This window comes from Protopterus annectens, chromosome 6.part0 (genome assembly GCF_019279795.1).
Source record: "Protopterus annectens isolate FY-2018-M chromosome 6.part0, PAN1.0, whole genome shotgun sequence".
Taxonomy (NCBI): domain Eukaryota; kingdom Metazoa; phylum Chordata; order Ceratodontiformes; family Protopteridae; genus Protopterus; species Protopterus annectens.
The window spans coordinates 1,552,590,143-1,552,662,231 of NC_056737.1; positions in this window are offsets into that span (position 1 = coordinate 1,552,590,143).

The window sequence follows — 72,089 nt, forward strand, 5'->3', positions numbered from 1 at the left end:
TCTGAAGTGATCTATAGCCAATTTGAAGGAGACAGGAAAGACAGAGGGACAAGGGAACCTGGCTGATGGAATGTGAAAGCAAATTGTCAACTAGAACCTAGCTTGTCCTAGAAAGCATGTTTCTGGGTGGCCGGCATCTTAACAGACTTAGCAGGGGAAAAACACCTAGAACGCTTCTTGCCATTAGGAGAAGGATGAGATTGCCGATGATCAAAGGCAGATTTAGAAGGATAATTCCTCTGAAATTTGTGAAAAGGAGAAACAAAAAATGTTTCAGCTCCTGCAAAGCTTTGCCCTTGTCCTGAAGATATTTGAAAAGTACAGCAACAGCAGATCCAAAAAGGTTTTTATTATCCAAAGGAGCATCCAGAAGTTTGACCTTAATGTCATCAGGCAAAGCTGAAGACGAAGCCAAGAAAAACACCTCATAACAGAGCCAGTGGCAGCAGCCCTAGAAGAGGCATCAGCTGCATCATAGCTGCATTTGACTGAGTGGCAGGCAACTTGAGAAATACAGCCCAACAAGGAAAGGGCCAAAGCCTTCCCTTCAGAATCAGGAAGGTCAGAAACCACCTTAGAAACCTGAGAATGGAAATCCAAAACATACCCGGTCATATGAGTCAGGTAAATGATTGCCCTAAAGGATAAAGTGACAGCTGTGTAAACTTTCTTGCCTAGCTTTTCCATCGTCCTACTACCCTTATCAGAAGGCAACAGCTTGATAGCAACAATTTGGATGGCTTGTCAGACGAGACTGACATTACAGGAAGGTCAGCAGAAGGGTATTTATAAAGAAATGTGAGCTCCTAGGCACTTTATAGAATCTATTTGGCTTCTCAGGTGCAATAGGTTGACAGTCAAGAGTTACAGATGCTGCTGAGAGGATATCCAGAAGAGCAGCCAGAAGAGGAGGAACAGAAGATGGCTTGTGAGATTCCAGCTGTAGGAGCTCATATATTTTCTGAATCTTAGGAACTTGAGAACAATCCATTTAAAATAATCCATCATAGAGGCAATGATATCCCCAAAGGAGAGCTCTTCCCAAAGGGAATCTAGACTTATGTAATCCTCCTCCTCTGCATCATAGTCCAACGGCAAAGGGATTTGGGATGAATAAGCCAAGGATTCTTCCCGAGTCCAGATTCTCATTTAAGGAATCCAATTCCTAGGCCTCTTGAGTGGAGGGGAAGACCAGGGAGGAGCAGGAACAGAGATCCCTTGAGGAGTCTGCAAGGCCATCAATGCATTAAATAAACCCTGAGAGAAATTCTGCCATTCACACTGGAGATCCTTAACAACAGGGTAAATGTGCTTTGTTTTTTCTTTCTTTTTTCTTTTGGATGTCCACTCAAAACATCCTCAGATGGTCAGACCCCCTGGCGTGATTGAATAATGATTGTAGGAATCTCCTCCCTTACTAAGATCAGAGGCAACCCTCATGGTCCTTCAGATTAGTCAGCCCAGGTTCCCCCTCAACTTCTGGTAGAGACATTTGAAACACCTCTAAGGATATATAACAAGCCAGACTCATGCTGGCTTCTAAGAGGGTCGCAGCAGAGGAATCCAAAGCAACAACAAGATGGTCCTATAGGCTATCGCCAGACTTGAGAGATGTCCATTTAAGGTTGGGCAGCAGCCAGATCAGACCTAACTTTTTTTGGCCTTCTTCTTGGCAGACAGCTAGCCCTCAAGATGGGAGGATTCTGCCATAGTACCTTGAGTCAACAACGTAAAGATGCTGGTTCTCCAGGTATATAGACAAGGAGAAGTGACAACTACCTAGGGTGTTAGGCAAAACTGCCTGGCAGACAGAGCACTGCGTATGATCATGGGAAACACTCAGACACTGGTTGTGATGGTCTTTATGGTGAATCTGCCTCTCACACTGACATTTTCCCTTTCTGGATGACATGAAAACAATAACAAGTAGAAGAAAAAGAAGAAACCCCAATGGGGCAGTTATCTGAAAACACTGGTTTGATAACCAGCACAGCAGAACTGTGTTCAGACTGACTTTCAATAATGGGTTCGGACTGGCAGCAAAGAAGTTTTGAGTGCGTGCATCCGTATGTCTCCTTCATGCTCTACACCTTGCAGGGGGAGCATACATGTGACATGCAGCACCTATAAGAACAAAATGCTTTGGCATACTGGCTGGAAGTTGCGCTATCGCTGGGCATGACATCCCTTGGGTAAAGAATACTGAAACAATGATATGGAAGGACATCATTTGGTATTATTTTTATATTTAGAGAGATTTTGTTATTGTAGTAGTTTACAACATCTGTGTTTTGTAATATTATATTTTCCTATATTGTGACTGGCTAATATTCCATTTATGTTTCTTAGTTTTTCCTCATTGTTTCAGGTTACTATTGACCTGTTTTTGTATTCAGAGTTTGGTATAGAAGGGGGATATCAAGCTGACTGGTTGTTAGTTTGCATTTGGCTTCTTCTGTATTTGATTAGCCAACTGCCCCCACCTTCCCCGTAGTGAATGGAAGAGACTACTTGATTTTGTATATATATTTTTTGCATTATATTATTTTAATAATAAAACAAACATAGCAATGAGTTCACAAAGACCTAGAATAATTTTTTACTTGCCTCACACAGAATGCTGAGTATGCAGTTACTTGTGATTCTTTCCTTGAATTTTATGTATGAAAAACAATCAGGAAGTTGCAAAACAAGGTTACTGCTCATTGTTATTGTATTACATGAAAATAAAATGATAACACCTGGTACAACAGACATTCTCTTAAATGCAACTAAACTGTTTAAAAAAATGTACATGGGTATTGTCATTTACTGAGTTTGTGATTTAGAATATTATTAGAAAGGCAAGAATTCTGTTTTTGTATTCAGAGTTTGGTTTAGAAGGGGGATATTAAGCTGACTGGTTGTTAGTTTGCATTTGGCTTCTTCTGTATTTGATTAGCTAACTGCCCCCACCTTCCCCGTAGTGAATGGAAGATACTACCTGATTTTGTATATATATTTTTTGCATTATATTATTTTAATAATAAAACAAACATAGCAATGAGTCCACAAAGACCTAGAATCATTTTTTACTTGCCTCACACAGAATGTTGAGTATGCAGTTACTTGTGATTCTTTCCCTGAATTTTATGTATGAAAAACAATCAGGAAGTTGCAAAACAAGGTTACTGCTCATTGTTATTGTATTACATGAAAATAAAATGATAACACCTGGTACAGACATTCTCTTAACTGCAACTAAACTGTTTAAAAAAATTTACATGGGTACTGTCATTTACTGAGTTTGTGATTTAGAATACTATTAGAAAGGCAAGAATTGGCTCTGACAATTTCAGTTAGCTGCCAATATACCTCCTGCCCTTAATAAGTATAGGAGTATTAAACATGTACTTGAAAGCTAGGACGTTGACGCAGCAGTAGTATCTCTTGCATGTCAGCTCCCATTTATGTATTTTATACATTTTTTGCTGAGAACAAGTTTCACTGCTTTTGTTTCACATTATTTATATATGGTGGTGTGTCTTCCTCACTATATGCTTATCCTTTGCTTTTCTCTGATGTATTTATACTTCATCTTGTAGTTGTTATATGATGTGCCATTAGAAGACTTTGGGATGACAGCATTAACTTGTACAGTACTAATAAATCATTTTAGGTCTTTGGAGATTCATTGCCATATTTAGCTACGATTAATTTTATTGGTTTTTTTTTAAGTTTGTATTGTGTGGGGTATATTTTGGTGTTGGTTTATTTGTCATATTATATTAGTTTGTATTTTGTCTTTAGAAGCTGGCTTTAGTGTTTTGGCTTGTATGTCTAATTATACTTATGGGAATGATTGATATTTAATTTGACTTTTTTACTCTGTTTTCTCATCATAGTCTATGAGGAAGTAGGTCTGTATTGGTTTGCTTATAATGATTATTTAATCAACATATATATATTTTTGGACAATATAATCAAACTGTGAATATTTTAATAGCTATACTTTGCATTAGATATGTGTTTTTTTTCAATCACTCTGTAGGGGTTCCAGGATGAGGATATATATTATATATACGTACACACCAACCTTGAACAAGGCATAAAGCTGGGAAAACAGGCGCACACACACACACACACACACACACACACACACACACACACACTAGACTAAGATATTTTGTTTATTGTCATTCTATCAGTATTGACAAAATAAAACCACTTTTCCATATCCTCAGGATTTAGTATTCAATTAAATAAATCTAGTTACAGCAGCAGTAATCATATTGAAAAAAGCTAGATATTATTAAAGTAAGTACATCTTTACTGTCTGTACTATCTGCACTATAAACACCATGTTATTTAGAACAAAAGTCTAACACAAAGGCTATTTTATATAAACTATATGGTTTTATGCATAGTTTGATAAAAACACATTTATGTCATGTTTAGCAAACAGGTTAATAGCTTAAACAAAGTACAACAGGTGTAAAAGTTATTCAGCATGCAGGTCTAGATAAATTGGCTACTGATATATGTGTAGATGTCCATCCTGTTAGCTGATGAGAAAAAAAATGACATAAAAACAAATTACTTGAATGTGTGTGAATAACTGTAAAGCAAAACATAACTAGAACAGTACTGCAAAGTACAGAAGTTATTCAACATCCTCTTGTCTGTAAAATGAGCTCTGGTATTAGCACCAGTGTGTACTTTCTAAAAAATAAGGGGGGATGCAACATACTTCCTATATTTTGCAACTGTTAATGCCCTTTCAAACATTAGTTTCTAAAAACAATAATAAAAATCATAGAAAATAAAAATAAGTAAGGACATATATTTGTGTATGTGTGGCCACATACATATACACACACAAATATATATATATATATATATATATATATATATTTTTTTTTTTTCAGTATATATATATATATATATGTGTGTATATATATATATATATATATATATATATATATATATATATACACACACACACACACACAAACACACACACATAGATATGCATATTCAAGTGATAGAATGCACAGCTTGATTCAATAATCAAATGTCTCCAGTCTCCTCATGACATCCTTTGTCCCTTTGCCACCGTTTTGCAATTGTGAAGACAGTATAACTAGAGATACAGTGGTCTGGGGGGGCTTACCCCACTCTGTGAAAACACTGCTTTAATGTGTTGTACATGCACTTTTGTAAGACTATCGATATATGCAGGTAGGGAGTTTTTATTGCTTAAATTGATGAGCAATCACAGAATTGGGTCCGCTTACAGATGCAGAAGTGTGAGCAGAGCAGGAATATGGTTTTTAATTAGTTAGCACTTAGTTACAACTAATAGAATCCTGACCAGATGTACATAAGATGATTTGACATGCATCAATATGTATGTGTGTGTGTAACAGTGGAATGCTTTGATTCATCTTTTTATTAACAGATGAAAATGCTGGTACAGCTGATCGAAAAGTATTTGATTGAGCAGTGCCAGCCTTTTCAGTATAAGATTGGAATAGACTGGGGATTGGGGAATACGCTCTTTCTCCCACTACAGTGTGATCTTGGAGTTGTTATATTTAATAGGCAAGCGGTGCAGGGAGGCTTGCCCCCTGCAAAAAGATTTGTATTACCTTTATTTATTTTTTTTTTACTCCTTGCAGTTTCAACATTTTGTAGTTGATTACTGTTGCTGCAATGATTTGCATTGTCGAAGAAAGATTCTGCTCCCATATACATTACATACATGCACACACACACAAACACACACATGCACCAGCTACAATGAAGAAAGATTGTTCAAGATTAATACTTACCAAATCCATCTTTTATGGGATTAAAATCCTAGGAAAGAAATGAACAATTAATGTACATGCAAAACTGTTCCAGCATAAAATTGCACACATTATTTATTTATACAACATTTTTAGTAGCTTTTATGAGTCAAGACTAAAATTTGCAGAAGAGTTGCTAAGAAATAATGCATACTGTCTCTGTGAAGCTGCACTTAAAAGAAAAGAGAGATGCGAATATGCAGTTTAAAACCTACGGCATGAACCCCTGTGTGTGTCTTATGATTTTCCATTAAAAAGTACATGAAGTTTTATACTATACACTCCACTGATGTTTTAACTTTCTATATTGCTTTGTACAACTCCTTTACAAATATGAGCTTCAGCTCTGTCTACCTTAACTCTCAAATTTCCTTTAATTTCTAGAAAGCCTTAGAATACTACACTATCCCCTTTATGGTATGCAATTGCATGGTTGCCTACAGAAATAGCAGCCCCTACTAAAGATATATGGCATCATGTGTTTTGCCCTACTAAAGGCAGGGGATGGCCTATGAAGATGGATAATAGCAAGGTGATTATGGTCCATGACTGACTCTGCCTTGTAAACTTTATTAATCTAAGAGGTCATTTCCCTGACTACACTGCTAGAGGGCTGACTTTAAACAGTGGCCTAAGCACAACAAGAGTCCACTGGAGAAAGGCTGCTTTAGCCAGATTACTGAATCTCCAGCTTTGGAAAGAGGGCTTAGGACCATACCACTGTGGACCAAATCCTGGAGGAGGTTGGGAGACAGTACTGAACATTTCCGTGCTTTGATACCTGGTGAACACTGGTAGATATTCAAGTGACAGTTGTGCAGAAGTGTGTTTCCAGTTCACTGCACAATATCAATGCACAGTTATCAGATATAAGGGAAAATAGAAATTTTTCACTGGTTCAAAATGATTGCTATTAATAAATACATACATAAGCTGGCTGAATGATAAGGAAATAAATAAAGTTGCATGCAATAAAATGAGAGTGCAAGGTTACGTGAATTGCATCAAAAGAAAACCTTTATCAAAGCAGGAGCCATTAGATTGCTTCATCCAGTGCCATTTCATCCAAATCAGTTATGTGTGGATGACTTCTGGAGCAACAAATATTTGCATGGATGAGCGTCTGTGAATGGAGTATGTTTATTGAAAATGCATATGTTTCATCAGATGAGTGAAGTAGTGATCTAGGAACAGGGGATGAAGATTTGGTGATCCCAAGCCAGTGATGACAGCCATCATTGGGTATATGTATGAGGGAGCATGCAAATGCTTGGAGGAGGGAATAGGATTCCCCTGTATGTTTAGACTGGAAGTACTGTTTCTGAGGATTTGTATTTGTGTATTTTGTGCATTCATTTTTTTAAGTTTCCTAGAATTAATAGAGCAAAGACTTCTTACTGGTGGGATGGTGATACATACTTGATGAGGTAGGAAATGTGTTAATAAATGTAAAGATTTCTCATCTTCTTTTTATGGATGATTTAAAACTTTACAGTTCATCAGATGAAGAACTCTAATCACAACTTTAAGTGGTCAAAACTTGTTCAGATGATGTAAGAATGTCATTTGGTCTTGATAAATGTGCAAAAGCAATCTTTAAAGCAAGAAAGCTGCAGCACCAACAAAATCATCAGCCTGGGACAGGAATATGATATAAAAGAACTTGAGCAAGAGGAAGTGTATAAATATTTGGGAGTTGATGAAGGATCAACGATAAAGCACGAACAAATGTGAATAAAACTTAGTAAGGTATATTTTAGAAGACTAAAATTAATACTAAAAACAACGGTGACATCTAGGAACAATGTTCAAGCTATAAACCAATTTGCTCTTGCTGTCCTAACCGCAAATGATATGAAAGAATAGCCAAGAATCACTATTCAATCTAAGTCAGACACCAGGCCGTGGATTTAAACAATAGGTTCCTCTTCGAATCTGTTTAGTCCTCAATGGATGCTTTTTTCTTAAAGTTTTGCAAATACAGACAGCTACACTTTTTTCATAGTAAAAAATCAGTCCTTTATTGATAATATCTTTACATCAAAGGGAAATGAGCTCTGTGTATAAGCAAACTTGATTCTGTATCTCATTTATATACATTTGTTACATTACCAATCAAATCACTTAAAAATCTGGCACATATATTTGATTGGTTAGAGTGCATTCAACCTTGTAGATTGTTGGTGGCATTCTAATCCTTCGTGTTATGCTAATGGTGATTGTGTGATTGGAGAGAGTGTTTAAATGCTAGTGTGCTATTGGTCTTTTGATTCCTCTATGAAGATTCATTGTTGCAGGCCATTGGGGTTACTTTGTGGTTGGAAGATTTTACTTATTATTTAACCAATGGGGCTTTAAAAAAACATGCGTATTTTGGTTTTAATTAGCCTCTGTGTGAAGGGTTATAGTTCTAGCCCACTGGAAAAAAGCCCATGTCCCTTGTGGGTTGTTAATTGGATTAGTTATTTGAAAACTGGTCTGATTTGTAATGTCCCTTTTGTCTTAAACTGCATAGAAAATTGTATGAATGGAGGAAGAACTGTAAGAGGTCATCTTGCAGTAACTGTAATAGTGAACTTGAGGGAGGATTCACCCAAATAGAGAATATTTTTTGCAAGATTAAACCTAACAATGTGCTAGTCTGTTTTGTTAGGAGTTTAAAAAATAATGGTCTTATTTTGCAGCGTGGCTACCAAAGGAGATAGGACCTCTTTCTCACTAACGTGATTACCCTTACCCTATAAGCTTGCTGTAACCTCATGAGCAACAAAACAGGATTCAAATGCCCTAACACCTACTGTTACTACCACAGTAAGGAAACTGGGAACTGTAACTCAGAAGCAGTGGTTTACAGGGCTCAGTGCACCAAATGCCTTGCCTTCTACGTTGGGAAGATGATCAACAGACTTAAGACAAGAATCGCTTGACGCCTCACTGACATCCATTACAACTACAACAACAAACACAACCGCAAGCAACCAGGGCACAAGACATTCAGTTTTCATATTCTGGATCAAGTACCAAAAGAGGAAATAAAGGGCTCTTGCAATGACTGGCTAGAAAAATCCAAACTAGTGGCAGATCCAGTTAGATGCTGCAAAACTATCAGGACTCAACACACATACTTCCATCATCAGCCCTCTGAATTTGAGAAGACTCAACCATCATGCTTATTACTGAAGCTTTTTAGACCCATGGACTTAATAAACTGGGACAACTACTTGAATAAGAACATTCACAGCAGGTGTCTAGGACAGTTTGTTTTCTTGCTCATGAGACAGTTATTTATCGATTTACCACTACTAGGGATTTTTATTAAACACATAACTTAATTGACAATGCTTTGAATAAGTCGTAGGTCAAAAAATGTTAAATGTTTATTTACTTTAAGCTGTTATTTTCAGCTACTTGTCTCATTCCCACTGTACAATATGGGTGGCTAGATTGTGAACCCTAAAAATTACTACTACTCCTCTGCTAGCCATCAATTTATAGAAAGATGATGGATACATGATTATAAGTTTTGAGAATGAACTATGCTGTTTGTCATTTTATATTGACTGAGACTTTATTAATCCCATTAGATTGGCTGACCAGATAAAACCTAGGTAAAAGCAAAGATCGCAAACCAGTCCTAAATGGGCATCAACCGAGAGGGACACACTGGAATTTTAATACCAGAGTGTTCAAAGGGTTTAATCAAAAGACACATAGTTTCTAAAAACAGTATTAAGATCTATTACATAGCATCCATTGCAGATTTCAAAATTACTCATTTGTGCTCTAAATACTTGCTTGTTATTTGTACTGCCCTTATTGTAAGGCACATGCATTTCCTTACCATTTCCGTCTTATCAGACATAACGCATTTGCTATATTTTGACAAAAAAGATAAGAAATAACTGAAGTTTACTTATTGATCTAATTCCTTAAGTGTCATATCATATACTAATCATAATTACGATACCCCAAGGTACTCACTACATAAAATATTTTATTGGGAGAGCCAATCGGAATTCAGATTCCCCTAGAGAGTCCCACAGCCACATCTTTCTCAGACATTACTTTCCAACTGGATTCATTGGCAGGCCTATAGGAGTCCAGCACAGCTGCTGCAGCTAGCCTATAAGACTCCACAATAGCCATTATCACTCAGTCAAGTGCCCCCAGTTGAAATGGTTTCCCCAGTAAAAAAGCCTCCGGTTTACCCTATAATGAAAAAAATAATAAAAATAAAAAAGAACTGCTAGTTGAAAAATTTGCAGTATTTCTCATCCCTCTATCAGGAAGCATCCTGGCAGCAGCAAAGGCTTTCTCCCAAATTTCTTAGGCTGAAATGGCCATTCCCACCCCTCTAACTGGCTGGGCCTGGACTGTGACAAATGTCTTTACCTATTTTTCAAGCACATGGGGTTTGAATAAGAACACTACCCCACCAGATGCACAGTATTAAGGACCGCTCAAACCCTGCCCAACACCCTGCGCATGATATTTATTGTTTCTGTACGTGTGAATAAACATAAGAAGATCTGTGTCCACCATATGAATATTTAAAAAGTACAGTTGTGTACACTTACCATAAATGTAGATTTGAGTGTATTCACTGTTGCTGTCATTACATTTGGGCAATCTGCTGGCAAGTTGCCCTAAATCCGCCTGAATAACAAAGTCTTGGGTCCTGCATCGGATCTTGTCTCGTCTTCCATGACGTTATGGTCGTCAGGGGTATAAAATATGCAGCCGATGACATTTTAATCAGTTTTTCTTGCCCCAGATGTCAGGTCCCCCCCCAAATGGGGAGCAAAAATATATATAAATAAACTGTAAATATATAAATGCATCTTAGAAACATAAAAGCAAATACACCACAAAGGCTTTTGAGTATAGTGAAGGAAAGAAAAGGTACAGAATGGGGGTGGCGGGTGGGTAACCTGGACTGCAACAGTGAATACATTCGAACTTCTACATTTATGGTAAGTGTACACAACTGTACTATGTTCTTCGTGTTTCACTGTCGCAGTCATTACATTTGGGTAGAATCCCAAAGCTATGGATGGGAGGATGGAACTAAACAGCATTAAAACCAGCTTTAAGGCCCTGCAGGACTGCAGTGGCAAAGCCTGCCCTGGATTTAGAGAAGAGAGGTAAATGATAATGCTTTGTGAATGTACGAACAAAGCTCCAAGTAGCAGCTTCTAGAATGTCTTTGGTTGCGACCCCTCTAAGAAAAGCTGCTGAAGTAGAGGCAGCCCTGGTGGAATGGGATCTGATCCCCTTGGGCACAGGTTTACCATAGTGCAAATAGCAGAAACGAATGCAGTGGCTTATCCATTTAGAAATAGTCTGCTTTGATATAGCCTTCCCCTCTGACCCTGCAGCAAATGCTACCAGTAGTTGCTCAGACTTTCTTAGAGATTTTGTCCTGTTTAAGTAGAATCTTAGTTGTTTGTGTACATCCAATGAATGCAGAATCTGCTCCCCCTTGTTCTGCGGATTTGGGAAAAATGTTGGCAGGTGAATGGTCTGGTTAAGAGCCACACTGGATACCACCTTAGGTTCATAGGTTGGTACTAGGCTATCAGCCCTAGGGCCTATACAAGCCTAGCCGTAACAATTCCCTGGCTATTTCTTCCCACACTATTTACTTCCCTGGACCCCTGTCTAGCAGGGCAACTGACATGATCCCCGGGGTGAATTTCCTTTCTCCCATCCAATCGTCAAGGTTCCTTTGAAGAGGGCCAAAGAGGCACTCTGCTTGACATGTATGGGCAATCTATTCCCGAGTCTGGGGAGTCTCTGGGTCAGGAACCTATCCCTCCAGCATGTTTTGTTTATTGTGATGACAAGGTTTATATCCCTGGAGCGTGTGGCTCTGAAGGATTGGGATTTCTTTAAGTGTAGCATATCCAACAGCTCTGGGTCTGACATGGCCTTGTATGTAAGGAAGAGATCACCTCTTAGGCATAAAAGGATTGGTCCAGAGGGCCACCCTGTCCGGGTAAAATATAATGAAAGGCTCCACTGCCATGGCAGCCTGTAGTACTGAAACCCTTCTTGCTGAAGTGACTGTCAAAAGAAAAGCTGCCTTTCAAGACAGAAATTTAATATCTGCAGTAGCTGCTGGTTCAAAAGGAGGCAGGGTGAGTTTTTCCAGCACAAAATTGAGGTCCCATGCAGGAGATGGTGTTCTCTCGGAGTGACCTTAAATTTTTGGCCCCTCTGAGATACTGTTTAAGCAGTGGATGAGAAAAGAGGGGAGGTTCTGTGTTGTAATGAGCTGAGATGGCAGAGGCATGGATTTTTATTAAAGAAAAAAATAGGCCCTTGTCAAGCATCTCAGATAAGTACTGTAAAATCTGAGGAATATTGGGCTTTGCTGTGTCTTTTCCTTGTGCTTGGTTCCAAGCACAGAATCTCTTCCATTTATCAGCATAAGATTTTCTAGTACTTGGCCTTCTGGTTTCCAAAATGACATCCATCACAGGTTTACTGAGAGATGTGGTTTGAATAATTAGTTGATTAGCTATGCTGCAAGATTCAGAGGTTGGAGCGGAGTGTGCAGAATTTGATAGTTCTGCTGAGACAGTAGGTGAGGTGTTTGAGGCAAGCACCATGGAGGAAGGTGCGACATATTCCTTAGAAATGTGTACCAGTGGTTGGCGAGGCCAGTCAGGAGCAATTAGGATCATTTTTGATTTTTCCTGTCTGACTTTCAGTAAGACCTTAGAGAGGAGAGGCAGAGGGGGAAAGGCACTGATAGGTTTTTCCAGCTGAAGGATAGAGCATCCACTTTCCATGCTTTTTTGTGATAAGTGCTTGTGCAGAATTTGTCCAACTGATAGTTTTGGGGAGAGGCAAACAGATCTATGTATGGGCTTCCCCATCTTTGTGTTAACATGCTGAAAATTTGTGGATCCAGTTTCCATTCATGCGGGTCCATAAGATTTCTGCTTAGGTCGTCTGCCAGAGTATTTTTCTTTCCTGGCAGGAACTGAGCGTGAAGATGTATTTGGTAAGTCAAGCCTGTGTTCCATAAGGCCATGGCTAGTCTGCAAAGGGGGTAGGAATGCGTACCCCCCTGCTTGTTTATGTACCACATAAATGTGGTGTTGTCCGTCTTTATTAGTAGTTGTCCTGGATGGAGTAAGTCCTTGAAGGCTGTCAGAGCATTCTGAACAGCTAGCATTTCTTTCTGGTTGATATGCAGATGCATTTGGTTTGGGCTCCATTTGCCCTGAACGCATCTCCCTGCCAGGTGGGCCCCCCCAAGCATAGTCTGATGTGTCTGTAGTTAAGGTTTGTGTGGCAGGGGATAGAGTGAATGACAGTCCCTTGTTTTGGGAACATGTCTCTGCCCACCAAAGAAACTCCTGTTGTAGGCAGGGAATGAGAGGAATCATTGTTTCCAGGCTGTGACAATGTTGACTCCATAAACTTTTTAGGTACCACTGAAGTTTCCTCATATGCAGTCTCGCATATGGTATTAGTAGAATGCAGGATGCCATGAACCCCAAAGCCTGCAGAATTTGTCTTGCAGATAACTGGGTTTTTGTTATCATTTGTTTGAAGTATGTTGTCAATTGCCTTTGTTTGTCTGGTGTGAGGTAAGCCATCTGGGCAGTTGTATTCAAGCCTGCACCCAGGAATTAATTATTTGAGAGGGTACCTGTTGTGATTTCTTTTCGTTTATGGTGTACCCTAGGCATGCTAGAAGCCTTTTTACAAACGCGAGATGTTGAATAAGAGTGTCCTTGTCCACTGCTTGAATGAGACAATCATCCAGATAAGGATACATTTGAATGTTTCTTTGTCTGCAGAATGCAATTACTGGTGCCAGGCACTTTGTAAAGATCCTGGGCGCAGTAGATAAGCCAAAGGGCAGTGCAGATAATTGGTAATGCAAAAAAACCTGCTTTGAAGCGGAGGTATCTTCTGCATGATTCCCTTACTGGGATATGCAGGTATGCCTCTTTTAAGTCTAGAGTTACTAACCAAGCATTCTTGCCTAGCATAGGCAGTAGCTGTTGTAAAGTCAGCATTTTGAATTTTGGAATGTCTAGGAATGTGTTCAGAATCGATAAGTCCAGTATTGGACGCCATTAATTGCCTTTTCTGGGTACCAGAAAAAGTCTTGAATAAAATCCTTCTCCTTTTTTCCTTTTCTGGTAGCGGTTGAGTAGCCCCCATATCTATGAGGGACATGACTTGTTTCTGGGCCTCTGCCCACTGGCAGATCCGGTCTTCTGTTTGGAATTGGCAAAGTATGGAAATGAAATCTGCACCCCTGGGATACTATGTTTAATGCCCACTTGTCCTGGGTAATTAACTGCCAATTTTGAGTATGAAGTGCTAATTTTCCCCCCAAGGGGGCTGCCAAAAGATAAGTGCTTGGAGATGGTAGAGGAAAGTCATTGAGACTGCTTACTGTAGGGTTGTGCTTTGTTTCCTCCAGATTTGGAGGTGGAGGCACCCCATTGCTTTGACCTGCAAGAACCCTGTGATTGATATATGGAGCCTTTTGAGCACCTGGGTTTGCCCTGACTGGCTCTGTTGGACACAGGAAAAGACCAATTTTTAGTAGGCCAGTGCCTACTGAACCTGGGTGGCTGCACTTGCAAGAAATCTTTTGCAGTTTGCATAGATTTAGCTTTGTCTTCCATTTTCTTTAAAACCTCTTCTGCCTTATTACCAGAGTACCATGCTGCAAAGGGGCATCCAACAATTTAGCTTTAACATGATCAGGCAGATTTTGCTCCTTGAACCTTCTAATCACAAATCCAGTAACGGCGGCCCTACAAGAGGCCTCCAAGGAATAAAAACCACATTGCAAAGTATGCTTTCCAACCTGTTCTGCTGAATGCAATAAATCCTGCAACTCTATTTTCCACACAATCAGAAATCAACATCATTTTCTGTTTAAGTGAGCCCATTACATGTTGTTGATATTTAAGCATATGAAACTGGCAGTTTAAAGCCCTGATTGCCAAGGTTGCAGACATATAAACCTTCTTACCCCATTTATCCAGTGCCCTGGAATCTCTATCAGAAGGGGTAGGATTTTTGGCTGTAGAGGCCTTAACACCCTTGGAACCCTGAGAAATAGTCTCTGGATCAGCAGCTGAATTTTTGAAAAGAAATTTGTGGGAGTCAGGAACCCTGTAATATCTGTCTGGCTTACTGGGAGCCACAGGCAGGGAATCAAGAGCCAGGATTGATTCAGAGAACACATCATCAACCATGTCTAATACAGGAGGTACTACCAAAGGCCTATGCTGAGGAAGAAGAAGGAAACCCCTAAGCCTCTTTTTTGATTCATAGAAGTCCTGACTGTCCCAGTGAAAATGTTTCCTTAAAGTATGCAAAGTCTCCCCAAAAGAGTAATCCTCAGGAGGAGATGCAGACGGGATAGATTCTTCTGCATCAGAATCCTCACAGGGTGGAATAGAAAATTCCTGATCAGAAGAAATGGAAACCTGATCTGATGATTCATAATCAGTGCCTTGCCTAGGCCTCTTCGCGGGGGGGATTAAATCCTCAGCCATTTTGATCATCTGTTTTTTAGGCATAGGGGCCTGAGCACGTGGCTCATGCGTCAGTTTTATAGAGACAGAAGTTGTTTTTGACCTTGGTTTTGTTGCTGGCGTCAGTTTAATGTAAAAATGTTGAGGCCTGAAAACACCCTCAGAAGCCGGTGCCTGCTCAGCGGCTCAGACCCATCCAAGGGAGAGACATCCGCGGGTTCAATACTTTGCGAATCTCGCGGCATACTGGACTCCGAATTGGTCTTGGTAGAAGCCTGTAATTCAAAAGTAATGGGTATCAGGGGCTGCGAAAGCGCCTCACAGAGTACCGGCGACTGGCTTAGGAGAAGCTTCGTCATCGTTTCTGGACATCGACGGTCTGTCTCTGTCTTTTTTCTTGCGTTTTTTGTGAACTCCAGTAGTCGGATTGCTAACTGACGACATTTTCAGGGTAGTTAAATCTTGAACCAAAATATTTAGAAGCAAAAATATACCGATGCTTAATAGTGCGTTGGTTAAATTTAGCACAAAACCAACAGCAAGGCACGTTGTGATCAGGGCCTAGGCAAGGAATACAGTACAAACGAAAATCCTTATGAGGTATTTGCTTCCCACAAGTAATGCAATTATTAACTTTTACTGACATCGGTACGGAGCAAGAAAAATTTTCCGCAATGGGGTACATAGCTTTAGTTTGAAGACTTCGGTTCTGAAACTCGAATACGAAAATTTCAGGAGTCGGCCAACCGGCACTTGCTAACTGCTTCTGCTTCGGGCACTGCGCTGCAAAAAAGACGGATTAAAATGGTGTTGGCTGCATGTTTTACACCCCTGATGACCTGACGTCATGGAAGAGGAGACAGCAACCGACGCAGGACCCAATACTTTATTCAGGCAGACTGAGGGCAACCTGCCAGCAGATTACCAAATGTAATGACTGCAACAGTAAAACACAAAGAACATCACTGAATTGTTCATCTTCATTCAAAATAGTTTCCTCAAAGTAGTGCGATCTCTGAGTTGGCACATTTAAGTAGCGGAGGTGGGGGGTGCGGGCGATTACTATAATGTACTACATTGCAGAAAGCGATTTCTGTACTGTATTATATTACAGAAAGTGATATTCACAGTTAATATTGACAATGACACTGGCAAATCTGCATGGCTCATCAATCATGCATGATTATCATGCCACTTCACACTCCCTTGCCATGTCAATCACTTTTGCCATGCCCGTTTCTGTGTAGAAATGCCAGTGGGGTAGTGTTCTAATCCAAAGCTGTCACACAACCTCAAAACTCCATTTTAGTCTACTATGCTCATTAACATTTTTTAGCAAGGACAAGGCAACTCAGGCACACATTTAGAAAGCTCTGTAAATATTTTCATCTCTGCACCTAGGTAGCTCTCTGATCCCCATTAATGTTTAAGTTCAAGTAGATACTATCTTTAAACATAACAACCATGTTGCGCTGTTGTACAATGAACTATAATTGTAATAAATGTTTAATGCAACTTAGGCTTGCTTAGCATGCTTTAAAAAGATTGACCAACGGTTGCAAACCTGGTGAAACAGTAAGGGCACCTCCACTCAAAGTTCAAAACAGCAGATCTGATGAAGCTTCAGAGAAAGTGCTGGATACTAACCATCTATGTACTTTTTATTTCTTACATGAAAGGATTAAGAAAAAGACAGTACTGCTGTGTACACTTCCCATAAATGTAGATATTCGAGTGTATTCACTGCTGCAGTCATCACTTTTGGGTTATCTGCTTGCAGTAGCCCTCGTCGGCCTGATTAACAAAGTCTTGGGTCCTGCATCAGTTACTGTCCCTTCTTCCATGACATCAGGTTGTCAGGGGTATAAAACATGCAGCCGATGCCATTAAATCAGTTTTTCTTACCCCAGATGTCAGGTGCACCCTTAATGGGAAGCAATAAAATCTATAAATATACAAGGTTATACCTCCAACAAAAAAGCAAATGCACCAAAAAGCTTTTGGACCTAGAAAAGGAAAGTAGAGATATATCCAAAAGAAGAAAGGTGGCTGGAGGGAGGGTAAACCAGGACTGCAACAGTGAATAAACTCGAACATCTACATTACTGTAAGTGTACACAACTGTACTATATTCTTTGTGTTTCACTGTTGCAATCATCACTTTTGGGTAGATTCCCAAAGCTAAGGATGGGAGGAGGAATTTGGATAGCATTAGGACCAGCTAAAAGGCCCTGCAAGACTGCAGTGGCAAAGCCAGCTCTGGACTTGGAGAAGATTGGCAGATGGTAATGCCTGGTGAAAGTATGTACAGAATTCCCAGTAGCAGCTTCTAGGATGTCCCTGGTAGGGACGCCTCTGACAAAGGCTGTAGAGGTAGATGCAGCCCTGGTAGAGTGGGGTCTGATCCCCTGTGGGATAAGTTTTCCATGGAGTTTGTAGCATAAATGAATGCGATAGCTTATCCATTTGGAAATGGTTTGCTTTGAAATAGCCTTCCCCTCTGCCCCTGCTGCAAATGTCACCAGAAGTTGGTCAGATTTCCTTTGAGGTTTAGTTCTGTCCAAGTAGAATCTAAGTGGTCTGTGCACATCTAAGGAGTGCAGAATCCATTCCCCTTTGTTCTGTGGATTAGGAAAGAAGGTTGGCAAATGTATGGACTGATTAAGGGCCACACTGGACACCACCTTGGGTATGAAGGAGGGATTGGTCCAAAGGGACACCCTGTCCGTATGAAAGATGATGAAAGGCTCCACTGCCATGAGGGCCTGTAATTCAGATACCCTTCTTGCTGAAGTGATTGCTAAAAGGAAAGCTGTTTTCCAAGAAAGGAATTTTAAGTACGCAGTGGCAGCTGGCTCGAAAGGAGGAAGTGTGAGCTTTTCCAATACAAAATGGAGGTCCCCAGGTGGGAGTTGGAGCTCTCCTGAGTGGTCATAGATTTTTTTGCCCCTCTGAGGGGCAGCTTAAGCAGTGGATGAAAGAAGAGGGGTGGTTCTGTGTTATAATGAGCTGAGATGGCTGAATGATGAATTTTTATGGAGGAGAAAGACAAGCCCTTATGAAGTATCTCAGTTAAGTATTGTAAATTCTGAGGTAAATTGGGAACTGTTGTGCTCATCCCTTGAGATTGGTTCCAGGCACAGAATCTTTTTCATTTTTCAGCCTAAGATTTTCTAGTACTAGGTCTCCTTGCCTCTAAAATGATATCCATCACTGGTTTGCTGAGGGATGGTAAACGAGAAATTATGTAATTTGCCAGGCTGCTAGATTCAGTGTTTGAAACTGAGGGCGTAGGATCTGGTTTTCCCGCAGAGACAATAGAGTAGGGGTCTGAGGCAGGTGCCATGGGGCCAACAGTGACAAACTGCGCAAGAGGGGGTACCAGTGTTGGCGTGGCCAGTCTGGTGCAATCAAAATCGTCCTTGGTTTGTCTTGTTTGATCTTTAGTAGTACTTTGGAGAGCAGAGGCAGAGGAGGAAAGGCATAAACTGATAAGTTTTTCCAGGTGAATGACAGAGCATCCACTTTCCAAGCTTGTTTGTGGGGAGTCCTTGTGCAAAATTTGTCCAACTGATGGTTCTGGGAGGAGGCAAACAGGTCTATATCTGGGCTCTCCCATTTGTCAACGTGTTGAAAATCCTTGGTTCCAGTTTCCACTTGTGTGGGTCCATGAGGTTTCTGCTTAGTTCGTCTGCCAGTGTATTTAGTTTTCCTGGCAGGAATTGAGCTTGTAGATGCACTTGGTAGCTCAGGGCTGTGTTCCACAATGTCATGGCTAGTCTGAAGAGGGGGGGTAAGAATGTGTACCCCCTCGCTTGTTTATGTACCACGTGACAGTGGTGTTGTCTGTCTTGATCCTTAATTGTCCTGGAAGAATATGGTCCTTGAAGGCTGTCAGGGCATTCTGTACAGCTAACATTTCTTTTTGATTGATATGCAGGTGCATTTGACTTGGGTTCCATTTGCCCTGAATGCACTTCCCTGCCAAATGAGACACCCATGCATAATCTGATGCATCTGTCGTTAGGGATTGGGCGGCAGGGGTGTTGTGAATGATAGTCCCTTGTTTTGGGAGCAGGCCTCTGCACACCAAAGAAACTCTCTAAGCGTAGGCAAGGTACGACAGGAATCATTGTTTCTAGATTCTGAGAATGTTGGCACCATAGGCTTTTTAGATACCATTGTAGTTTCCTCATATGCAGTCTTGCATATGGAATTAGAAGAATGCAGGAGGCCATGAACCCCAAGGCTTGTAGTATTTGCCTTGCAGATAGTAGAGGTTTTGTGGCCACTTGTTTGAAATAGGTTGTCAAATGAAGTTGTTTCTCTGGCATAGCCATCTGGGAAGTTGTATTCAAGCTTACTCCCAGGAATATAATTTGTTGACAGGCTACCAGGTGTGTATTTCTTTACGTTTGTGGTGTACCCCAGACAAGTCAGCACCTTTTGAACGAAGGCCAGATGATTCAAAAGTATGTCCTGGCTTTCTGCCTGAATTAAACAATCGTCCAGGTATGGGTGTATTCGAATATTTCTTTGCCTGCAAAAGGCAATGACTGGGGCTAGGCACTTTGTGAATACCCTGGGCGCAGTAGATAAGCCAAAGGGCAGTGCAGAGAACTGGTAGTGATTGTAGCCTGCTTTGAAGCATAGGTATCTTTTCAAGATTCCCTGATTGGGATGTGCAGGTATGCGTCCTTTAAATTGAGTGTTGCCATCCAGGCATCTTTTTCTAACATGGGAAGCAACTGGTGAAGAGTCAGCATCTTGAATTTTGGAATCACCAAAAAGGTGTTTAGAGTAGACAGGTCCAGGATTGGACGCCATGAATTGTCCTTTCTGGGTACCAGGAAAAGTCTTGAGTAGAAACCTTGTCTTTTTTCCTCTTCTGGTACAGTTTGAATAGCCTTTATGCTTAGAAGAGAGAGCATTTGCTTTTGAGCCTCTGCCCACTGATTTAGGGGTAGATCTGTCCAATCGCTGGGTGTTGGCAATGTGTGAAAATGAAATCTGTATCCCTGGGACAGTACATTTAAAACTCATTTGTCCTGGGTAATGAGTTCCCAGTTTTTGACCTGCAGACCAATTTTTCCCCCTAAAGGAGCAGTCAGTTGAGAAGTGCTTGGAAGTTTTAAAGTCAAGTCATTGAGACAGTTTTCCATAGGGGGGAGTCCTACTACTCCTAGATTTGATAACTGAAGCCCCCTACTGCTTAGTCTTGAGTGTACCCTGGAGCTGAAACCTGGGGTTTCTGCTGGGTCTGTGTTTGGATTGAGAAGGCCTGGAAGGAGCAGGAAAGGGCCAAATGCCTACTACATCTTGGAGGCTGAACTTGTAAGAAATCTTTAACAGTTTGCATAGATGTAGCTTTATCTTCCATCTTTTTAAGAACTTCCTCAGCTTTATTGCCAAATAGGTGGTCCTGATTTAAGGGAGCATCCAACAGTTTAGCTTTAACATGATCAGAAAAAGACTGCCCCTTAAGCCAAGCATGCCTTCTGAGAACAGGCCCACTGACAACAGCCCTGCAAGAGGCCTCTAAAGAATCAAAACCACATTGCAAATTATGTTTTCCAACTTTTTCAGCAGAATGCATCAAATCCTGTAAATCTTTATTTTCAGCACAGTCAGGAATCAACTTCATTTTCTGTTTAAGCAGTCCAATAATATGTTGTTGGTACTTTAACATATGAAACTGACAGTTTAAGGTTCTAATAGCCAAAGTTGCAGAAGTGTAAGCCTACTTACCCAACTATCAGCGCCCTGGAATCTCTATCAGAAGGGGTAGGATTTTTGGCAGTAGAAGCCATATTCTCTGGATCCGCAATAGGATTTTTAAAAAGGAACTTGTGAGGATCAGGAATCCTGTAATATCTGTCAGGTTTTCTGGGAGCAGGAGGCAAAGAATCAGGGGCCAAACTAGATTCCAAAAAGGCATCATTAACAATGTCTAGTACAGGAGGTATAGCTAAAGGGCCTATGTTGAGGCAGGAGTAAGAAGTCCCTAAGCCTCTTTTATGAATCACAGAAATCCTGGCTTTCCTGGTGGAAATGCTCCTTTAGTGTGTGCAGGGTTTCACCAAAAGAAAAATCCTCTGGAGAAGAAGCAGGGGGAATAGAGTCCTCTGCATCAGAATCCTCATAAGTAGATAAGGGTAAATCCAGATTATCAGAAGAATCAGAAAAATCAGAATTTTGGTCAGAAGATTCATAGACAAATTCAGTCCTAGGTTTCTTAGAAGAGGAAGGTTGGCTTCCCCCGATTAAAATTATAAGGTCTTCAGCCATTCTTATAATTTGTTTTTTAGGCATAGAGGCCTGAGCATGTGGCCTGGGCATCGGTTTTCTAGGCAAGGTTTGAGGTTTAGGCCTTAAAGAAGAAGGAGGCGTTGGTTTAATATGCAAGTCCATAGACCTGAATACACCCTCAGAAGCCGGTGCCTGCACAGCGGCTCCGGACCAATCCAAGGTAGAGACATCCACAGGTTCCACAGTTGAAGCATCTTGCAGCATACCGGACTCCGAATGGGTCTCAGTAGAGGCCTGCAAGTCAGAAGTAGTGGATATCAGGGGCTGCGAAAGCGCCTCACTGAGTACCGGTTAACTGGCAACTAGCTTAGGAAAAGTGTCATCGGCAGCTTTGGACCTAGGCAGCCTGGCTCTGTCTTTATCTTTGTGCTTTTTCGGAATCCCGGTAGTTGGATGGCTTACTGATGACATTTCTGGATAACTGAAATGAGAAACAAAATATTTAGAGGCAAAAATATACAGACGACGGATAGTGCGCTGATTAAATAAGGCACAAAACCGACAGTAAGGTACGTCGTGGTCAGGACCTAGGCAAGGAATACAGTACGAATGAAAATCTTTGCGAGCTATTTGCTTTCTACAGGTAATGCAATTATTAACTTTTACTGACATCGGTAAGGAGCAAGAAAAAGATTCCTCAACGGGGTACTTAGCTTTAGTTGAAGACTTTGGTTCTGAAACTCGAAAATGAAAATTTCAGGAGTCGGCCGACCGGCACTTGCGAAATGCTTCTGCTTCGGACACCGCATGGCAAGAAAGACTGATGTAATGGTATTGGCTGTATGTTTTATACCCCTGATGACCTGACTTCATGGAAGAAGGGACAGCAACCGACGCAGGACCCAAGACTTTGTTAATCAGACTGACTGAGGGCTACTGCAAGCAGATAATCCAAAAGTGATGACTGCAACAGTGAAACATGAAGAACATCATCTGGTTACAAGCTTTTTTCAAGTGATATTTCAATGAAGGGGACATTAGTTAAATCGGGTTACTAAGTCAGAGGTCCTATCTACTTTGGTAGCCAAGCTGCAAAATAAGACAGTTATTTTTTAAAGCACTATGAAAACAGACTATCACATTTTTAGGTTTAATCTTGCAAAAAATATTCTCTATTTGGGTAAATCTTCCCTCAACTTCTCTATTACTGTTACAGCAAGGCGACCTCTTACAGTTCTTTCTCCATTCATACAATTCTCTATTCAGTTAAAGATAAAAGGGACATTACAAATCGGACCAGTTTTCAAATAATTTACCAAATTAACAACCCACCGGGAACTTGGGCTTTTTTCCAGCAGGTTAGAACTACAGCCCTTCACGCAGAGGCTAATTAAGACCAAGACATGCATGTTTTTTTTTTTTAAGCTCCATTGGAAGAGTTTACTTGTCATTTAGCCAATCAAAAAAGTAACCCCGATGGCCTTTAACAATGAATCCTCATTGAGGAATCGAAAGACCAAAAGCATTTCACACTTCCTCCAATCACACAATCACCATTAGCATAACACCAATGATTAGAATGCCACCAATAATCTACAAGGCTGAATACACTCTGACCAATCAAATATACGTTCCAGATTTTCAAGCTGTTTTTTGCTTTGATTGGTAATATAACAAATGTGTATAAATGAGATACAGAATCAAGTTGGCTTATAGACAGCACTCATCTGCCTTTGATGTAAAGATTATCATAAATAAAGGACTTTTACTATGAAGAAAGCATAGTTTTCCAAATACAGACAACTATAAGGAAAACCATCCACTTTAGCACCACAGAGGACTAAACAGATTTGAAGAGGAGCCTACTGTTTAATTCCATGGCCTGGTGTCTGACTTCGCTTGAGTAGCTATCCTTGGCTATTCTTTCATATCATTTGGCATTATTTTTGACCTGGATAGCAGGACTTACCCCACCATACTTAGCTTTAAGCAAGTTATTTTTTAGGGTGCCAACAGTGCTTACTTAGTGACTAAGTACAGTTTTGGAATGACTGACTGGCCCAAAAAGGTGTTGAATTGGTTGGACAGGAAAATAAGAATGCTTTCATGCTTATCAAATGATTTATAAAAATCAGTGTATACCAAGACTATATATTCCATGTTCTGAAGGAGGTATGAGCCTCCCCAAAACTGATTACATGTACAGATTTGCAACTGTAGGAATGAATAAATATATGCGAACCTCACAAGACTCAAACGTAGTGAAAGTTTTAAAACACGAGGAGAATTAGTCTAAGATGACTTCCTGGCTTAGTTTAGTAGAAGCATACTGGTGTCAAGCAGGAATGGAAATCAAACCAGAAGTAGACAAAAAGGCAGCAACTGAATGTGCCAGAAAAACAAAAGAAAGATTATAAGGTGAAAGATCAGACGAGAAGGCAAGAAATGTGGAAAATACATAAATATAGTTGCAAGTACAGAAAACTATTGGAACACCCTCCTGATGATCAGGATTGAATGCAGGAATGGTTAAGGAAAGGAATTTAAACCAAAAGAGGAAATGTTAATATTGGTGGCCCAAGATAACGGACTACGTTCATGTTGGTTTACAGAGTCCATAGAACATGTGGGAGAAACAAAGAAATATAGGTTTTGTAAAACAGAATTGGAAACAGTAACACATCTTGTTGCTGGTTGTGATATACTAATGGCAGAAGGACTGTATACTGAAAGGCATATTAATGTGGGAAGACTGCTGCATTGGGGATTGTGCAAACATTATAATATTGAAGCAACTGAAGAACACTAGAAACAAGAGCCACAAAGCATTATAGAAAACAATGAAGTTTATATCACATGGGATCACCCATTACCAACAGTTAAAAAATAGAGTAAGAGACAGTATGTGTGTTTGTATACATGTTATATAACCATATACACTGCATTTGTTAACCAGGTAGCTACAAAATGTATGTACTAGTTACACAGACTAAAAGAAAAATGCATTAGATATTCTTTTAGGAAAGTAAGTTTTAGCAGGATGGAAAACTAAAAGTAGAAGGGGAAAAATTGACTTTCCCTACTATAATTTCAGAAATAATTCCTGAGCAAGCTTAGCTAAATTTGTGTTCTGTGAGAATTGTTTCAGACACCATGTTACAATTGCATATCACAGGTCTAGATAAAGTTAACAAAAGGTTTAACATAGAATGCTTTAACTCCGGGAACCCCGCTGTTGCCCCTTACATGTAATGTAGGTGCCTGCTTTTGTGACTAGTGTTATGCCTTGTTAAAATCTGTTGCAATCAGCTAGAGTGCATGCCTCAGGGGTGACAGCTGCAAACCTTCTTCCTCTTATCCCCCCACCCTTTTCATCTGTTTCACTGTTGAAACATTTTGTTTAACTCGTCTGTTTTACGTTAAAGTATTATCCCCTCTCAACAGAGTCATAGCCTTCAGTCCCTACTCCTCAATACTTATTCTTCATTAATTAAACACCAAACAAATGTGCAAAGTCTCAAGCTGCTTTTATCTTTAGCTACATAATGTGCAGCAAACAAACAGCAAAGGGGAATACAAATGTAAAAGAGAATAAAAGCTGCCACTGCAGACTAGTGAGTAGCATACAATTTCTACCTGTGGTGTACTCTTACTGATAGTTTTTCTTGGAGAAACCTTCCAGTCCTTGAAGGGTGTAAGCCCGTTATGTTCAGGCTCACTCCACTCCCCTACCCAACCCCCATTCCCACCCACTCCCACTTCGATTACATTTCTGCTCTCTATGTCACACCTGTTCCTTCCCCTCTGGCCAATTAGCTATTCCCAATCAATTAACAAATCATCTCTACTGTCTTTTCTCCCTCCACATTCTCCTCCCCCCACTCACATTACACTAATTCCCTCCCACATCACTTGATCTCACCTCCTTCTCCGTATCACCTACTTTACATTAGTACCCCCTCCTTATACCCAGAACCTCCTACTAGAACATACTACTGCTATTTACCTCATCTTGCTTCTCAAACACTACTCTTCATATCAACATGATACATCTTTATATCTCTGCCTCCCTCCTTCATTTCCTTTCCCTATCAACTTCTTGCCACATTCCACTTTAATATCATACACCACCTCCAACTCTCCCCATCACTCACATCACCAACACCCTCCCTAACCTACAGATCATCTCTCCATCCCTCTATCACACCTCACCTACACACCTTTTCAAGATTAATATATTTCCAATCACCACCCATACTTCCATACCAAAACCTAGAAGTTCTGCTTCCTTAAACCCCATCACATACATTATTACTTTCCTGTAACTCTTCTAGGCAGGGATATCCACCTCAACCTAGGAACACCAGCCCCTATCTCTCTCAATTTTACCTCTCAATCTTCTCCCCAGTCTTCACACTACCCTCCCTCTTCCTCTAAATCATTACATATCCTCTCCTTAAATATCTAAAGCCTAGTAAAAAAAATCACAGACCTTCATTCCTTCGTTGCCAACATCTCCCCCATATGTTAACTCTATCTGAAACTTGGCTGAAACCCCATATCTCAAACACAGAACTCTTACCTCCAAGGCTATAACATCTTCCACTCCGACAGAACCAATAAGACGGATGGAGGTGTTGCCATCCTTTATACAGAACAAGTCATTCTCTCGCCACTCTCAATTTCTATACCCAGCTTTGAGCCTGCCAAACTCCTTATAGTCAATTATCTAAATCCACATAAAAAATTTGTCATAGCCTCAATCTACATACCTCCTGGAAATAATATTCCCATCTTCAAGATCATTCTCTCCTGGGTTGCTAATAATATTCTATACGAGACCATTCTTCTTGGAGACGTTAACATTGACTGGACCAAACTTTCTACTTCATCTCCTAGAAATAGTCTCAACCTTCATGGCTTCCACCAACTTATATCCTTCCCTACTCGTACTAACAAAAACTCTACCTCTGGTCCTACCTTAGATTGGATTCTCACCTCGGATCCCAACCTTTATCATAACACTGGCACACTTCCTAGCTCTCTTAGTGACCACTCCCTGACCTTTATCCATAGATTCTCCATACTCCTAAAGGCCACCTTTATAGAGACGGTCATAAACTCAACCAATTCAACCCTGACAATTTTAATTCCACTTTGTCTAATGTAAAATGGTCCTTCCTTCAACACCCCCCTCTCAATGACGCCGTAACATCTTTTAATAAAATACTCCTAGACATACTTAACTTCATGGCACCTATCAGAAAAATCAGAATAAAATCTAACTGAGCCCTCTGGGTCACAAAACATACCCAACTCCAGTATACATAAAACTGTCAGTATCTGGAAAGCCGGGATCAAAAATAAGTCCCCTATTCTACTTCAAAGATATAAGGAGCCCAGAAACCTGTCCAAAAATCTTGTTAACAATGACAAGAAAGCTTTCTTCTGTTCCAACCAATGTAACCCACATAACCCCCCCCCCCAAAAAAAAAAAACATTCTGAAATTCCATTAATCATCTTGTTTATCCTGGCAATCCTACAACTCCCAACCCCTTCCCACAGAATATTGTTCTCCTAACTTTCCTGGCTAGTTTGTTCCAGTGATCAGATTTTGCTGATCCCTGGGCTTTGTCTTGGTTCCTGTACTTCTCCATTTTCTTTGTTTGGTCAGGGGGAAGTTTCTTTACTCACCAGTGGGAGTGGGGAGTACTGAGCTGCCTGTTTGTCCTCAGAGGAGTGGTTTAAGACAGTAACTTGTAATTCATTGGCCATTTTGGGTCATTTCCTGCCTTTTCCAGCCCCCTGCTATAAAGCACGCTTTGGCTTTTCTGGCTGTAGAGAACTCAGCACAGCTCCTCGAGGTATCGAGCAGAGTTCCTAGTGCAGCAGAGAGCAATAAAAGCCACTTTCCAGATTTTAAGTATTTTTTCTTGCATTTTTCGACCATTTGTGCTATTCGACGACTGTTTCTGTCTATTTTATAGTGGTATTACCTGTTTTTCCTGTTTTTATAAGCTTTAATTGTTGGTTGCACTTCCTAGTTTAAGTTTGCTTAAAAGTTAAACTACAGGCTAATACACTCAAGTGTACTAGCTTTTGATAGCATTTAATCGAAAAGCAAAGCATTTATTGTGTTTTCTGTTCTGTCTGTGAAAAAATTTTGAAAAAAACAAAACATATTCTTGTTCTCCTAACTTTCCTGGCTAGTTTGTTCCAGTGATCAGATTTTGCTGATCCCTGGGCTTTGTCTTGGTTCCTGTACTTCTCCATTTTCTTTGTTTGGTCAGGGGAAGTTTCTTTACTCACCAGTGGGAGTGGGGAGTACTGAGCTGCCTGTTTGTCCTCAGAGGAGTGGTTTAAGACAGTAACTTGTAGTTCATTGGCCATTTTGGGTCATTTCCTGCCTTTTCCAGCCCCCTGCTATAAAGTACAGTTTTGTACCTACCATAAATGTAGATGCCCGAACTGGATAGCATCTGCAGTCATAACAAGTGGGTTGTCCTGTCGTCAGGCAGCCCTTCAGTCGGCCGGATTCCAAAGTCCGGGTCCGGCTTCGGCTGATGTCACACTCCACCCGACGTCATCTCTGTTGGTCTTCGGGTATAAAGGCATCAGCCGACGCCATTTTCCTCAGTGTTTCTTGCCCCAGATGCCAGTAGCCCTCTTACAGGCTAAAATTTGGATAGATGCCAATGTTTCCAAATAGATAGAGGTAAACACAACAATAAGCAAGTATGTACATATACACAAACAAATACACCATAAAAGACTCCCCCCCAACAGCTAGCTATTAGAAGGGTGAACAACCTAGGAGTACCACAGAGGGGATGGAGGGAGGGTAATCCTGACTGCAGATGCTATCCAGTTCGGACATCTACATTTATGGTAGGTACAAAACTGTACTATGTCCTTCATGGATGCATCTGCAGTCATAACAAGTGGGTAGAATACCATAGCCAACTAGGGGAGGAGGATAAAAGTAGATTATGGTGTGTTTAGGATCCCTTGCAGTAGAGCAGTGGCAAACCCTGCTCGGGATCTGGAATATAGAGGCAAATTATAATGCTTGGCAAATGTATGCACGGAGGTCCAAGTAGCCGCCTCAATAATGTCTTTGGTTGCCACTCCTCGTAAGAAGGCTGTGGTAGTGGCTGTTGCCCTTGTAGAATGAGGTCTTATGTTCTGTGGAATTGGTTTTCCATGGAAGGAGTAACAGAATCGTATGCAATTTCCTATCCATTTGGAGATTGTCTGTTTGGAAATAGCTTTTCCTTCCCTTCCTGTTGCATAGGCTACAAAAAGTTGGTCAGTCTTTCTGCTATTTTTGTTCTGTCCAAGTAGTAGCGTAGCTGTCTATGTACGTCCAAGGTATGCAGTATTCTTCCCCTCTGTTTTGTGGGTTGGGAAAGAAGGTAGGTAGGTGGATTGCCTGGTTTAAAGACACTCTGGATACCACCTTAGGCATAAATGTAGGATTAGTCCTCATGGACACTCTATCTTGGTGGAAGATTAGGAAGGGTTGCACTGCCATTAAGGCCTGTAGTTCTGAAACCCTCCTTGCTGAAGTAATTGCCAGTAGGAAAGCAGTTTTCCATGACAGGTGTTGTAGGTCTGCTGTTGCTGCTGGTTCAAAGGGTGCTAGTGTCAACTTTTCTAGCACAAAGTTTAAATCCCAAGCTGGTAATGGTGGTTTCCTTGGAGGTTTTACATTCTTGATTCCTCTGAGGAATTGCCTGAGCAAAGGGTGCGAAAAACAGGTGCATCAAAGCTGTATTCTGCTGAAATAGCTGATGCATGTATCTTGATGGAGGAGTAGGACAGGCCTGAATGAAGAAGTTCGCCAGATACTCCAGAATGTTAGGCATATCTATGTTTGACACATCTTTTCCTCTTTCGTACTCCAGATGACAAACCTTTTCCATTTTCCAGCATAGTTCCTTCTTGTTGAAGGTCTGTGTGCTTCAAGAATAATGTCTTTAACTCTTTGGGAAAGTTCTGGAATAGCTGCTGTTATGTGATGTTCCATGCAGTCAGTTGCAAGGTTTTAGGTTTGGATGTATGATGCTGTAGTTGTTCTGCGTTAACATCAAAGGCATCAGGGAATTGTCCACATATTGTTCGAGACAAGCTCCTCAGTAGTGGGTACCAGTGTTGTCTTGGCCAGTTTGGAGCTATCAGGATTATCCTTGGACGCTCTTCCTTGATTTTCAGTAGTACCTTGTGTATCAAAGGAAGAGGCGGAATGCATATGCTGTTAGGCCTTTCCAGTTGAAAGAGAGTGAATCCACTTTCCATGCTAATGGGTGGAATGTCCTTGTGCAGAATTTTTGAGCTGGTGATTGAGAGGTGATGCGAATAGGTCTATCTGTGGCATTCCCCATTTCTTTGAGATGGTCTTGAAGATGTCCGGGTGAAGCTTCCATTCGTGGGCATCCGTGGTTCTGCTTAATATGTCTGCTAGGGTATTGTCTTTCCTGGTACAAATATTGCCTGTAACTGGATGTTGTAGCTGAGTGCCAGGGTCCACAGCTCCAAGGTCATTCTGCATAGGGGGTATGAATGAGTGCCTCCCTGTTTGTTGATGTACCACATGACTGTGGTGTTGTCTGTCCTTATCATCAACTGGCCCTCTTTGAGAAATGGTTTGAACTTTTGGATTGCCAGTTTTACTGCCAGCATTTCCTTTAGGTTGATGTGCAGTTGAAGTTGATCCTGTGTCCACAATCCTTGCACGCATTTGTCCAGCATGTGGGCCCCCATCCTAGGTCTGAAGCGCCTGTTGTGATGGTCTGGCTTGCTTGACATCTGCGAAAGGGTAGGCCTGGGTTTGACTGGCATGCCTGAGCCCACCATAGGAACTCCTGTTTTAAGCATGGAATTAGCGGGATTTCTGTTTCTAGACTGTGTCTGTGTTGGGACCACAAATTCTTTAGGTACCACTGTAGTTTTCTCATATGTAGTCTGGCAAATGGAACCAAGATTATGCATGATGCCATGAAGCCCAAGGCCTGCAGTACTTTTCTTGCTGTTAACTTGTTCAGTTTTGTTAGTGCCAAGAAGTATAGAGGGAGTTCTTTTTGTTTTTCTGTAGTCAGGAATGCCATTTGTTTTACTGTGTCCAATTCCGCCCAAGAATGTCCTTGTTTGGGATGGTATCAGCCTTGACTTTTGTAAATTGACTGTGTATCCCAGTGCTTGTAGCAAGTAAATGACCCTTTGTAAATCTGTTGTCAGCTTGCTTTTGTTGTCCCCTTGTAGCAGGCAGTCGCCCAGGTATGGGTAAATTTGAATTCCCTGAAGTCTGCAATGGCTGATTACTGATGCCAGGCATTTTGTGAATACTCTGGGCGCAGTAGATAAGCCAAAGGGCAATGCTGAGAATTGATAGTGCTCTGATCCTGCAAGAAATCTGAGGTATCTTCTGCAGATTGGTCGAATGGGGACGTGCAGGTATGCCTCCTTGAGATCTAGAGTTACCAGCCAAGACTCCTTGCCCAGCATGGGAAGAAGTTGCTGTAAGGTCAGCATTTTGAATTTTGGGACATTGATGTATGTATTTAAGGTGGACAGGTCGAGAATTGGTCTCCAATTTTTTTCCTTTCTTGGAACTAGGAATAGTCTGGAGTAGAACCCCTTTCCTTGCTCTGCTGTTGGCACTCTTTCCACAGCTCTCATGTTTGCTAACTCCATTATCTGGCGTAGAGCCTCTGTTTTTTGATTTGGAGGTAGATTTGGCATTCCTCTTTTGACTGGAAAAGTGTGGAAGTGAAACCGGTAACCTTGATCTATGGTTTGTAAAATCCACTTGTCCTTTGTTATGTAGTGCCAGTTCTTTGAAAATAAGGTTAACTTTCCGCCTAGAGGAGCTGCTATTTGTTCCCTGGTAGGCGGATTTAGGGTTAAGTCACTGTGGTTGTGTTGATGTAGTGGCAGTGGCTGTGTCTGTGCCTCTGTTGTTACGTTGCCACTGTCTTCCTCTGTAGGCACCTCCTCTGGGTTGGTTTCTGCCTCTGGTACGCCTATTCCTGCCCCTTTGAAATTTTGTGGAGTCAGGAAAGGACCAATTTTTGGCAGGCCAGTTCCTGCTAAACCTTGGGGGTTGAACCTGCAAGAAATCTTTAACAGTTTGAAGTGATTTTGCCTTTTCTTCCATTTTCTTCATAACCTGCTGGGCAGATGTACCAAACAAACTTGTCTTGTCCATAGGAGCATCTAGCAACTTAGCTTTAACATGATCCGTAAAGCTTGTTCCTTTAGCCATGCATGCCTTCTTATCACTGTGCCTGTCATGGCTGATCTAAATGAAGCCTCCAGTGCATCATAGCCACATTTTAAGGAATGGTTGCTAACCTGTTGTATGTTATTTACCATCTCTAATACATATTTCTTATCAAGAGATTCATCAGTGGTTAGTTTTTTAGTTAACTGATCCAGCATAAACTCTTGGTATTGTATCATGTGAAACTGACAGTTTAAAGCTCTAGCTGAGAGAGTAGCTGAAGTGTAGACCTTTTTACCCCATCTGTCTAATGACCTTGCTTCCCTTTCAGAAGGAATAGGGTTTTTAGCTATGGTCGCGGCTACTGCCTTGGGGCCCTGGGATATAGTTTCTGGGACCCTGTAAAATCTGTCCGGTTTGGCAGGGGCTGGGGGTAAAGAATCTGGAGCGGAGCAAACATCATTGAAAGCATCATCCACCACAGAGAGAACAGGGGGTATAGCTAAGGGCCTGTGCTGTGGGAGATGCAGAAAAGTCCTAAGTCTTTTTCTGGAGTCTGAAAAATCCTGTTGCTGCCATTGGAACTGTTCTCGCATGGCATGCAAGGTTTCCCCAAAGGAGAATTCTTCTGGTGGGGAAGCAGCTGAGATGGATTCTTCAGCATCAGAATCTTCAAAATTGGAGAAGGGAGCCTCTGGCTGGTCAGTTATGTCTGATTCATCAGCAGAATCATCAGAGGACACTGGCTCGGGGCTCTGCCCTAGGTCTCTTCTCTGGGGCTGAGAGGCCCTGTCTGGGTGAGATTGAGATCCTCTAATTAAAGAAATTAAATCTTCTGCCAAAGTAAGCATTTGAGAACTAGAAGAGGGCCTGGATGTGGGTGGTTTAACAGGCACTGTTTTAGTAGTCTTGGCTGCTTTAGCCCTGGCGAAGGCCTTAATGGACATGGCTGCTGGAGGCCTAGCAGCACCACGTGCTGGGGTAGAAACATCCAAGGGATGGTGTCTGATAAGTCAACCACCGTAGTGGGTAAAATTTCTGAGGTCGTTGCAAGAGTTGTAGCAGGGGCCTCAGTTGTAGGAATAGGTTCAGCTGTACTTTGTTCAGTTTTCTCGGTTTCGCTGAAACCGAGACACTCGGTTTGCTTGACCATGGTTTCGCCGAAACCGCGGACCGCGAAAGTGTCGGTCTTTATCTTTGCGTTTTGCTAGATTGGGTAGTCGGAGGATCCGACGGCATAATGTACGCAAAAACAGAACCGAAAAACTGTTCTGCAAACTCCGACCGACGCCTAAGCTCGCCGGTTGAAAGAAGCACAGGCCCAACTGGCTGCTACGTCGTGGGCTGGGCCTAAACAAGGCAGACAGTAACAGTGGAAATCTTTATGAGGTATTTGTTTCCCACAGTTTAAACAATTGTTAACTTTTTCTGACATCGGCTGAGGCAAGAAAGAGTCCCCAACGTGGTACTTAGCTTTAGAAGTCTTCGAAGTAGTATTCGGTAGAAGTAATCTCTGGATCCGACCGACCGGCACTTGCGAACAGCTTCTGCTTCGGGCGCCACGCGGCAAGAAAGACTGAGGAAAATGGCGTCGGCTGATGCCTTTATACCCGAAGACCAACAGAGATGACGTTGGGTGGAGTGCGACATCAGCCGAAGCCGGACCCGGACTTTGGAATCCGGCCGACTGAAGGGCTGCCTGACGACAGGACAACCCACTTGTTATGACTGCAGATGCATCCATGAAGGACATGTGCTTTAGCGTGGAGTTGCCACTAGAGCAGCATCGGGCAGCGCCGGTTTAACAAGGTTAAACTTTTTCTGGCTCCATAAAGTCTGTTCTTCATTTTTTCCCTTAGAACTGCTCTACTAGTAACCTAATCAGTATAGCCCTTAACTAAAAAGCGCAGCACTTGTTCCTAAAAGTTTTTTTTTTTTGTTCCTCAAAAAAAAAAAAAAAAAAAAAAGCTCAGCACTTGTCATTAAAAGCATCTTCCTTGCAGGTTAAGCACTTCTAGATTATACAAAGTCCCTCACTTGCGAAACCCCCACAGGAGTACACACTTCCTTACTAAGTCCTCTCTTATTTAATTTTTCTAGCATGTCGAGGGGCCAGATGCTGGCGTCCTCTCCTGCCCAGTTGGTGAATCTGGGAATATTGAGGCAATGTTACAATTGCCTCATGTACACAGACAACCCTCTCCTCCTCCCACATAACACAAATACTTGCGAGAGATGCAGCTATTTAGCCAAACTGGAGGCTGAGCTCTCTCAACTCAGGACTGGCAAGACCAGACAGGAGCAGAAGGCAACTACACACACCACAAAACCAGCCTCACATAATGCTACCACACCACTGAATCAAACACATAAACACACAAAGACATACTCAGAGGCTCTGAGTAAAAATTTACCTAAACAGCAGAGGCCTCCAAAGCAGACACCCAAGCAACTGCTACCTCAAGACACCCCACAAGCAACACATAAACCACAAAATCAGTGTGCAAAGCAGTCACAGCCCTTAAGGCCAAATACAACACCAAACATACTTGTCATAGGTGAGTCCATAGTCAGACACACTGACGTCCCACTCACCAGGCTGGACAAGGAGAGAGTCACAGTAAGCTGCCTATCGGGTGCTAGAATCCGCCACATAACCCAAGCACTCCGGTCACTCCACGGCAAGTACAAATATGACACAGTCATTGTCCATGCTGGTGTGAACGACCTGAGATGTACCTCCCTGGACTACATGAAAAGAGACATAGAGGAGCTCTCTGATTATGTAGCCCAGGCAGGTATGACCCTGACCCTGAGCAGTATCCTTCCTTCACCAAGAATGATGCCACAATATAGAGACAAGATGATCAGCTTTAACAATTGGCTTAATTTCTGGTGTCATTCAAAGGGGATCCAGTGTTCGTCTGCCTGGGATGACATGCTTGACAAGCCACGCTGCTTCGCAAGGGACGGCTTGCACCTGTCACCCTTGGGATTCCGGATATTGGCTAAGGCTCTTGCCACCCCCATAGTGCCTTTTTTAGGCAAGGCTCAAATTCTAAACCTACCACCCTAGAAAACAAAAATGGGAAGAAACTGAGGGTAATGCTGCTCAATGCCAGAAGTCTAAATCTCAAAATGCACGCACTCAAGGCCCTTCTCAGTATGGAGAACATCGATGTCTGTGCTGTAACTGAAACCTGGTTCAAGGCTCCTGAGAGCACCCCGGCACTATCAGGTTTTACCTCATATCATGCGTTCCGGCCCCAAAACTCGGACCACACCACAAAAGGAGGGGGTGTATCCATATTCATTAAGGATACCCACACCTCCAGGTTGGTGGCAACACACGAAGCTTCGGAAACCATCCAGGTGCAACTAACCATAGGCAAAACTGCTCTACAATTTGTAGCATGCTACAGGCCACCCTCTCAAACTCAGGAACCCCACACAGCCTTCCGGAAGACACTGGAGGGTATAAATGCATCTCCAAACACCATCATACTGGGTGACTTCAACTACCCGAATATAGACTGGGAACATTACTCAAGCCCTAACTTTCTAGCCCAACGGTTCCTGGAGTTCATAAATTCAAATGCCATGGAACAACTAGTCACTGTTCCCACGAGAGGAGAAAATATACTAGATCTCATTATCACAAACATGGGGACAAAATGCTCCACACCGGAAGTATATCCCTCATTGGTGAGATCTGATCATAAACTAATCTCACTGGAAATCCACATCCCGCCCACCCCAAACAAAAAAGACCACAGTGAAGAACTACTCTAAAGCAAACTTCACACTACTCAAGACTGGTGTGGTATCCTTCAAGGCCCCTGAGCCAGTGGAAACCACAACCCAAGCTGCGGAAGCCCTTACAAATGCCTTCTATAAACACCTCCAGGACTGCATGGATCAGGCAATCCCAAATAAAACCAAGACTCTTTCCACCAAGGGCAAACGTCCAGTCTGGTGGACCCCAGCCATTAACAAACTTTACAATAAGAGGAGAAAGCTATTACATGATAGAACAAAATCCATAAAAGGGAATTCACCCCTGATCATTATTAGTAAAAAAATACGAGCACTCATAAAATCGACTAAGGCCAATTTTGAGAGAAAAATAGCCATGGATTCAAAGACAATCATAAGGCCTTTTTCAGCTATGTTAGGAACCTGGGTGGAAACTCCCAGATATGCTCAGAATTAGTCCAAAATGATACAAAAATCACTGAACCCACAGACATTGCCAACATACTGGCAGACAGGTTCAGTGCAAACTTCACCCCTCTCCCTAAAGGAGAGATAACTATCCCAGCGGAGTGTAGCCTCCCAGACATCTCAAATGCGCAGGTGAAAGCTGCTCTCTAAAGCTAAAAACACAGCATCAATGGGACCGGATGGTGTCCCCGGCTGTGTGCTACACGAGCTCAATGAGGAACTAAACCCGCACATAAGGCAGCTGTTTAATCTCAGCCTTACCACAGGATACGTGCCCAAGGAGTGGCGTCACGGCAACTGTGGTCCCACTCCACAAAGGCGGTGCCTCTACGGACCCTGGTAATTACTGCCCCATAAGCTTAACAAGTCTGGTCTGCAAAGCTATGGAGAGGATCATAATGGAGCTCATAAACAAAGATATAGGGGACTTGCAGACATTGGACCCGACCCAGTTTGGCTTTGTCAAGGGCAGATCATGCCTTTTGAACTTGGTCGACTTCTTCAAAACAGTCACCAAGGCCAGTGATGAGGGAAAGGCAGTCCATACAGCCTACCTCGACCTTGCAAAGGCTTTCGACACAATACCCCACTCGGGTATTGTAGAAAAACACACCAGCTTAAATGTAAACCCATATGTCACAAGATGGGTTGCAAACTGGCTTAAGGACAGAACCCACAGGGTTAGAGTTGCTGGCGCTATGTCAGACTCCAAGCCGGTCACAAGTGGTGTCCCACAGGGCTCGGTCCTCAGCCCCCTATTGTTCGGCATCTACTTCTCAGAAGTACAGGCCAACATGGGAGGACTTTGGCTGACAAAGTCTGCAGATGACTGCAAACTGGGCGCCATAGTGGAAAGTGCATCGGACACGGATATCCTTCAGAGGGGACTCACGGAAACTGACAGCTGGTGCCAGAGCCATGGCCTGAAGTTAAACGCCAAAAAATGTATAGTCATACCCTTCGGGAAAAACAAGGTAACCCCAAGCTACCATATAGGTGGTAATCCACTAAGCACAGAAGAGGTTATCAGGGACCTGGGGACCCAGGTTGACAGTGGCTTTTCTTTTGACACGCACGTTGCTAAAGTGGTTAGAAAGACCTTCTACATTGCCCACCTGATCATGAAGGGATTCACATCCAGATCTAGTGAGGTCATTGTTCCCCTGTACTCTTCACTTATCAGACCAATGATCGAGTACAATGCCCCATTCGGGATGTATCTCACCTGACATCTGCAGCAATTGGAGAGACCCCAAAAGTTCCTCACCAAAAGGATAAAGGGACTCCAAAATCTGTCATATGCTGGCAGATTGAAGAAATTCCAGCTCTATTCAGTCGCATACCGTCTGCTCAGAGGTGACATGTGCCTGCCATACAAGGCCATGTCCAACCCGGAACTAATGGACATGCTCCACCTCAAAAAATCCAAATCCACCAGAACCACTAGAGCAAGCGACTTAAACCTTAGCACGGATATAAATAGGATGTGCTGGAGGGATAGATTTATCACTCAGAGACTCCCTATGCTGTGGAATAAAATCCCGGTCCATGTGAGGCAGAGCACCTCGCTGGCTCTGTTCAAGAGAAATCTTGACCTGTGGATGGGAGATCGTAGGTTTACCCCGGGAATCATCTCTGTGTCACTGCTGGACAGAGGCACAACAAACTAATGGGCACAGTATTCTTTCATATAAGGGGTGGCGTAAGCCACAAAACTTTGGGCTAGGCTTATAAATGCCTTAGGGCAGATAGCCTAGTATAAAACCTATGAACTTATGAACCTATTGCTTCTGAAACTGCCTTTCTCCTTAACTATTTCATTGAGACAATCCAAAAACTTACACAAAGCAGTAATACCTTCTCTTTCCCTCCTTTAGCCCCAACATAATTCCTGTAGATACACAAAATAGTAATACTTCCACTAACCCCCCTTCATCCCCAAACATGACACCCTTCAATACCTTCTCTTTCAAACCTTGCCCCACCTCTTTCATCAAGTCCCTCCTTTCCAAATTCAAACCTTGCTCCCCCTCTGCTGATAAACTGCCTGCCTTCTTTCTCAAAATTGCTGCATAATCCATTGTCTACCTCATCTCCATACTCAAAAATTGTTATATTACTGAAGCCTGTGTCCCTGATTTATGAAAATCCTTCTACACTATTCCTCTTCATAAGGGTGGAAGCTCTACCAATCCATCTAACTATACACCCACTGCAATTCTGTCCCGCATTTCCAAAATTCTGGAAAAGTGTATTCACTCCCAACTACTCAAACATCTGCTTGAAAATAACCTAACATCTACCCAACATGGCTTTAGACCCCACCACAGCACTACTTTCCTTCACCTTTACAGTAGCTAAGGCCCGGGACAACAACATGTTAGTCTCCTGTTTATTTCTTGATCTCTCTCTAAAGCTTTAAACACTCTCACTCTAAATTTCTAGCTAAACTTTCCAACCTCCGGCTTTCTACTTCCTCCTTAAACTGGTTCTCAGGTTACCACACCAATAGGCAACAATCCATTCACTGGTAAACTGTCTTCTCCCCCTTCCAACCCTAGTTAACACTAGTGTTCCACAAGGATCTATATCAGGCCCCCTCTTGTTCAATATTTTCACTAACAATCTACATTCTGACTGTAACTTCACAACATTCCTTCAATATGCTGATTCTACTCTTATTACCACTGGACGTAGCACCCCTGATCTCTTATCTCTAACTCAGAACTCCTTTTCTTCTGTAGAAACATTGCTCTCTGACAATCAACTCGCACTTACTCCTAAAAAAAAAACGAAACTCCTTCTCTTCCTTCCTAAAACACTGGCACATCACAAATACTCCTTTTCCATCATCTCCCTCAACAATACCATCATTAAACCCAAACCTCATACCAAACTACAAGGCATCATTATTGATGACAAATTAAAATATGACATACACATCCAACATTGTATAAAGAAAACACACCAGAAACTTGGTCTACTCTGTTGTAATCAGAAATTACCTCCTCCCCTTTGTCCAAAATATCCCTAGCCCAGTCTCCCCTATTACTTTGTCTTATATATGCAGCCCCTAGTCTTACAAATACTCAAACTACTCTACTTTCCAAACTTGAAGAAACTTATAATAAATTTGCCAGATTTGCCACTAGTTTCCCTTATAATTTCCATCACTGTCTCACCCTTAAAGCACTCCAATGGCCTGAATTCTCTAACCAACTATTACTTCACCAACTACACATTACCCATTCAATCCTGAATGACCCCTCTTCCTGCCCCCCCATCTTTAACCTAGTATCTTATTACAACCCCCATTATCTCCTTCGCACAACCAACAAATTCCTCCTTGATATCTACAAATCTAACAAGAATATTGGAAAATTCCTCTGTAAGTAATCTGTAGCTCATCCCTGGAACACACTTCCCCTTAATATAAGACAGAGCTCCCAAAAATAATCCACAACCGGCCACAGTAAATACTCCTGGAAGGCTGTGAGCCAAGGCACCAGAGTGGTTTTAAGTGCTGTTTTATATTAAATCTTTTCGTATTTTACTGTAGCTGGTTGTAGATTGTTTTCCTTTTTCTCCTTGAGTTGTTCTGCTAGATCTCCCAAAAATACCTGCTTAAACATCTTAATTACTATCTATGAAGGACTTGGTCATGTTAGTGTCTAACCCCCACAAGACAACTTTATCACTTACTCATTCTCTACTCATCTAATCTATATCACCCCATTTCCTTCTACTCTTCCCTCTGGCTTGTAATTCTATATAATTATTTTGTGGATTTTGTATTCAAAATGTTGTTTGTCTTTCAGCTTTTCCTGGTTAGGGGTTGCTATAGCGGAACTCCGGTCTGCTAATGACAGGCAGTTGGATTTTATGGTGTCGAGTTGCCAGCCCGACGCCCAAGCTTCAACGAAGGTACGCCCATTCAACACGTCTTTCAAGCGCCCACTCGACCGCGGGGAGGACATGCAGACTCCACACAGAAGGCATTTCCAACCCAAGCCGAGAATCGAACAGGAGAACCTCTTGCTGTGAGGCAACAATGCCACCGCAGAAGTACGGATTTTGTATTCAAAATATATATTCCTGAATTTAAAACATAATAATTGTGCTAGCACCATGTCTTTGTCAAATACATTAACTGCATCTCATATCTTGTACGAATTCTGTAATATTATTGTTACTTTTATTTTTATCTTTTCTACATAATGCTGTTAACTGTTGCTAATATTCCTCATGTTATGTCTTCTGTACAATTGTTCTTTTTTGTTATGTTTCTAATGTTTACAAGACTGTGAAATAATTGGAGCTTTTCTCCTTGGTTCTTCACTGAAAATGGTCCCTTTGCTCAGTTGGACTAACCTGGTTAACAAATGTCAAATAAATAAATAATAAAATAAATATTATGGAATGTTGCTCAACTAGAAGACTTAGAAACATGCAGGCAGTCTACCACTGTGTTTTGACCTTGCTTTTACTACAAATTATGTAATAAATTGAATATTGTTATATGAAGAAAAAATACTGAATATAACAGCTCAAGATTAAGGGAAATCTGCTTTGAAAGGTGACCATCAAAGCTATCACTCAAGTGATGGTAAGAATAGATTACACTATTTTTCTGTCAGTTTACAGTGTGTGAATTATGATTGGAAAATATTCCAAAATGTGACCTCTAAATTGAGGAAATAATGTTTTTCTTTGCATTAAAGTTGGTCTTTGTAGTCTGCCATTTTTGATTTGTTTTTTGCAATGTTTCATTAAGCTGATAATTATTTTTCTGAATAAATTCATTACCACAACAAGATTTTATGTTTCAGTGAATTATGTTTGAGATGGACAGCATAATGGACATTTACAATAAGCAATACAAGCATTGTAAGAGTAGTTTGGAAATAGCAAGGTGATGTCAAACATTTACATTAATTACAGTATGTATAATATATTTGCAATTCCTGTTCTGTTGAAAAATAAGAATACATAGTTCTAGATCAGGTGCACCAAGGGGTTTATGCCAGGAAGTTTTGTCAAAGCAGTAATACTATATTTATTAACAAACTCTTGAAAGAGGAAATAGTTGGAGAATTTTTGATTTCTGCTGGGACACAGTTCTATAAAAGTGTAACAGATTTCTGGAAAGCTGTTTTGATGCTGGTTAAGGTAAAAAAAAAAAAAAAAAAAAGTGCAACACAAGTAAAAATGTTCAAAGCAGAGTTATGTAGGGAGTACTGACTGCTGGACCTAAACAGAAGATGAGGAAGGAGAGAGCAGAAATTTAGAAAAAGGAAATTGTGGGTAGCGGTGGAAAACATTCGGGAGGTTCTAAGATTATTAAAGTGCTGATGGTAATTAGTACATTACAATGATGGAATCTGTTTTTTGACAGAATGATGACATAAACATATATACATAAATATAAACTAATGGGTTTACTTCAGATGCACGAAAACCCATATAATCGAATTTTTAATTGCCGAGACAACTTGTACAAAACTGCATAACAACGAAACTTTAAAACAACAAATATCAAATAACCGAAAAGTGTCACTGAACCTTTAAAATGAATTTAAACATTTAATATACACCAAGCCCACCACCCAGCACTCTGGAACAGTAACTTATTGTCTCTAAAGTTTTTGCAGGGGGAGGGCATGACCATAATCGGACAACTGAATTGTACACAGAAGTGGCTATAACTGCTTGCTGGAGGTTATCTGGATGAAATTAACTGACCCTTACTGTCATTTGCTCAGTTTAAGCAGTCATTGTTCAAAAAAATAAATAAAACAAAAGGTGTGAAGTTCATCACTGAACATCCAGTCCTTCAGAGCTTCTGGGGCTCTGGTGGTCGCCACACTGCAAAGCAGTATAACAGATTTTGACATGCTTAGAAGTTGCTTCTGCCCTTAACCCCAACTACTCTAAACCCAGCCCTGCTCAAAGATGTGCACAGGTCACAGCATCTTGTGTTGGGCTGGAACAGTATGGTAATTTCTGTAACTTTCCTTACAAACTTCAAGGATGTGCAAAGAGGGTCGTTACAAGTTGCAAAGGAGCAGTGTACTGTGTAAAAGTAACAAGTCAGAAATATTACTGTAATCATTATTTTTTTCACTTTTCTCACAATTACGTATTGGATGGGCTACCTATTGAAATATCGTCACTTGCAATACTGAGTGATGACACATTGAAGAAAAAAGATCGAAAATGCAGGAGAACAAGGAATCCTGAGCATCATTCTTCTCTTTTAAACTTGTGGTTTGCATGTGACAAGCCTCCCTGTACCCTCACAGCCCCAGACTTATATAAACCAACACCAAGACTGCCATACATCTGAGAAAAGGGAATATTTTGAGAAATGTCCATCGCAGATGTGGTATACACAAGTTCAGTTTTTTTCTGCAAGTCACCGTCTGTATTTCACGACTTGCTCGAGACAGGACACCAGACATTTCAAATGGATACCCATCAGATGTACATAGAAGTGGCTATATTTTGGGGGAGAGTAAGGAAGTATGCTGTTCATATATGCCTGACAACAAATGGTTGAAATAAGTTATGTTCTATTTGTTTTCTTCAGTTTCGTCCCAGTCTGATGCCAGAGGGGTATACAGACAGAAATTGACTGTCTTTTGGTTCATGCTTTATATACATAATGACAGGAACAACTTGAACTATAGGACTGTGAGCATATGTGCTTTAACTTTCATCACAATCTAACACCAGAGAGGGATACATAGAAGGTGACTATCTTTTTTGGGGAGCTGGGTTAGGGAGGTAAGTACGGTTCCCACATATGATTTATGCATCCTTGAAACATTTGTCTTAGTTTTTGTTTTCTTCAGTTTCGTCCCAGTCTGATGCCAGAGGGGTATACAGACAGAAATTGACTGTCTTTTGGTTCATGCTTTATATACATAATGACAGGAACAATTTGAATATAGGACTGTGAGCATACGTGCTTTAAATTTCATCACAATCTAACACCAGAGAGGGATACATAGAAGGTGACTACCTTTTTTGGGGAGCTGGGTTAGGGAGGTAGGTACAGTTCCCAGATATGATTTAAGCATCCTTGAAACATTTGTCTTCTTAGTTTATTGTCAACTGCAGTCAGTCGCAGTGGTGTAGCAGTTAGCATTTTTGCCTCACATTAAGAGGTTCTTTGGTTCAATTTTTGGCTGGAGTGCCTTCTGTGTGGAGTCTGCATGTCCTCCCTATAGACAACTGAGCTTTAAAGACATGCAGATAGGTGCATGAGGATGTATTTGTTCCTTCTGTGAAGGTTGGGCGCTGGGCTGGCACTGTACAAACTCCACTGCCAATCAACAGCAGACCGGAGAGCCGCTGTTGCGACCCCCTAACCGGAAAAAGCCGAAAGACATTTGCTAGTTTATTGTCAACTGCAATTTTGTCACCTTTGAGCATTAAAGCCTTGGATACAACTTATTTTGTCCCTGAAATAAAATAGTAAGACTGAATTTCTTTTCTTAGTCATGATTTTTGTTCAGGCTATGTCTGGAACAAAAGGTTAGAAAAAGTTCTAAATTGTACCTCACAGCATGTAAAAAAAAACTTTGCTTCTTGGTGCCCCAGACCCCCCCACTTGATGAAGTAATTTCCTCCACAGTTATTACAATGTAGTTTTGGTTAATTATGGTATGATGAAAAGATGCAGGAAAAAGCAAAGCTAAAAGGGTAACTCAGAATTACTTTTCATAATCATGACTTTTGTTAGTTAAAAAAAATCTAAAATGTTCCTCAGAGCACATAGAATCCCAATGGTTTCAGGAGGTTTAGCAACCCCCAGACCCCAATTTTAATTCAGTCATTTGTTCCACAGTTATCAGAATGCAGTCTTGCCTAAGAAGGATGTATTGTTTGAATGAATGCAGGAAAAGAAATGGAAAATAAAGAAAATAGAGAGGGAAGAAAAAAGTAATCTGGATGATGTACAAAAGCCAGAATGAGTGGGACCATGTAAGCACCAGGTGATGTGAATGGAGGGGCACCATGGAACCCACCATCTAAGGCAGCAATTCATCTATGACCATCCCTGCACTGAGTATTATGGATTACTTCAGATCTGGAAAGTTTTCACTTGGACAGGAGCAAATTGCAGCACTTCACAAAATGAGGTTACAGTGACAGTTTAATAGAAATATCTGACCCTATCTTTACCAAAAGACCCCAGGACCCTTGGATTCCAGATTTTCCCATATCAAAACTGAGGATCACAGAAGAATTCTCTTCTTTACACACGTCATCTTAAACCAGTTTAGCATGGCAAGGGCAATCCCATTCTCAGTGAACACATTAAAAATTAAAGAAAGTGTTACTAACAATTGGAATATCAACAAAGACAACAGAATCACTGAACATATTTTAGGCACCAGAACTAGATTTGTGCACAAGAAAGTAAAAAAGCATTACAGAATTTCTTGAAATTAATATTTCACCACAAGACAGATTGACTTACATATGTGCACAGTTGGCTTTAGGTAACTAACATTTGTGGGAGTAACAATGACCCCTACAACTGCATAGCAAAAAAGTACAATTATGTTAGGATCTTAGCGTAAATGAGAGGTTCAAATAGATTCACTCTTGCAGTCCTCACTTTTGGGATTCCTACCTGCAAGTAACCTGACTGGCCAGTCTATCTTCCAGAGATCTAACCTCCCAAGGCTGAAGCTGACACTCGCCAACTACAAAGCAATATCAGTAGTGTAAAAGGTATCATAGCCTACATCATTTTCAGATCTTTCCTGCCCTGGCTACAGTAAGGTAGAGGACTCTGAAGCCATAGTGCAGGTGCACCAGATGGTAACAGCACATCTGTGCCCTGGACCACCATAGAGATCCACAATCTCCCACTCTAGGAAATAGATACAGGTAAAAGTAGTATGGAGGCCTGGTAGGGAAGTGAGAGGGAAAGTGAAGATAAAGCACTAAGGTGCCACCTCAACCTGTAAAGCAAGGAATACAGTTCAAGAGAGGTATATGCATACATATATCTATATCCATCTATATATCTATACATCTGTATCTAATATTTACAGACAGAGAGAGAGATGAGGTAGGTGTGAGGGTAACTGTATTGCAACACACTGAATCTGCTCAAACATCTATATTTATGGCAAGTTCCTAAACCAAATATACTGTGCATATAAAAGTGTTCCCTGTTGTAGTCCTCACTTTTGGGAAGATTCCCAAAACATTCAGAAATAGAGTAGTTGAAGGTATTAAATTAACAGTTAAGGATTGCAGGACAGCAAAGGCAAATTCTGTCCTGGAGTTTAGCCCTAAATTATAATATCCCAAAAAGGTATGAACATAACTCTAAATTGCTGCTTCAATTATAGCCTGTTTCGTGAGTCCTCTAAGGGAGACTGTGGTGGCTGCAAAATCTCAGCTAGAATGGGCACCGATATGTCCTTGATAACTTTGCCATAAGCTGTACAACAACATGAAATGCAATGAGCAAGGCAAACTAGAAGACGTCTCGTTGTTTACTGTTTTCCCCTCTTTTCCTTTTGTAAAAAAAGGACAAATAGTTGAGAAGTCTCTCAATTACTTTAGTCCTGTGAAAATAGTTGAGAAGTTTCTCAATTACTTAAGTCCTGTGAAAATAAAATCTCAATTGTCATGCACTTTAAGGGAATGAAGTGTCCTCTCTCCTGTGTTCAAGATGGGAAAGAAAAATGGCAAGTAAATGGCTTGGTTAAGGAATTGCTAAAAAGTTCCATATACATCTCTTTATCTCCCCACACACACACACACACACTGTTTCTTATCTCAAACTGCAGAGTTTCTCATATCAGTAACTCTAGATTTTTGCTCTTTATATAACTGCTGATGTAAACCTTGATCATGTAGATTAACAGTGCATTCCCCCGCCTATGTCTTCACATAATTCTCTAGATTTCTACACATTTAAGTAAATTTGGATGTCTATCAATATCTAACTTTTGATATCTTTCTCTTCTTGCACTCCTGTTCCCACCCCACTATAACTATCTTAACTTGCTTCCTTTTTCACTACAATTCCCCCTTTTTTTACTTTGCCTTCTTTGACAACTGCTACTTGTCACACATACCTAGCCTATATTATATAAATTCTAGTTTAATCTAGTTTATAATTTCAACTACAATACCTATCCAGCCCATGACTGCAGATTTTCCTGATGCCTTACAGCTTGCCAAACTTACTAGAGTGGATTTCTTATGGACCTTTTCAAATCATCCCAATAAATGTGTGTTGATATTACTTTATCTAAACTCTCCTCATGTAGCCACTTATGCCAATCTGTTTACAAAAGATATACTAGTTCATTCCATTAATCATTGGATGCACCTGATACTAGCCATTTTGGGTTATAGTGGAAAGTGAGACTATGACAACAGAAGGGAAGGACTAATGCCATTTACTTGGACCAGATATGGATGGGACCTCATTTGCCTATTTGGCCTCAAGGCCATTGGTATTACAGTCTACATAATGCTTTAAAGACAGAGTAGGAAGGTGTAGTGAGATCTACAAAACAGATGGATGTTACTGAACTGTTGAACAACACATCCCCACCATTGCATACATACATACATACATATATTTCAAGCATGGGCATTAATGCCCTTCTAGCTTGCCAATATACCAAAACACTTGTTCCCATAATAAGTGTCCAAGCTGTTCTTAAAATATATAAACTAGCACTTACTTTAATGTAATGTGGTATTCTGTTCCATACATCAGGTAATATGTCAGAGAACCAATTAGTACACTTTTCATTCCTACAGAATCTTATACATAGGTTGTCTGATGATTATCTAGTACTTTATGATAACCCCAAACATTCCCAAAGGTAGTTGTTTCTAAATGTCCTATCTTAGATATCTATAAGAGACACTGTACAAGGTCAAATATTTTAGTCTTTCATAAAAGCTTAAATTTTCACATCCATGGATGCCCTTGGTATATTTTCGAGGTGCTCTTTCCAGTTTACTCATGCTTGTTTTCTTATAGGGTTTCCATATTGTTACTCAATACTCAAGTTTGGGTCTAATGTAACTAACAAACAATGATTGCATCACTTTTGATTTCCTAGACTTTATAAATCTTTTTATACAACCTATAGCTCAATAACTATCATTAACCAATTGGTTGATATGATTAGAAAAACTCATAGCTGGATCTACCCAAATACCCAGGTCCTTAAATGAGTCTACAGTTTCAATCACTGTGTGCTGTATTAAATATTCACCTTTCAATTTATGTCTCCCAAACCTCATATGCTTAGTTTTTGATGTATTTATCAGCATATTATTCTCCTGTGCCCAAATGATCAATTTAGTCAAGTTATTTTGCAAACATGCCGTATCTGCAACATTGAAATCAGTTTACCCAATTTCAGGTCATCTGCATATAGACTGTAGAAAACCTCAGATGAAAAAGTTAGGTCTGAAAGATACAGACTAAACAAGTAAGGGCCTAGGACAGAGCCCTATGGGACATCCTGACTGTAACCAAGAATTCCACCTCTCCAGTTGCTGTATGATACTTGCCATGTCCTGTTTGTAAGCCATGCAGCTATCCATCTTATCAACAGTACATCAGTACCTAGTTGTTCTAATTTATTGATCGGTGTTTTGTGTATGACCCTGTAAAATGTCAAAATTAAATCGATATAAATTACATCAAAGCACAATTTTTTATTCATAGCTGTTATTACACTGTTGTAGAACATCATGTTACAGGTGGCAATAGATCTATTTTTAACATATGCATGCTGATATATGGTTTCAAGTCCCAACCTATCCAATTCTGGCAATAACTTATCCAATATGATCTTCTCAGTTATTTTTCCACAAGAAAGTAGACTTAAGGGTGTATATGACTCTGGGTTTGTCCTGCTATTCTTCAAGTCAGGTTTAATAAGCGCAAGTCTCCAATCTTGAGGAATCTCCCCATATTTATATGACCAAGTGAATAACAGATATACTGGTACTGTAAGTTCTGGCTGAAGTGTTCTCAGGTCATTGTTACTAATTCCGTCTCCTCCCTGTACTATGTTTGGATCCAGTTTGCGCAGTTCTTTTTCAATACAATCTAATTTGATTCCAGTATCTGAGGTTACCTGGATGTCACTACAACAACTTATCACTCCTTTTGTACAGCCAAACTGTTATGCATAAGAGTTTGTAAATATATCTATAATCTGTTGTGTCTGAGTATAAATTTTAGAACCTTCTCACAAGTTTATCAATTTGTATGTCTTTCGTCTTTCCACATCTTGTGTATCTATACAAAGGTTTCCTGGTACTTGCGTATTATCGCAACCGCATTCCAAACAGCTGGATAATACGTAATTGCCGATAGCAGCTTAGTAACTGTATAATCGAAATATTGACACTTCGTCTGTACTTTTAGGCTTTTTCCCCACTTCTTGACTAGCAGGCTGAGTTCTGTTAAATAAGGAGCCAAATCATATGAAGTGTGTGTGGTGGTGGTGGTGGGGTCACAGGGCAGTCTTTGACCCTGTGCTGTATTGCAGAAAAACTCTCCTAAACCCATGCGTGTACTCCAAAAGTAACCGCTCCTTCACTAAGAATGAATGAACCAGAATGCAATCTTTAATATGTTACCCTATAGAAAGCGCAACGGATTTGGGTCTGATTTTGCAACCTGTACAAGTGTACCTGTGCTCTGTTCAAATGTTCTTCGTTGGACTTTCCTCAGAAGTAATAGTGGGGGGTCGTTTTCACTTTTTAGTTTATCTTATTTATGGGCAAAGAGCTAACCATTCTGTTCAACACACTCTTGTTGGCTGGCACTCTGCTGAAGTCAGCAAATTACCCTTCTGAAGGACAACTTATTTCACTAACAATTAATAATATGGAAAAACAGTGCATTCTGTTATGAAATACCTCACGTTACTAATACATCGGTGCATAATTCGTGAAAGAAGGAACAAAACCACTGCAAATGTTCCCCCAGGCTGGCCCCAACATAGCCAGTCACCATTGCCTGGTAATTCTTTCACAAAGCCAAATATTATCCAGTCAGGCATAAACTACCCTGAATTGCTATCGGCAGTTACGTATTATCCAGCTGTTTGAATGTGGTTGCGATAATACGTAAGTACTGGTTTCCTACTATGCTCAATATCTTTTTATATATTTTCTTCAAAGTTTTCTTGATCTTGTCTCATATTATGCTTAATTTGGTTGTCCAGCTTGTTTATTTCAGTTTTCAAAGATCTAGTTCAACCTCTCTTCCATTTCTTAAACTTTTTGTCTCTCACCTTAATCCGGGATCTTGTTCTTATGGAAATAAATCCCCCTGACATTGTATGCCTAGATCTTGATGCAAAACGTTTTTGTTTTTTTGCACTCAAACAATTTCTCTTTAAAAACTTTCCATATTCCATCTGCAGTTTTCGCACTTAACACCTCACTCCAGTTAGTTTTACATAGTGACTGTTTTGCTTCCATACAATCTGTAATTAGCCTGGTTTAGATTTCAGTTTGGCAGAATTATCTAGCAACAAATTAACCTTTATAACCCCAAGATCACTGCACATCAATTGTGGAAAAACCTGACTTGAAGTAACAGTAATTTCTTTAGGAACACAAACAATGTCTTAGCATGTTCCGTTCCTTGGTATGTTTTTTTTACAATCTGAAGCAATTGTTGTTCCTGAATAACTTCCTTACTAATATTGTTGAATCAATATTATTCCAGTCTGTTTCTGGTAAGTTTATGTCCCCAGCTAATATTATTTCCATCTTGTGTTTCATGCAAGAAATGTATGAATTCCTCTAGGTCATCTGCACTTGACTTTGGTGGTCTATACACTCCAGCTACTGTTATATGTTCCAGGGTTGTCTTTCACTGAATATGTAATAATCACAGATCTCATAACCATCTTTAATCCATAACACCCCCACCTAATTTTTTTGTTAGAATGTCTGTTACAGTAAAAACATTTACACCCTGACATAACTGATTTCCAGTCATTGTTCTTTAACCATGTTTTACAAACAACATAAATCTTGTGGAACACAGTAAATTTTCCAATAAAAAAGCTTTATTATTAATGCTCCTAGCATTAACAACCATCAAAGATGCATCAAATATTATCTGTAAACTGTTAAATTTTCGACATGGCAAAAATCCTGCCTAGTGTTTCCCAAATATTGCAAAATATCTGCTGCAAAAATTCTCTTCCCTGATCTTAACAAATGTACACCATCCTGGCTGAACACGTATGCCCAAAACTAGGCTTAGATGCTCTACACATTTACATTTTTTAAAACAGGACATTTTTTTCCATGTAGGTATTTACCCCAAAAATCTTTTCATTCACGGTGATCTGACTATCCTTTCTATAGGCGATTTGTAAAAAATACGTCCCAACACCAGTACAAGCTATACCATCTAAGAGGGATGTCAGTTCCCTATTAACAGTCAGAGAGTCCTTACAGATGAAATCATTTGCACTGACAGGAATAAAAACAGATCCATACTTCCTTACATTAATGGATTCCAAGGCTTGTCTCACATCTTCTATTTTTGCTCCTGGAAAGCATAATACTATTTGATGTTCATTATCTTTGCAAACATAAGTATCAGTTCCTTTAATAAATGACTCTCCAATTACAATAATATCTTTGCTGATCACCTCTGAAGAATCTTCAACTCCAAATGCAGTAATATCTGCTCTATCAATTGCAACAAAAGAAAGATCTTCATCGCCATTTGTCTTATTAATCCCACTGTTTTTAATGTGTATTAAATTCTCATCCAGCTGGTATTGTGAATCCACAGCTTGAGCCATATAGTCAGCATCTGTCTTTCTCCTCTTTTTTTTCTTACAATAATGTTCTTCAATTATTCCACGTTCAATTTTGATTTCTTCCTTTTTGCCTGCCCCTAGCCTCTTTTTTCTAGAAAAAAATATGTCATTTTCTGTAGACCGAAGGTTTTCTGATAGAAAAATATTATCATTCCCTTTAACCTGTGCATTACATAACACAGCAGTGTCCTTTTTAGTATGAATTCTCTTTGCTTTACAGACAATAAATTTCTTTTTCTTCCTTATTTGTTGTGAACTTCTTCCTTTCTTTCTTTTTTTTTGTTTCCTTCTAAAAATCCAGATCCTCAGATTGCTAAATACTTGCATCTAGAATTCCATAGTTGCCAGGGGCACTGTCTTGTTCCGTCGGGGTTGAATAATCTTTACAGACAATAGATGCATCATTTCCTAAATGTGTTCTATTTGTTCATTGCCTAACATTATTTATCTCACCAGTCCAGTTATTAATATAAGTAACAACAGGTCTCCAAGCCATGCCAATTGTACAAGTGCAATCATCATCAATAAATCTAGATTTACTTCTAACAATGGTAAGCAGGTCATCCAACTTTTGACACGAGGAACACAGATCACCAGTGTTATCAGCTGTTACCTTTAAATATGCATATTATTTATTACACTGTACAAGATATTTGTGCATTAGCAAATCATTAATTGTATACTCATTTAAGGAATCCATATTCAGCTTCAAACAAATAAAATATTGCAAAAGAAAAGAATAATCAAAATCAGTAACCACAGAATTCAACTTTCATGATAAAAATCACACAAACAATATACAACTGAATACTAAAGTTAGTACAGTAAAGTTATTCTGACTGTACAAGTTCTGCAAGCCACACAAAAGCTGTAATTCCTTTACTATCGCTTGCAGTCACACTTCTTTTTAACAGTAAAGATCAATAAATAAACCAAGGTATGACTGTTTAGATATGCTCTGGATTTTCCTCTCTACAATTTTATAGGTTCATAGGTTGGTACTAGGCTATCAGGCCTAGGGCCTATACAAGCCTAGCCATAACAATTCCCTGGCTATTTCTTCCCACATTATTTACTTTCCTGGACCCCTGTCTAGCAGGGCGACTGACGTGATCCCTGGGGTGAATTTTCTTTCTCCCATCCAATCGTCAAGGTTCCTCTTGAAGAGGTCCAAAGAGGCACTCTGCTTGACATGTATGGGCAATCTATTCCAGAGTCTGGGGAGTCTCTGGGTCAGGAACCTATCCCTCCAGCATGTTTTGTTTATTGTGATAACAAGCATGTCCAACAGCTCTGGGTTTGACATGGCCTTGTATGTTAAGCAGAGATTGCCTCTGAGTAGACGATATGCGACAGAGTATAGCTGGAGTTTTTTAAGGCGGTCAGCGTAGGGCACCTGCTTTAGGCCTGTGATTCTTTTAGTGAGGTATTTCTGAGGCCTTTCTAGCTGTTGCAAATGTCTTGAGAGGTACACACCAAATGGGGCGTTGTATTCTATAATGGGTCTAATGAGGGATGAGTACAGTGGGACAATGACCTCCTTTTTTCTGGATGAAAAGCCCTTCGTGATGAGGTGTGCCACATAGAAGGATTTCCTGACTGTTGTGGCGATGTGGTTATCGAAGGTGAGACCACTGTCCACCTGTGTCCCTAAGTCTCTTATCACACTTTCTGTGTTTAGTGTACTGCCACCTATATGGTAATTCATGGATACATGTTTTTTCCCAAAGGGGAAAACAATACATTTCTTGGCATTGAGCTTGTGCCCATGGCTCTGGCACAAAGCTTCTGTTTCTGTAAGGACCTTTTGAAGAGTATCCACATCATTTGGGATTCAATAATGGCTCCCATTTTGCAGTCATCTGCAAACTATGTTAGCCAGAGTCCCTTAGTGTTGACCTGTACTTCAGAGAAGTAGATGCCAAACAAGAGCCCCAGGACTGAACCCTGAGGTACTCCACTTGTCTGGAGCTGGATTTGGAGTCGGCTACTTTTACAGTGTGGGTTCTATCAGTAAGCCATTTAGCAACCCATTGGGTGACATAGGGATTAATGCCCAACTTAGTAAGTTTATCTATGATTCCAGAGTGGGGGTGGTGTCAAAGGCCTTGGCAAGGTCTAGATAGGCTGTGTGGACCACCTTACCCTTGTCCATGGCTCTGGAGACTGATTCAAAGAAGTCAATCAGGTTCAGGAGACAAGATCGGCCCTTCACAAACCCAAACTGGGTGGGGTCCAGTGTTTAAAGGTTGCCAATGTCTTTGTTTATAAGTTCCATGATAATACGCTCCATGGCCTTGCAGATAAGGCTTGTCAGACTGATGGGACGGTAGTTTCCGGGATCCAAGGTGGATCCCCCCCTTGTGGATTGGGATAACTGTAGCTCTGCGCCACTCAGTGGGCACGAAACCTAAGGTGAGGCTATGATTAAACATGACACTTAGGTGAGGTGCCAGTTCATATTGTAGTTCATGTAGTACACAGCCCGGGTTGTCATCTGGTCCCATGGATGCTGTATTCTTGGCTTTAGAGAGTGCGTTTTGTACCTGTGTGGCCATTACTGGAATTTGGCAATCTTCCAGTATTGAGATGGGGCATTTAGGAGGTGAGAGGGGGGTGAAGTTGGCACTGAATCGATCTGCCAGGATATTGGCAATATCCTTCGGATCAGTATATTTAATGCCATTCTGTTTTAGCTCAGAGCAGATCTAAGCATTGCCATTTAGATTCTTGACATAGTTATAGAATGCTTTGTGGTTGTCTTTGGAATCTTTGGCAATTTTATTTTCATAACCAGCTTTGGAGGATTTTATGAGGCATCTCAGTTTCTTACTGAGGCTAGTAAGGGAGTTTTTTGCATCCTGGGATTTTCCTCTTTTCTGTAAAAGTTTCTTCCTTTTGTCGTAAAGTTTGTTTATGGCGGGGGACCACCAGATTGGCTTCCTTTTTTTGGATGAGAGCATTTTGGTTCTATTTGGGATGGCACAATTCATGCATGAGTGGATGTGCTCGTACAGTGCCTTAGTGTAGGATTCAGCAGTTGAACTTTCAGTTCCCGTCTGCATGGGTGTCATGAAGTTTGTCACTTCTGACTTGTGTAGCATTAAGTTGGCTTTGGAGAAGTTTTTTATGGTGGTTTCTTTACTGGGGGGTGGGGATGGGATGTGGATGTTAAGGGTGATTAGCTTATGGTCAGACCTGACTAACGAGGGGGTGACCATAGGTATGGAGCATTGATTTCCCATGTTGGTAATGACCAGGTCTAGGATATTGGAGCCCCTGGTGGGACTATGGATTAGCTGATCCAGGGTGTTGGAATTTATGAATTCCAAGAACCGTTGCGCAAAGGTGTTGGGACATGAGTAGTTTTCCCAGTTAATGGCAGGGTAGTTAAAATCACCCAGTATTAGGGTGTTTGGTTCTATCTTAATATTTTCCAGTATGTTTAGAAAGGTGTAGTGAGAATCTTGGGGTGTGGTGGGGGATCTGTAGCAAGCTACAATTTGGATTGCAGTCTTACCTAGTGTTAGTTGCACTTGGAGAATTTCAGACACATTGTGTTGGCCAACTAGCCTGGTGGTGTGAATATCCTTGGTGAATATTGACACTTCTCCACCTTTAGTGTTTCAGTCCTGGTTTGGTGGCCGAAAAGTGTGGTAAGAGTTGTAGCCTGGTACTGCAGGGATGCTCTCTGGAGCCTTGAACCAGGTCTCAGTTACAGCACAGATCGATGTTCTCCATTTTTAGGAGTGCCTCGAGAGAGTGCATTTTGAGGTTTAGACTTCTAGCATTGAGTAGCATTACCTTCAGATTTTGCATGCTTGTACCTGTTACGGTGAGAAATCTTTGTGAATTTACAGCTGTCTAGGCCCATTGGGATGGCTAGAGCCTTGCCTGTCTGGAAAACCTATTCCTTTCTAACAACCAATAGTGAAATTTATTTATTTATTTATATTTGTTGACCGGGAGTGTCCAACTGGACGTAGGTCCATTTTCAGCAGAGGCCCGGGGAGAAAAGCTCCAGGTAATTAAATTTAAGTAAATACGTAATTCAGGTAAGGAAATTAAAGGTAAAACAACAAAATATGAATCAACCTACAAACAATGAAAAACAGTGTTAACAAATAAAATACAAATTCAAATAAAACTTCTGTTACCAGTCAACTCCACAGTAAATCGCAAACCAAGGTAGGATTCTTCAGATATACTCCATTACCTCATTGGGGGTATCTCTGTTTTGGAAACTCAGCGAGAACATGCAAAGATTAAAGGCCTGATTAGATGGATATATAAAGCATTAAAGGAAGTGGTTGTTAAGATAACACAAGAATAGATAAATACGTTAAAGGAACATATTGGTGATACGACCTAGCAATGAATTTGTCAACTGCAAAGGTTTTACTAAAGCTAACAGGTTTAGGATTTTTGCGTTAAGTATTTTTGCTCAAGTATTCATATAGCTTGATGAGCTGAGAAAGACGTTCACAAATACTACATTTTTTTATGCTAGAGACAGAAAAAGGTGCGCTGGTTATATGGGAATATATTTTAGTCATATTCTCCTTTATTTACCTTTAAGGTAGATTTGCAGCATTTAACACAAAATATACTACACAGAAATGTACAGACTACTATGGCATCAATATAACTATGTTATAAGTGAAACATACAAAAATGAATGGGCTATGATAGTGGCTGCAACAAAGAGATGAAAAACTAGACTGGAACTAAACAGATTATGCCATTGAGATGAAAGATGAGCTGGACAAAAGGGAGACGTCTGACTGCAATAACTTATTCTTGAGCTAGGTAAGTGAACTGATGGTTGCAATGGTGAATGTATAAAGATACCCTTCAAAAGATTGAAATGTAAAACATGACTGCTTCCATCTTCCTAAGTTTATTCTTTTATTTTAAGAACTGGTTTCCTATTCTTTCTTTAAAAGATAGTTGATAATGTATTTTCTTTGGCTAGCAAGCTTATTGACTTTGTTTAACTGTATTTTACTTATTTCCTACTTAATCTTCTACTGGTTCTTTTGTTTTATCCGCCAGTATAAACAACCCTGAGGGCAGCCTGCTACTTCTTAATTTATAGACCTCAGAAGTCTGTCCATATAACTCATGTTCCCAAATCACTAAATTTGGAGTTTTGAGCTGATTCCTCATCTAAACAAAAATAAAGTACTTGCTTTCTGTTGCACTTTTATACACTTAGTGATTTACACCAAGTGCTATTTTATTCAGTTGTACTGTACTTTTTTAACACCTTTGCTAAATTATCACTTAAGACATAGGCAAACATATAACATATAAAAGAAAACAAATGTGTTTCTAGTTACATATGCCATACATCACATGCATGCTTTTCTCAACTATCATTACGTAAATTACTCAATTCCTGCCTTCCTTTAAGCTTCACTCCTCCTCCTCTTGAACATTTTTCATGTTGTTTCCACAGTTTCCATTTATTTCTATATAACTTGCTCCTTCTCATTTCCAAAGATCTCACCTTCCAGTTCTGTTATCGTTATAATATTCAATACTTCAGCTACAGTTGGGTTCAATAGTTTCAGTAGCTTGAAAAACTATGTTGGAACAAGATGCCAATCAAACTGCAGACTCCACTACAAATGTATAAACTTTAGTATCAACCCAGTTATCAAAATGTTTTTAAACAGATATAATGACTCAGACTATCTAATTACTTAATGGAGTTTATTCCACATACATACCATAGAATGTGATAGAGACTTTCTTCAAGCAACAGTTTTACATCTTAAATATTAAATAAATAGTTACACCCTCTAGTAATTTGAACAAAATCTGTAAGCTCACTGTTTAGTAATAAATCGGAGCTCCTCATTCACCTACCGCATGTCGGTGGAGTGTGGGAGGATACCAAAGCACCCAGAGGAAGCCCAGCTGAACACATGGAGGGCATGCAGACTCCACACAGAAGACACCCCAGCTGAGAATTGAACCAGGGAGCAGTAGGTGGATTGGATGCTCTAAACTGGCCATAGGTGTGAATGTGCGTGTGATTTTACAGTGTGCAAGAGCTACCACAGTAGGGCTAACCACTCGGCGGTGTAAACCTTTGCTCTAGATGATTGTCAATGGTGAAGTGACAGCCGGACCCCATGAGCAAAAATGGGGGAAATGAAATGCGGCTGGATGGGACTCCTCATTCCTTAATACCCAATAAACTGGATATAACTTTCTTCACACAAACCTACAACTTATGAAAAAAGACCTAAAACTTCCAATCTAGCTTGAGATATGGAAGAGTATTCAACACAGAAATTCTCTTTGTAACTTTCCTCTGTATTCCTTCCAAAATTAATAAATCCCCTTTGGTTTATACACAAAATGTCCTATTATATTCAACAATAAGTCAAACATATGCAATACATAATTTTTTGAATAATTCTGTATTCCTTGAAACAAAATTCTTAAAAATTAATGCTACAATTTATGCATTTTAGTTTTAGTTATTAAGACATGTGATCTAAATTTATAGTTCTAATGCCCAAGTCCTTATATTCTGACAAATTTGGTTCCTAATTTCACCTCAACATCCCAATTAAGTTTGCCAAAGTAAAGGACCCAACATTTATGTTTACATTATATTGAGCTTAATTAATAACCAAAAGCTATTACTCAAGTACAGATTAAATTCTGCTGTATCCCTTGATAATATTATAACGTTCATATTTAATATCATCAGCATATTTTGCCATCCAGTCAGAGGAATGTTTTGGTGTACAAGAAAGACCTACATTACATAACACTGGGCCCAGTGCTGAGCCTTGCGGGACCCCTTTAAGCAAGTTATTGCAGTTAGCTAGATAATTCTTAATTCTAACTCCCTGCTTCTTCCCACTCAGGCAGTTTGAGACCCATCATGTAATATATGGATTTTTCAGATTTTCATGCACTCTGTCATTAATAACATTATGTGGAATACTGTCAAAAGTCTTCAAAAGATCTATGTATACCACAACAACAGATAAACCCTGATCAAAGGTCAAAGTAGTAGGGTCATATGAAGCTGATTTGAGGAGAAATTTAAAGAACATGCGACCACTATTCATATGTAATCTGTCAGAAGGGGAAAGGAGAGCTTTACATGACCTGACAAATAATGACATCCGTGTTATGAAGGCTGAGAAGGGTAAGTGAATAGTTATAATGAAAAGTAGAGATTACAGGCAAGCTATGTTTAACATGTTAAAGGATGTAGAATGCTACACAGAAGTTAATATGTTGGAAACAGAAAATGGTTTTATAAATATAAATAAACTTTTGTACGACTTGCTAAGTTGAGGTTTCATACATTTAGAACTTTATGAGTTTTTTTTTTTTTTAAAGTAGAACATCCCAAAATAGCTAGAAATTTTGGCATACCAAAAATTCAGAGATGGTTTAAACCCTCCTTTCAGGCCAATAGTGGCAGCAGATTTTTACAAAACTGAACACATTTCAATATACTTAGACAAAATTTTAAAACCTATGGTACAGAAATCTGAATTTGATTTAAGGGACTCCTGACATCTATTAGAAGCACTAAGAAATTGTGTAGTAAGTGATTTAGATGGCCGTTTAGTGACTTTAGATGCGACACATTTGTACACTAATATACCCCAACAACAAGGCATCGACTCTGCAAGAAGATACTTAACTAAGTTTGCATACATAAACAACATTTAGCTGAACACAATTTGTATATTGTTGGAAGTCATCATCGAAAATAATTATTTTATGTTTCAAGATAAATACTTCAAAAAGATTAAAGGAGTAGCCATTGGTGCCCATGTCAGTATTTGCCAATTTAGTCACAGCTTGGTGGGAAGAACATCTAAAATGTCATTTTTATTCAAAAAAAAAGTACTTGTTTTACAAGAGTTTCACTGATTACTTTTTTTTTTATTGGAGTGGTACATTATAAGAATTTAGTGTATTTTTAGACAATTTAAACAACAGTACTAATTATCTTAAATTCACATTAAATAATACTGGATCGGAAGTTAAGTTTTTAGAGTTAACAATTTTGTTTAAAAGGGATCACAAGCATTTTGAGTGCAAAGTGTTAGGAAAGAAACCTTTGTCAATATCTGTTTACACAAGCATAGTCAATATCCTATGCACATGAAGAAAAAATGTAAAAGGTCAATTTGTAGAATGACAAGTAGGAATGAAGCATATACAATGGATACATAAAGAGTTTACTTCTACATGGGGGTATGTAGATAATTTCCTTGACAAAATCATGAATGACATTTTGTTTATACATAAAAAAAACGTTAAACTCATTTTAGGCAAGACTAATACAACATTAAAACCAGTTAGAACAAATTTAAGTTTTTTTGAACAAAGCAGCTACAAAACAGCATTTTCTTTACCAATTTCTATAAACATGGGCTTGATCAGAAATATTTTAAATGACAACTGGGAAATCATTCTGGGTAACAAAGATTTGTCAGATGTCTTAACCAGTGTTCACCTACAAAAAGCAGGAATAATTTGAACTCTTTTTTAGAAGAAAAAAATTAACTAAAAGTAACTCACAACTATAACAACTGTAAGTATTGTAAATGCATTTCAGATGTATCAAATGTTTATGTTCAAAGTTTTAGTCAAACAGTTTGGTCCAAAGGTCATTTTACGTGCAATTCACATGGAATATTGATTTAGCCTCCTATGAAATTTGTGAGAGTTTTTATGTAGAAAAAACAATAAGAAAATGTTCTTAAAAAATATAAGTACATGTTATGGCAATTAAGAAATGTGACTACAGTAATGCCTTAACAAAACATGCCAATGAATGTACTGACTTTTTTTTTTGTTTTAGATGAGGTTAAAATGAAAAGCCCACAGAGGTTCCTCACTAAAAGAATACAGGGCATAAGTAATATGTCCAATGCAGACTGCCTCAAGGCTTTATCCCTGTATTCTGTCTCATACAGGCTTTTGAGGAGAGATCTATGCCTAGCATACAGGGCATTGTCAGACCCCACTCTGATGGATCTGCTCCATATCCACAAAATAAACAGCACCAGAATTACCCAATCTAAACACTTAAACCTGGCCTGTGATATAAATAGGACCTGCTGGAGAGATAGGTATGTATCCCAGAGACTACCCCATCTATGGAACAGGCTCCCTATCCGTGTGAATCAGAGTTCCTCCCTAACCCAATTCAAGTGCAACTTGGACAACTGGATGGGAAACCAGAAATTCCTCCCTAACCCAATTCAAGTGCAACTTGGACTATTGGATGGGAAACCAGAAATTCATCCCTGGTTTGTCACCCATCTTTCTTATGGACAGAGGTAACCTTTAAATGGTTAATCTCCCAGGCCCATGCTTACACCTAAGGGTATCAGAACTTGTCTGAGATTTGTGATGCATGGCTAGGCTTAAAAAGGCCCTTGTGGTTGTTAGCCTAGTAAACACTTATGAAGGCTTCATGGGGTACTTTAATACAATTTTAGAGTGTAAAGAAGCAGAATGTCAGATTAAGACAGCAGGAGATATAAAAACCTGGACTAACTGAATACATTAATATTAAATGTTTTTAATAACCCAGAGATTGCAAACCAAGAACTTTATTATAGGTTCATACTAGGCTATCTGCCCTAGGGCATTTATAAGCCTAGCCAGAGTTGTGTGGCTTTCACCACCCCTTAGGTTGAAGAATACTATACCCATTAGTTTGCCGTGCCTCTGTCCAGAAGTGATACAGAGATGATCCCCGGGGTAAACATACGATCTCCCATCCACTGGTCAAGATTCCTCTTGAACAGAGCCAGCGAGGTGCTCTGTCACACATGGACCGGGATTCTGTTCCACAGCATAGGGAGTCTCTGGGTGATGAATCTGTCCCTCCAGCACGTCCTATTTATATCCGTGTTGAGGTTTAAGTCTCTTGCTCTTGTGGCTCTGGTGGATTTGGATTTTTTGAGGTGGAGCATGTCCATTAATTCCGGGTTGGACATGGCCTTGTATGTCAGGCACAGGTCACCTCTGAGCAGACGGTATGTGACTGAATAGAGCTGGAGTTTCTTCAGTCGGGCAGCATATGGCATATTTTGAGCCCCTTTATCCTTTTGGTGAGGAACTTTTGGGGTCTTTCCAATTGCTGCAGGTGTCGGGTAAGATACATTCCGAATGGGGCATTGTACTCAATCACTGGTCTGATAAGTGAAGAGTACAGGGGAACAATGACCTCCCTTGATCTGGATGTGAATCCCTTCATAATCAGGTGGGCAATGTAGAAGGTCCTCCTAACCACTATGGCAATGTGAGTGTCAAAAGAAAGGTTACTGTCAACTTGGGTCCCCCGGTCCCTGATAACCTCTTCTGTGCTTAATGGATTGCCACCTATGTGGTAACTTGGGGTTACCTTGTTTTTACCAAAGGGTATGACTATACAATTTATGGCGATTAGCTTAAGGCCATGGCTGTGGCACCAGTTATCCGTTTCTATGAGACCTCTCTGAAGGATATCTGTGTCTGATGGATTTTAACTATGGCCCAGTTTGCAGTCATCTGCAAACTTTGCCAGCCACAATCCTCCTATGTTTGCCTGCACTTCTGAAAAGTAGATGCCGAACAAGAGGGGCCCAGGACTGAGCCCTGTGGGACACCGCTTGACCGGCTTGGAGTATGACATGGCACCAGCAACTCTAACCCTGTGGGTTCTGTCCTTGAGCCAGTTTGCAACCCATCTTGTGACATATGGGTTTACATTTAAGCTGGTGAGCTTTTCTATGATACCTGAGTGGGGTATTGTGTCGAAAGCTTTTGCAAGGTCAAGGTAGGCTGTGTGAACTGCCTTACTCTCATCAATGGCCTTGGTGACTGTTTCAAAAAAGTCGACCAAGTTCAAGAGGCATGATCTGCCCTTGACAAAGCCGAATTGGGTAGGATCCAATGTCTGTAGGTCCCCTATGTCTTTATTTATGAGTTCCATTATGATCCTCTCCATAGGTTTGCAGACCAGGCTTGTTAAGTTTATGGGGCAGTAATTACCAGGGTCCATAGAAGCACCGCCTTTGTGGAGTGGGACCACAGTTGCCGTACGCCACTCTTTGGGTACGTATCCTGTGGTAAGGCTAAGATTAAACAGCAGCCTTATGTGTGGGTTTAGTTCCTCATTGAGTTCATGTAGCACACAGCCGGGGACACCATCCGGTCCCATTGATGCTGTGTTTTTAGCTTTAGAGAGAGCAGCTCTCACCTGGGCATTTGAGATGATTGGGAGGCTACACTGCTGGGATAGACATTTCTCCTTTTGGGGGGGAGGGGGGGGGGGAATTTGCACTGAACCTGCCAGTATGTTTGCAATGTCTGTGGGTTCAGTGATTTTTGTATCATTTTGGACTAATTCTGAGCATATCTGGGAGTTTCCACCCAGATTTCTAACATAGCTAAAGAAGGCCTTATGATTGTCTTTTGAGTCCTTGGCGATTTTTCTCTCAAAGTTGGCCTTGGATGATTTTATGAGTGATCGTAGTTTTTTACTAGTATTGATCAGAGATGTCTTCCCTTTTAGGGATTTTGCTCTATCTTGTAGTAGCTTTCTCCTCTTGTTGTAAAGTTTGTTTATGGCTGGGGTCCACCAGATCGGCGCTTGCCTTTGGTGGAAAGGGTCTTGATTTTATTTGGGATTGCTTGATCCATGCAATCCTGGAGGTGCTCAGAGAAAGCATTTGTAAGGGATTCAGCAGCGTGGGTTGTGGTTTCTAATGGCTCAGGGGCCTTGAAGGATACCACACCAGTCTTAAGAAGTGTGAAGTTGGCTTTTGAGAAGTTCTTCACTGTGGTGTTTTTGTTGGGGTGGGGCGGATGTGGATCTCCAGTGAGATTAGTTTATGGTCTGATCTCACCAATGAGGATATACTTCGTGTGGAACATTTTGTCCCCATGTTTGTGATGATCAGGTCTAGTATATTTTCACCTCTTGTGGGAATGGTGACAAGTTGTTCCATAGCATTTGAGTTTATGAACTCCAGGAACCTTTGGGCTAGGGTATTGGGGCTTGAGTAATGTTCCCAGTCTATGTTTGGGTAGTTGAAGTCACCCAATATGATGGTGTTTGGAGAGACATTTATACTCTCCAGTGTCTTCAGGAAGGCTGTGTGGGTTCCTGAGTTTGAGAGGGTGGCCTGTAACATGCTACAAACTGTAGAGCAGTTTTGCCTATGGTTAATTGCACCTGAATGGTCTCTGATGCTTCGTGAGTTGCCACCAGCCTGGAGGTGTGGGTATCCTTGATGAATATGGATACACCCCCTCCTTTTGTGGTACGGTCCGGGTTTTGGGGCGGAACGCATGATATGAGGTAAAACCTGATAGTGCCGGGGTGCTCCCAGGAGCCTTGAACCAGGTTTCAGTCACAGCACAGACATCGATGTTCGCCATACTGAGGAGGGCTTCGAAGGCGTGCATCTTGAGATTTAGACTTCTGGCATTGAGCAGCATTATCCTTAGTCTTTTCCATTATTGTTTTCTAGGGCGGTGGGTTTAGAATTTGAGCCTTGTCTAAAAAGGCACTATGGGGTGGCAAGAGCCTTTGCCAATATCCGAAACCCAGGGTGACAGGTGGAAGCCGTCCCTTGCGAACCAGCGTGGCTTGTCAAGCATGTCATTCCAGGCAGACAGACATTGGATCCCCTTAGAATGACACCAGAAATTACGCCAATTATTAAAACTGATCATTTTGTCTCTGTATTGTGGCATCATTCTTGGTGAAGGTAGGATACTGCTCAGGGTCAGGGTCATACCAGCCTGGGCTACATAATCTGAGAGCTCCTCTATGTCTCTTTTCATGTAGTCCAGGGAGGTACGTCTCAGGTCATTCACACCGGCATGGACAATGACTGAGTCATACTTGTACATGCTGTGGAGTGACCCGAGTGCTTGTGTTATGTGGCAGATTCTAGTGCCCGACAGGCAGCTTACTGTGACCCTCTCCTTGTTCAGTCTGGTGAGTGGGACGTCAGTGTGTCTGACTATGGAGTCACCTATGACAAGTGTGTCTGGCATTGTGTTTGGCCTTAAGGGCTGTGACTGATTTGCACACTGACTTTGTGATCTATGTGTTGCTTGTGTTATGTCATGAGGTGGCAGTTGTTTGGGTGTCAGCTTTGGAGGCCTCTGCTGTTTTGGTAGATTTTTGATCAGTGCCTCCGAGTATGTCTTTGTGTGTTTATGTGTTTGATTTGTAGTTGTGATAGTTCTATGTGAGACTGGGTTTATGGTGTGTGTGGTTACCTTCTCCTCCTGTCTGGTTTTGCCAGTCCTGAGTTGAGAGAGCTCAGCCTTCAGTTTGGCTATATAGTTGCATCTCTCATGTATTTGTGTTTTGTGGGAGGAGGAGAGGGTTGTCTGTGTACATGAGGCAATTGTAACATTGCCTCAATATTCCCAGATTCACCAGCTGAGCAGGAGAGGATGCTAGCAACTGACCCTTTGACATGCTAGAAGAAATGAAAAAGTTTGCTGTGTAACTGAGTCAGAAAGGACCTATAGGGAAGTGGGTACTCAAGGGGGTTTTAAGCTAGTGAAGTACTTTGTATAATATAGAAGTGCTTTACCTGACTAAAAATGCTTTAGGAACAAGTGCTGAGCTTTACAGATAGAGAATAGACTGTTTAGATTACAAGTAGAGCAGTTCTAAGGGAAAAAATGAAGAGCAGACTTTACGGAGCCAGAAATACTTTAACCTTGTTTAACCGGCGCTGCCCAGTGGTGCTCTAGTGGCAACTCAGCTAAATGCAGAAAAGGCAATAAGTCAGTAGTACAGGCTAGCACACTTTAGTGGGCAGCCAAACAATTAAATTAAACAGCAAACAAACACTTTTCGACTTGAATTAGACTAATTTCGACTAAAATGTACTTTTAAGTGCAGATAATAAAAATACAGTAAATAACTATGAAAACAGTTAAAGCTTGCTCTAGGTAAGCAGTAGAAGGTAAAACAAATATAAAAAACAGCAGGATACTTAATCAGGAAAGCAGTCGCTTTTTTCAGTTCTCTGTAGCCAGGAAGACTCAACAGGACCACGTGGAGCTGTGTCTGAGCAATATGGCTTCAAAAAAATGCCAGAGGCAGATTTTAACCAGGGAACTTCAAAAGAGCTAGAAATGGTCCAAAATGACCAATTACTACAACTTCTTGTGCTGAGGTCACTTCCCTCAAGGACAGGTAGGCTATTAAATGTTTTAATTGCATGTTATATTTACTTTTTGGAGTAAGATTATTTTAAATATGTTAACTATTGAATATAATGTTTTAAGTATGTTAGGTTTGGTAAAAAGTTAACCAATTATTCATTCTTACTGGTGCTACTTAGTCATGTGATTTAAAATGTTTGTATATAAAAAAGAATGAGGTGTAATTTTATTTATACTGATGAAGTTCTTTGAAAATAAAGAACAAAAGTGTATCTGCACCTTTAGTTTTTGTGTTCTTGGTCTGGCTCAGAGAGAACGTTTTGCTTACTCATTCCAAAGTGCTTTTAAGTTTTATTTGTCAAATTAGTAAATGTTATCTATTATTATAGATAAAACCATGCTGAAACAAATCCAACAATCCTTAAAAATCAGTAGTCAAGGAGGATAGTAAACATCTCTCAAAACTATTACCCACTAAGGCAATTAGACCAACTGGCCTTTAAACGGAGATGTTATCCACTGAACCACCTTTGTGATTAAGTACATCTGTACACTTCCAACTTAAAGGATATACCCATGAAGTAATGTGTATTAAAGAAGGATGCAATAATTGTAGAAATATATTTGGTGTAAGTAACCCAAAAAGTATCCTGGTAAGTGTTCAGAACCCAGACAGCTGTCCTGTCTTATGCGGAAGAACAATTTTCTTATAATGTTCAAACTAAAAACTGGACATTAATAAATATCATCCTCTAAGGTTATCCCTAGCATAACAATTGACCTTACTTGTGAAATCACTCACAAGAAAATATTTATTAAGCATCTCAACCAATTGTACTCCTTCATATACAACTTTTTAACTCACAATAATAGGGCCCACTCAATTTTTTCATCTTTACATTTATAACACAAGAATAAAATGTATTTGTTGAGACATTAGACAAAAGATGTTCTTCTTTCTTACCTTTAGCTTTCGGTAACAAGTCTCAATTTCCTACTAACTAAATTATAAGCTCTTTTAGCTGTAGCAGTCTTATATCTTGCTGACATACTAAAGTTCTTCCTTTCTGTCTATAATAAATTAGAATGTGCTGTGCTCCAGCAAGGAGGTGAGTACATTTCACATTTCCAGGTTATAGTTTGTCTACACTGACTTAAATATTCCTAGTATGTGCACTCAAACCTATCCTATATACTACCCAAATCATCAAGACTTTTCACAGATAGATCAAATGAGTTTATACTTAAAAAACTTAAGTTTTATTAAAAATAAAATTAGCCTAAAGTTTTAAATTTTAATTTGCAATTACTGCAAACTCAAAGGCATTGTGGGCTGAAATATACTTAAATTAAATAATTCAGTTTTATCAAAAATAATATTAGCCTGATGTTTTGCAATTATGACACAGTCAAAGGCATTGTGGGCCGAATTACCAAAGGGGCATAGTTATTTTATGCTCCCTATTCTATCTAACATATTTCTAAATAATAAATCAAGAATATTTCTGCCCTTGTAGGGAAATCTATAAGCTGAGAAAAGTTACGTAGTTCATAAAGATCCACAAATTATTCTCTTAGGGCAGAAACAGATATCCCATACTTTCAGTTAATATTAGGAAAGTTAAAATCACCCAACCAAAGTAAACTGTCATAATCCAAATACTTATTTAATTCCTTTGTAGATAACATAGGACTCTTAAAACATACCAATACAAGTAATGGAACAGATGCTGTACCAAATAATAACCCTTAAATTAGAATTTCATATTATGATCAACAACTAGAACTCTAGCAATTAACTAAGATGCAATGAAAACTCCTACACCTCCTCATTTATTTTCCTCTTGGTCATACAGTTTATATCCAGGTAAAAAGACATCTGCACAATTCTATATTTATATTGCTACTATCACATCATAATCAATATCATTATAAATTAATTCAAGTACATCTATTTTTTTATTCATACTCCTGGCATTTGCATAATAATATTTTAATAATCTCTTTTTACTACCCTTATCTTTTCTGCTTCTCTATATAGCTGAAGTCCGAAAACTGCTTCACTAAACCTATACATTTTTACTCAAGAATCTGCCCCCATAAAAACTTAAATAAAATAGCGATTTCTGATCAGCCAGTCAGTGTACACACACACCCTACCCAGAAAGGAAAATAAAGAGTATTTTAAAGTAAGATATTTAACAGTAAGACAAACTTAGACATCTCAATGCTGTGCTCACACAAATACCTTTTAAATAGTCGAACAGTTCCCTGCTTAGCCAATCAATATACACACACAACCTCCCCAGAAAAGAAAATAAGCATTACTTTAAAATAAAATATTTAATAGTAGGACAAATGCAGCACTTTCAATACTGTGATGAGATGCGAACCTTTTAAATATGACAAATGCAGCACTTTCAATACTGTGATAACAGAGGAACCTTTTAAATACCTGAGCAGCTCCCAGTTAGAATATGACACACACCTGTACCAGAAAGAAAATAAACAATACTTTAAAATAACAAGCCAAAATAAAGGTGACTGTACTGTGTGTAGCTACTCACTGAAGCAATGGTATAAAAGAATAAACCCAATACAAAAAAGTAGGCAAACACTTTGACGTCATTAGGTGCTTTCGTCATGTAGCGTCTAGGACTTAATCAGATTGAAATTTGCTACAAGCTCAACCATTCCTTAAATAATATTATACAAAGCAATTAATCGATAACATATTAATCAATGAATTGAACACTTCTCTTAAACAGACAGCCACTCTTAAATGCATAAACATAGTTACACTATAATAAAAAACTTAAAAACATGCCTAAAATAATTAAAATTTAAATAATGCCGATAAATAAGGTCAGCTTGATAAATAAATAGACCAATAAATTCTAGAAATCTTTCTCTTGAAAAAACTCAACGATGTTTGAGTTATATTAATAAAGTAGTTATGCATTCCAAGGTACACTTTTATAACTTAGCTGTGCGGAATCTTAGTGCAGATATAATAGTAACATGATCATTCAAACCCAGAGTGGTGAAAGCATTTAGCCGAAATTGCCAAAGGAATTCTCTATACTCCAGCTGGCCCTCCCAATCCCCTCCCCCTAGGGTCAAGATCTACTTGCTAGAATACATCAAATTCAAATACATTGTGAGACACATTGAGCAGGGTGTGTTTGAATAAGGCATTGCTTACATTTTTGCTCTTTATGCTGTATAAATGCTCATATATGCGCTTTCTCAATGCTCTCTCAGCTTTTCCCATATGAAAATTATTACAATTTGCACATACTGCTAAGTATACTATGCCTTTGCTCCCACAATTTCCTCTTTAAAAAACACCTTAGTTTATAAAGCATTAACAACCATGTTATCAAACTCAGCAATATGTGAACATTGGCAACATGCCCCACATTTTTGGTTCCTTGTGCACCCCTCTCATACATGTCTTTAAATTCTATACTGTCTTAAAGATAAATTTTGGGCTGAAGCCTACCAAGCCAACAATTTGGGGGGTGTACTCAACTATGTTCCAATTCATGGTTTGCTTACTTTTGCACCATTTTCTTTGGTTTATATTTTGTAATACTTTAAAATGAGAAGTTATGTACCTACCATAACGTTCCATGTTAGTTGTCTTCTCTCGCCTTCTTTCTTGCTTGATGGGTTCGGAGCCGATCCTCGGCTCCGACTCGGCACTTGCTAAGCTCGAGAGTCACTTTTACCAGCTCGAGGCAGCCCCATATCCCATGATGCAAGGCGGCAAGTACTCAGATCTCGTTTGATGACAAAAGGGCAATAGCACCTAGCATAACACTTCCCAAACGAAGAAAGAAGAAAGAAAACCTGCAGGATGGAAGAAGGACCAGCTCTGTATGGTCTTTAGCATCAAAATTCCTTGTAGAAAAAGGTCTGTCCAGGCCTGGGGGAAGGAGGGAGGGTCGCAAGAAAGAAGGCGAGAGAAGACAACTAACATGGAACGTTATGGTAGGTACATAACTTCTCAATGTTAAGTTGTCAATCTCGCCTTCATTCTTGCTTGATGGGACCGCGTCCCTAGCACCTCTATCCTGGGTGGCTCAATGGAACAGACTCTTGAGGACTGTAGAGCCAAAACTGGCTCTGTCCCTGGAGGCCAAGTCCAATTTGTAATGGGAAACAAAAGTATGAGGAGTGGCCCAAGTGGCCGTTGCACAAATAGTGTCTAAAGGAAGTCTAGCTTGAAAAGCTGTAGAAGTAGCTAAGCTTCTGGTTGAATGTGCTTTAGGTTTTGAGCACAGCTGTTTTCCCCTGAGCCGATAAATTTCAGAGATGACAGAAGAAAGCCATCTAGATAAGGTCACTTTTGAGACAGGAAGGCCTTTCCTGTTATCAGCATAGGAAACAGAGTTGATCGGATTTCCTAAATTGTTTAGTTCTGTCCAAATAATATCTGAGTTGGCGGTGGACATCAAGATAATGTAGTTTTTGTTCCGATCTGTTTGAATAGTTTGGAAAAAATACAGGGAGATCAATGGATTGATTCAAATTAGTCTTTGAGGCGACCTTAGGCAAGAAGGTCGGATTAGTTCTCAATGATACTCTGTCTTTGTGAAAGACCAAATAGGGGGGGCGAACAGAGCATGAAGTTCAGACACCCTCCTGGCCGATGTAATAGCTACCAGGAATAAGGTTTTCCATGAAAGAAATTTCAGGGAGCAAGAAACAGCTGGCTCGAAGGGGGGAAGAATCAAGGATGTCAGCACTAAATTTAGATCCCATTGAGGAGGAGGACTCCTGACTGGAGGCTTCAGGAGGAAAATTCCTTTCAAGAAGGCTCTACAAAGCCTGTGGGACATAATATTGTGATCTGCGAACCCGACATGAAAGTTCGAGATAGCAGCCAATTGAACTCTAACTGTGGAAGAAGAGGAGCCTGCATGAAAAATCTCCGCTAAGAAATCCAAAACTGCCTGAACTGGAGCAGTGAAGGATCAATATTCTTGGCTTTAGCCCAATAAGAGAAACGCTTCCATTTGCTTGTATAAATCCTCCTAGTAGAGGATTTTAAGCAAGCTACTAGAATGTCTCTAACGGGGTTAGAGATCAAAGGAAGCCTGGCTAAGGAAGGAAGTGGAGCAACCATGCTGTGAGGTTGAGAGAAGGGATAGACCGGTGCAGCTGACCGGATTGGTGAATCAGAAGATCTGGCACTGGGTCCAGATGCCACGGCTGCACCAAAAGGTGACGATGGAGGAACGGAAACCAAATTTGTCGAGGCCAATAAGGAGCAATGAGAATCATTTTGGCTCTCAAAACGGTTGCTTTCTGGATAACTTGAGGGATCAGAGGAAAGGAGGAAGGCATAAAGAAGTCCCTGGGGCCAATCCTGGGTCAGAGCGTCTCTGGGGGATGGCCTGGCAGAGGAAGAGAGAGAAGAAGTCTGGGCATTTGCTGTTTTGGGGAGTAGCAAAAGATCGCAACATGGGACCCCATGCCAGAAAAATCTCTTCCACTATAGATTGCTTGAGAGACCACTCGTGAGGCATGAGAATAGCTCTGCTCAATCTGTCCGCTAAAATGTTGGTTTTCCCAGGGATGTGCGTTGCTACCAGAAACCGATGAGAGGAGATCGCCCATTGCCAAAGTCTGAGCGCTTCGACACAAGGGTAGGACTTGGTTCCGCCCTGTTTGTTGATATACCAAACTACAGACATGTTGTCTGTGTGGACTGCAATTGTCCCTACGGGAAGAAAGTCGTTGAGGGCTTGCAACGTTAAAAGCACTGCTCTCATCTCTAGGACATTTATGTGCAGGTGGTATTCGAAAGGTTGCCACGTCCCATGAACCATCCTGCCCTGATAATGACCCCCCCACCCGATCAAGGAGGCATCCGTGGTGACAGTGGCTACCGGGGATGGGGTTACAAAGTGTCTGCCTTGGTGAATCTGGGGAGAAGTGATCCACCAAGCAAGATGATTCTTGCAAATCTGTGTCACCAGTATTTGGTGACGCACAGGAAGTTGTTGGTAAGACCACTGAGTGAACAACATCCACTGAAGAAGGCGCATGTAGAAGCGAGCCAGGGGAAGAAGAGTAATGGCCACAGCCATGAGGCCTAATACCTTTAGAACCATTCTGGCCTGTACTTTCTTGTTGGCTAGAATGATCCTGACATGACTTTGAATGTCTGAAACTCTTTGATCTGTAAGGGTAGCTGACATCCGAACAGTGTTTAAGTTTGCGCCTATGAAAGCAATAGACTGGCAGGGCAATAAGGATGACTTTTCGAAGTTGATCGAGATGCCCAGATGAGAACAAAGATTTATTGTGTAATCCCTGGCTTGAACAAGCTGATGCTTGGTGGTGGCTGAAAGGAGCCAGTCGTCGAGATACGGAAACACCTGGAATCCCTTGACGTCTCAAGTGAGCCGTGACCACTGCCATACATTTGGTGAACACTCTGGGGGCTGTAGTGAGACCAAAGGGCAGGGCTCTGAACTGGAAATGACTGGACCCCAGCCGAAAGCGGAGAAATCTCCTGGAGCGTCTGTGAATTTTTATGTGATAGTACGCATCCTGAAGATCTATTGAGCACATCCAGTTGTCCTTCTGTAAGAAGGGCAGAATTGACTGAAGAGTGACCATTCGGAATCTTGTCTTCCTCACAGACTTGTTGAGTCTGCTGAGATCCAATATTGGTCTCCAGTCTCCGTCTTTTGGGGACCAAAAGAACCTTGAGTAGATTCCGGCTCTGAATGATCTGTTGTAACTGGCTGAATGGCTCTTTTTTGCAGTAGTTTTAAGACTTCTAACTCTGCAATTTCCCTTAGACCGGGTGGTACATCTGGAAGGGAATTTGAGGGATAGAAAGGACTTTCCTCGAAAGGAATTTTGTAACCCTCGGATATGATCGACTGTACCCATCTGTCTTGAGTGAGGGAACGCCAGGCTTCTGGGTACAGCGATAGTCTTCCCCCGACTGCCTCCAAGGAGGGACAGCCG